At 38.2% G+C, this 72,089-nt stretch overlaps 2 protein-coding genes across 2 annotated transcripts in view; both read right to left on the bottom strand.

The window, feature by feature from the left end:
• Positions 1–10,321, bottom strand: part of ISOC1 (isochorismatase domain containing 1) — a 16,536-nt gene extending 6,215 nt beyond the window's left edge. Inside the window, exons 1-3 of the mRNA XM_074166235.1 lie at positions 9,968–10,321; positions 394–513; positions 10–213 (exon numbers count right to left, since the gene is read on the bottom strand). Of these exons, the coding sequence (XP_074022336.1) occupies positions 10–213; positions 394–513; positions 9,968–10,267 (624 nt within the window). The 5' untranslated portion in view covers positions 10,268–10,321. The remainder of the gene's footprint in view (positions 1–9; positions 214–393; positions 514–9,967) is intronic.
• Positions 10,322–28,905: 18,584 nt separating this feature from the next.
• LOC141476904 (long-chain fatty acid transport protein 6-like) lies at positions 28,906–70,323 on the bottom strand. The gene is made up of 11 exons (XM_074165812.1): positions 70,268–70,323; positions 69,364–69,945; positions 60,233–60,439; positions 57,881–58,039; positions 56,708–56,832; positions 45,490–45,684; positions 36,910–37,000; positions 34,949–35,147; positions 34,251–34,348; positions 32,091–32,221; positions 28,906–30,029 (listed from the first exon to the last, which is right to left on the bottom strand). Exons 2-11 carry the CDS (start codon positions 69,875–69,877, stop codon positions 29,853–29,855), a joined length of 1,896 nt encoding a protein of 631 aa, XP_074021913.1. The 5' UTR covers positions 69,878–69,945; positions 70,268–70,323; the 3' UTR covers positions 28,906–29,852.
• Positions 70,324–72,089: the final 1,766 nt, after the last annotated feature.

Here is a 72,089-nt window from a genome sequence, read left to right as displayed (position 1 = left end):
GGCACATACTTCTACTCCAAACAAGACAACGCTGCGGACTCCAGGGATTTCTGCTAATGCTGCTTCAACTTCTGGCAACACCATTGAAAATTTTGTTTTGGGAAGCACAAGTTTAGCTCCTGTTAAATCAATTTCTTGCACAGTGCTGCCAAGACCTTTGGGATACTGTTCAGTTACAATAACTGGAATTCCTAAGAGCCGAGCACCTTGGAGCTGCAAAAGGGCAGGGAGGAAAGCGTACAAGAAAAGACATGGTTAAAGAATGATAATAGCAAAGACACTGTTATTACCTGAAACTGAATAACCAGTAAACTGGCTGTGTATAAAATAATAATTTACATGTGTGAGCAAAACTCATTACAAGAGAAAAAAAAAAAAAGGCAAAAACCATACCAGCCTTTGGCCCACGCTGATGATATCACCAAAGTACTTGATGGCAGGCCGGAATCGTTCTTGCATATCACAACAGAAAAACACAGTGCTTGAGGGTGTCAGATTGCCCAAAGTAGTCATCTGAAAAACAAAATAAAGATAATGTTTTCTGTGGCTGTGAAAACCATTTCAGAAAAGCAGCAGAGTGAGAAAGATTCTGCAATGCCTCTGCCAGGTAACAGATTTGTGTTACTTTAAGTTAAAATTGGATGAAAGTTTTTCAAGCCTGATTTTGGTATGTTTCTAAATTCAAATAAACAGCTGATCCTAAGCAGTATAACACAGTCATTAATAGGTAATCAAGATCTTAGTAGGTGGGAGACACAAGTAAATGTACATAGAAACTTCTGAACCCTGAAGGGGGGCAGAAGAGCATACTGCCTGAAGTATGTACACATATTTACAATAGTTTCATTGTGTAGTCAGTTTGTTTTTTCTATGACATCTTTTAGCACAAGTCTGAAATGAAAGCAGAGAAGCTTGTCAGCACTATGACCAGAAACTGAACTGAACACATTTTAATGACAGAAAAAACCTCCCAGTTTCCCTCCTCCAGCCTACAGAGTGGGGCAGAAGAGGTGGGAGGAGGGTGAGGGGTAAGAAAAAAAGAAATCAAAGATTGCGTTTCCTCACACTTTGAAAAAAAAGTGTGCTTTGTATTTGTTCGAAATTACCTCCACTACCTGCTGAAGAAAAGGATAAAGCTTCAGCTGGAGGCTACAGGGAAAGAAAGCAGCTATATACTATCATTTAGTTATAAGGCAACTCAAGAGAAATTACATCCATTCAGGAGCTGTTCAGCAGACTGAAAAATCAAATTGAATAAAATGCCTCTGGGAAGTAGCCATTAATTGTATACACTTCATTTTTTTGGAAATTGAGGTTGTGATGTTTTAAACTAAAACAAAGTTACAAAATCTGTAAAATAATATATTTTGAAAAAGCAGGGATGTATTCAGTTTACAAGGCAAGGTTTTGGTAGTCGGGGGAGGTTGCAGGGGTGGCGTTTGTGAGAAGCTGCCAGAAGCTGCCCAACGTCGGATAAAGCCAGTGCCAGCCAGCTCCAAGATGGATCTGCTGTTGACCAAAGCTAAGCCAAGCATCACAGAGGCACCACCACCATTGCTAACATATTTTAAGAAAGGGTAAAAAAAACACTGTGCAACAGCAGCTGGGAGAGAAGAGTGAGAACATATGAGAGAAACAAAGCTGCAGACACCAAGGTGAGTACAAAGGAGAGGAAGAGGTGCTAAAGGCATCAGAGCAGATTCCCCTGCAGCCCGTGGTGAAAACCATGGTGAGGCAGGCTGTCACCCTGCAGCCCATGGAGGTCCACAGTGGAACAAACATCCACCTGCAGCCTGTGGTGGACCCCAGGCTGGAGCAGGTGGATGCCTGAAGGAGGCTGTAACCCCATGGGAATCCCACACTGGAGCAGGCTCCTGGCAGCACCTGTGACCCCATGGAGAAGAGCCCATGCTGGAGCAGGTCTTCTTGTAGAACTCGAGACCCCACAGAGGACCAACGCTGGAGCAATCCATTCCTAAAAGACTGCACCCCATGGAAAGGACCCATACTGGAGCAGTTTCAGAAGGACTGCAGCCTGTGGGAAGGACCCACATTGCAGAAGTTCATTAATGACTGTCTTCTATGTGTGGGACCCCATGCTCGAGCAGAGGAAGAGTGCAAGGAGGAAGGGGTGACAGAGACGGAATGTTATGAGCTGACTGCAACCCTCGTTCTCTGTCCCCTTGCACTGCTTGCAGGGAGGAGGTAGACAAGTTAGAAGTGAAGCTGACCCATGAGCTTTTTGTCCTATTTTCTCTCTTAGTCTTGTTGAGGAGGGGGAGTGATGGAGCACCTTGGTGGGCACCTGGGGGCCAGGCAAGGTCAGGTCGCCACAACTGAATCAGGAATCCTTAAGTATCAGTCCCAAATTTTTCATTGATTCACCACGTCTCCCGAGTAAAACACTTTTGATCTCCATTTCCAAGGCTAAAAAATTATAGTAATGGCCATGCTCAACCACACAGAATGGCCTGTTCAAACTGTTGGGAAAGTCACTTGTGCGTTGTAATTGTAAACGCTAAATTCCCACACCTCTCAGGTTCAGTACACCATTACTACTAAATAACTGCAGTTCCTCCAGACCTTGCTGGTGAAGCGGCAATACTATTAGTAAAAGCAATCACAAAAGCAAATGCAGTAATGACCATAAAGCAAATGCTCTAACACAGGACCCACTCATGCCACAAGAAGACAGAAGAGCATTGTAACAGGCATCAGGGAAATCTTTTTCACTAGAAAGGTACAGCTGCACTGAAACAGGTTACCATGGGTGGTGGGATCTCCATCCTTGGAGGTTTTCAGCATTCTGGAAAGTGACAGCTGATTTGATCAAGAATTGGCTTTGCATAAAAGTTAGGAAAGGCAGCCTCTTGATATCTCTCCCAAACAACACTTCTTCGATTCTACACCATGTAATAGATGAGGCCTGGGACCAAGAATGCTTGAAAATAAAATTCAATATTGAATAACTGCCTTGTACTTAAAAACCATCCATCTAGGAGCTTCAGTAATGCAGAAGCCAGTCGGTGAGAAGTACTAACGTACAATTCAACACCACAGTGAGCACCTACTGTGACCCATTCTAACTCCGGCACTAACAAGCATCAGAGCAGTTAATCGTGAATTTTAACTTTCCTACTGCTCGGAAGCAAAAATACAGTAATTGGAATAGACAATATGTGTAAGTGTGCCTCCTACTCAGAAAAGGTGTCATTTTGTCTTGACATTTGTATGACAAGCAAAGACCATTATTTTCTTCTATAAAACATTCCACCACTTCATTTTTTTTAAGATCATTTTGAACTACTGCAAACCATCATAGAATCATAGAATGGTTTGTGTTGGGAGGGACATTAAAGATCATCTAGTTCCAACCCCCCTGCCATGGGCAGGGACACCTCCCACTAGACCAGGTTCCTCAAAGCTCCATCCAGCCTGGTCTTGAACACCTCCAGGGATGGGACATCCACAACTCCTCTGGGCAACCTGTTCCAGTGCCTCACTGCCCTCAGAGTAAAGAATTTCTTCCTAATATCTAATCTAATAATTGATTGTAGAGTGATCTATGTGGAGTTAGTCTACTGCCTCATTGGACACCTCCCTATGCCAAGGCAGTGGCTTGCACTACCATCCTCAGCAGAGGAACAAGAATGAATAGACTAGGAAGGCCTTCAAAAGCTGCACAGTCTGCTTCTATAGAAGGATCAACAAAACACAAATATTCTTCACAGATATGTACCTGGTCTGACCCATCAACAAAACACAATTTACAGAGCTCCTATACAATACATCCCACACCTCTGTTACCTTTACCTTGCACTGTTTTCTCACCCACAGTTCCTTTGTTGCCATTTAAGAGCATTATTTCCAGTTCTGTTCATGGTGGATTCTAAATGCAAGAGCATTACCATGCTCCTTCACATGCATAAGCATGCACGAACACCTATTACCATACCTCAGGACTCAGATCTGGTCTCCCTTTAGTCCCTGACCTTCCCTCCCTTATTCTAAAAGATATCTAATACTTTCGATCTTTCCTCCTACAACTCAAAATAGTAATTTTCGTTGCCCTCTCTTGGATGCTTTTCAAATTGCATTCTGCAGTGAGACAACCAATACTACTATAACAGTAGTATTTCTCTGCCCACAATACTTCTCAGCACTAGTAGAGCCTCAGAGAAGACCGGTCAACTCACAGCCCTTGCAAGCCCTGTTCAATTTGTACTTTCCAGTACACTATTTGCTCTTTTCATAATTTATGATACTCAGACTCCTGAGATGCATTTTAACCTCAAAAATCATCCCTTGAACTCACCCTCATCTTTTATTTGCGGAGTTGATTATTTCTACCTTAACACAGGAATTATTTCTGCCTTTGTTGCTTCCATTTTGAACTGCACCTTGTTTCTCCAACTCAACATTACAAGCCTGAATTCTGCTCTCTCAGATGCAGCTCCTCCCAGCTTGGCACCTTCTGCCAAAACTGTATTTGCCCTAAGTTTTGCAAATGACACAGATGACAGAATATTTACAGTGGATTTGGAACAGATCTTACAAAGCACAATTCGGTATCATTCTGATTTTACAGCGAAGCACAGAAGAAAACCAACTGCCTTTCCAGCCAGGGTACACCCCCATTACAGACCTCCACCGACTCCATAATCCCAAGTGTTTATGACAAACATCACAGGGAGCTGAAGCAAAAGCCTTATATATCCTTTCCTCTATTATCAATATGAGTTAATTTATGCCTTCAGTTTGATACCATCAGCACTCTGAAATAAAATTGAGTCAAGAATATATTTGCTAAATAAAAGCTTTTTCAAAATCTGACAACAATAATTCCTACATTGATTTTCATATTTATATCTGATTAACTTGCAGTCTGAATTGAACCATGCAACATGTGGCAGAAGAAGAAGAAACCAGAAGAAATAGATGGCAAGATCAAAAAATCAACACTTGCTGGTGTTATTTGGAATAGCAGATGTGGGAAGCACAGAGCGCAGCAGAAAGTAGTTTGAAATTAAGTTTCCTAAAAAGTAGACAACGCAGTCCCTAATAAATTAATAGAAATACTTGCTGTGTATAAAGGAAAGTTTCCATTTACGTGTTCATCAATGTGCCACGTAAATCCTACCACTTGCTCTCAAAGCCATTCTCCCTTTCCACAGCCGTACCACGCTGAGGGCACGGGACACCTCCACCTCACACATGCCCTGAAGGTGAAACCACAACTGCTCGCACCGCTCCAGCACTGCACCCCACCAGTGAGCTGGGGTGGGGGCAAACTTACACCCAGACATCAAACCCTGGGCCATCACCTGATTACTTTCGCTGAGAGGAGAAACAGGCTGGGAAAGGATGGTGAGCCACTGCAACCACACGTTACCTGTCCGAATCCACCCCGACTGTAACATCTACTCAGCTATGATATCATTAAACAACCTCAATTTAAAAGAAAAAAAAAAAAAACAACACAACACACCACCCAACCCCAGATCACCTGAAGCTCCTCCCCACAGCATATAAGCTTTTCCATTTCTTTAGCTTCACCTCTCTCAGTTAGGACTTTCATCCCTCCAACTGGAAGTTATTCACAGCACAACCAGAATAGGTATGTCAGATGGACACGTAACCTGATGCAGCTCTTCTACTCAGCTAGAGAAGTCATCTCTAGGACCTCGTCCAGACCAGGATTTAAAGGTATGCTGTCACGAGTTACATACAGCTTTAAATCCTACTCTAGAAAAGGCCTAGGTGGGAAAGGACAGGTGTTTTTTTCACATCTATTTCATCTACGCTGATTATTATTAATCATACATAAAAGTGACTGTGGTGAAGTACTGTAATTAGAGAACTGACTTTACAAAAATATTCACATACACTGGCTCTTTATCTGTTCTTCCCCTGTTCAAACTTCAGGAACCATTACACATACAAAATGCAATTCCCCCCAGTATTTGTAATGAACAAGAAAATGGAAGCAGAGAAATAATCCCATATGACATCACTAGTCACCTCATAAATCTCTTGCCAAGGTTATCCACTAAAACGGCAGAGCAGAGGACCTTGCAGCCTTGGTATTTCAGGGATGGCATAAAAAGACAACAACGAATACAAGCTGGCTATCATATTTTCTTCTCCTTTATTTCTATAAGGAAATCTGTAAGACTCAGTTTTACTTTTCTGCTAATCTTTCAAAGGAAAAAAAAAATGAACAAATTCAGTTTAGTGTATTTCAAGGGAAAAACAGGTTATAAATGCTTCAACTTAGGAACATAAATATTTATTTTATGCTAAGCCAAAGTGCAGCTTTTTATATGTAATTCAGCATTTAAAAAAGACAGATATAGCTAGATAAGCACATGATGTTCATATAAGACAGTATAAAGTTCATCAAAATACAAAATGATCAAAATGCTTGCTGCAGAGTAAAGATACACAAACAAGGAGTCTGGATTTGAAGAAACCTCTGTTTAAATGTTTTCTGTCCTTTTTTTTCCTTCTTTAAGGTTCCAAGTGCGGCCTTTTAAAAATGTATTTATTTAGAAACACTGTATTAAATTATAGCACTAATGTATCAAATTGTAATTACACATTTTTAAAAAAAAAAATAAATAAGCAAGCAACTGCCCTCACCTGATGCTCACCCTGCAATTTATGCTTTGGCTTTTCCTGGTCTCCAGAAAATGGACTTAAGCTCCTGAGTTAATGTTACTCCTATCTGCAAAGCATCTGAATGTAGCAATATTAGATATGTGTAAAAAGAGTGAAAATCTGTGTATAAACAGTTCTATTTTATCTACCTTAACTTTCAGAAACAATTAAGTATGATTCCGCAAGCAGTTTTCTGCAAGAAGGATACGCCTGGGATGTCAACATGTCTTTTTTAAAAACACCCTGAAGTAGAGGTGCTTTATGCAATGATTTCAATAATAATGTTACCCTTTTAGCTCTAGCATCTTAAGGTTGCAAGTTTGTAAATGCAGAGCACTGCTGAAGAGAAGTCACCTTGAAGTTATGACAGTGACTGTGTAATAGCCTCTCTTGGGCATATATTCCAAGTGCTGCCTGAATTCCTCTATTACATGGCTGTAAAAAGCATAGCTGTCTTGTATTCTGGTATATCACAAAGTGTTTTTCCTTACTGTTTCTCTCCTCCAAAGGCAGCTACAAGTTACAGCAAAACACAATATTAGTAGCACTAGTTAACTGTGTTTACAATTTGAAGAGGTTAAAGTGGTCCTGCATTCCCCTGCCACGACTATAAATATTATTCTGTTAAAACTTGTAAAGCATGTAAAATCCATGAAAAGCAGATGGCTCCTTTCTGCTAGTACTCAGTCCCTCAAGTTGCAAGCAGATGCCCTTCTCAGTGGCTAGGAGACCCCAAAGGAAAAGTCCCTCCTCACTGCAAGTCTGTGGTTGAGGAGTTTCAAGAGCAGCAGCCAGACCATCAGGGTTTACTGCATCCCACCAGCCTGCCTAACACTGGGTGGCCACTAAAACTTCAAGTGGCTGTTTTGCGCCAGGACATCTAAACCAAACAAATATACATATGTAAGCACAGTATAAAGGCACAAGTAAGTCCGGAGAGCAAATGTCCCTGTACAGATTGAGCCTTGAATTCAGCTGTGTGGAGTGGCTTTCTGAGGGCAGCTCATGGCGATTTCTCCGTGACATTACTGCTCCCCTCAACTGCAGGGACAGGAAACTGAAACAGCCCAGTCAAACACCATTCGGTGCTGACACTTCTTGAGGTACTGCAACAAAAAGACATCCTTCCGTAACAGGTCTGGCACAGGAATCAATTCAGGAGGATATCACTCCAGAGCTCACAGGCACTACCACCCTAGGGGTTAAAATGGCATCTCTAAGTAAACACATACATATATTTTACAAAGCATGCACACAAAACTACTGAAATTATTGTCTAGAGATACAGATGCCGGTGTCTGTGAATCTTAATATTAAAACCAATGTATCTTTCCAAATATGCAAGTCTAATCACATCAGTGAGCAAAGGCTGTCCCTCTTGCAAGCCACATTCAAAATGGTATTCTTTCAACTGACTATATGCCACATGTAGAGTTGACAAACCTACATCCTGTGTAACTGCAGATAAAACATCGGGGGGGGAAAGATGGGAACACAGCAGGGCATGAATCAACATACGCAAAGAAAGTATAATCTTCCCATCAGTACACCCTAAAGGTCTTAAAAAGCGCAGCTGTGACTGCATCAGAACAAATGCTCCCCAAACAAGTGATCTCTGAGCACCTGCCGGTGGCTTAAGGCGAGCTGACTGACATCATTGTGATGTCTCCAGCTCATTCTCAGCTGCTGAAGCACATCAAGGAGGCAACTGAAATAATACACAAGTACCATCCTTGTCATATCAACAGTTGCTATTGTCACGGAACTGCAACAGCGCTGGTGAAAGCAGCTAATCAATTAGGCAATTAATGCATTAAATATTGGTTCATCCTGAATCCCTGCAGTCAGTTAAAGCTGCATAGTGCATCTGCACCCTGGGAATGATGTATCCTTCCATGTCTCAACACTGACCTTTTACACCCAGACTATGGATGGGTCCTGCTATGGATGCTCAGGCTGCATTTACAGCTACAGTTTCAGTGCAGAAGCCATCTGCAAAATAGTCGTTGCAGAGCAGCGATCTGCATGCACAAATAAGAAACAAAATTCCGACCTGCATCACTGTTACACCCAGAGATTACACAAATTCTGTTTTTAAAATGACACCCATACCAACTCTTTTTGCAAGCTGGAGAGACAGTCCTTTCCAGTTTCTCTGGCTGGGCCCCCATCCATTCTGTTTCCAACACACAAAGCTGAAAGGTTTTAAACCAAATACGATGACAGACAAATGGCAAAATGAATAATAAATGACAAAATAAGTTATTAACCTAGTTTGGTCTTCTTAACCACTCTTTCCATACACAGGGTTAAGGAAAGGACAAAAGACTCCAAAGGCATCTTGATGCACAGTCTAAGTGAAGAGGCCACGTTGAGAGTTTATGGGTTCAAGACACGACAATTAAGAAGAGTTTACAAACAGTGTGAATTAGACTGTTTCTGGAGACATAAAGAGAAGACAAGCAATGTTATTAGTAACGGCTCAACAAACTAAAACTTCGTAATTATAAATTAAGAAGAATGTTCTGAATTAAAACAATAACTCTGTGTTTTCTTTTTCTTAAAAAAAAAGGTTGACTTTGACAGCGGAGAAAGGAAAAAGCAATTTTGCTTCAAGTGTAACTATTACAGCACGACTGGCACAAATCTCCAGTGTGTATAAAGATATCTTAGTATGAAACACACATACTGTATCTGTCTGGCAGTCCCATTTCCTGGTTTATTGCCACAAAACTAGTAGGTTACAAATGGGTAAATTGGACAGTGAACCTGCTCCGGCAGGGGGGTTGGACTCGATGATCTCAGAAGGTCTCTCTGAAGCAAGAAGGCATATAGAAATCCTAGAAACCTACGAGCCACGAGACCGGGCTGTGGCAGAGCTTTCTACACCGGCGCTCTTTGAGCTTCCACCAAGCAGCATTACCTCCGGGGAAGGCCGGGAAGCACCAGCCGCCTGTTTTACAGCAGAAGTACGGATTCTTTCAGCCACCGGGCTATTTCCCTATTCGTCGAGCCAAGTAAGTTCCGACCGGCTGCAGGCAAAGCCCGGGGACCAAACGCACGCGGAGCGAGGCGCACCTGCCTCAGTAACACAAAAGTTTCCAGGGAGAAATAAGCCAAGGCGGGTTTGCGGGGCTCTGCCCGCGGCTCCGGCCCGCTCCGGGCTCCCCCGGCCGCCGCCGCTTCTCCCCGCAGGGTTGCGGGGGCGGCGGGGCAACCGCAGCCGGCGGCGGGACGGGTCTGCCCGCCCACACACACCCCCACACACACCTGTGGCGGCCGGCGCTGCCCCGCCGTCGGGTCTCACCTGTATCTGCAGCGGCACCAGGCGCAGCTTGCAGCGCTCGCTGACCACGAAGCCCTTGGGCAGGTCGATGTACTGGCTCCACTCCTCGGCGAAGAGCTGCACCACGAACTTGCGGTGCATGTCTATCTGGTCCCCATAGAGGCTGAGGAACTTCTGGATCAGCAGCTCGTAGCCGGCGCCGTGGGGCACGCTGGAGGGCCGGGCGAAGACGGAGAAGCAGAAGAGGACGGGCACCGAGCCGCCGCCAGCCGCCGGGCAGCCCCCGCCGCCCGGAGCCGCGGCCGCCTCCGCCGCCGCCATCTTCAGGGGCAGCCGCGCCGAGCCCAGCCAGCTCGCTGCGGCCCGCGCCGCCGCTCCTCCTCCCGCCGCCTCCTCCCCTCGGCCGGGCGGGCGGCGCCGGCGGCCCCCAATCCCGGCTGCGGCTGCTCCCGCTCCTCCTCCTCGCCATGGGGCCCGGCCCTGCCCCACGAACCCTCGGGGGTGGGCGCGCCGCCGGGGCTCCCCCGACGGGCGGGCGCTGGCTCTCCCGCTGCCGCTCTTCCTGGGAGGGCGGGTGCCTCCCCTTCGGGCGGAGCCGCCTTTCACCCAAACGTCCGCCCTCGTCCGGGCCGACGGGGCGGCCCGCTGGGGGGGAGGGCGGGAGCCGCGGCACCCCGTCGGGCTGGGAGGGCGGCGGGGAAGGCGGCCTCGGCGGCGCGGCTGCCCGGGGGGCGCGGGCGGCAGGGCTGCCGGCAGCCGGTCCCTTCCCCGGCGGGGACGGGCGCGGCCGCGCCCCGCGGAGGAACGGGGAAAGGAACTTGTAGATCGAGCTGGACGATGCCCGGTTTCTTTCAAGCACGATCCAGCCAGATCTTAGATCTGGGTGGGGAATGGCTTGTCGCTCTGCCGGTACCGAAATCGGTTGTTGAGTTTCACAGGAGGCTTTCTCCAGAAATGCCAGTTTCTGAATAGCGGGAGGTGCCCGAGCTGCTGCACGCCGGAGCTCGGAACCTGCGATTGCGTCCACAGGTGAGGAGAAGTGAGCAGGGTACGATTGTACCCCAACATTTACCTCAGCACTAGAAGGACATGGAGTTGTTGGAGTGGCCAGGAAAATGATCAGAGGAGCTGGAGCTGCGCTCCTATGAAGACAGGTTGAGATAAGCCTCCGTGGAGACCGTGTAGCAGCCTTCCAGTACCTGAAGGGGGCCTACAGGAGAGGTAGGGAGGGAGTCTTTATCAGGGGGTATAGTGATAGCGTGAGAGGTAATGGTTTTAAACTGAAAGAGCAGGGATTTGGATTAGATATTAAGAAGAAACTTTTCACTATGAGAGTGGTGAGTCACTGGAACAGGTTGCCCAGGGAAGTTGTGGATGCCCCATCCCTGGAAGTGTTCAAGACCAGGCTGGATGGGGCTTGGAGCAACCTGGTCTAGTGGGAGGTGTCCCTGCCCGCGGCAGGGGGGTTGGAACAAGATGATCTTTAAAGTCCCTTCCAACCCAAACCATTCTATGATTCTGTGATTTTATCCTTCCCAGCTTTGTGCTCTCCACAAATTTTTTTATCTTTTGCCAGGAGGCAGCTGGAAATGTTACCACTATTTTTCCCACAATTATCAAATTTTCTGTTGTGCTTCAGTGTGTTCGGGGGAAAGGATCTGAGTAGCGTGTTAACACTCATAGAAAGAGGACACTCTCTGGTAAAAACAACTGGATGTTTTTACGCATTATCCAATGCAGTGGCACCACGATCAAGGTTAGTGGATGTCAGCCTGGCTAAATGACAACAAGCTGAAGCTCAAAGTTCTTCTCGTGCTTTACTTATGTCAGAAATCTGGAGCTGTCATCTTAAATGACAACATTATATTATCCCTAGATATTTTTTCTAGAAAATACATTGCTGATATCAATTGATTTAACAATTGCAAATGTAAGGTGCCTTTCCCAATTATATATTTACACACTTACATACGTGTTAGGCACTGAAGCAGCCTGAAGTGGTTATTTTGTACACTACCCAAGAAGAAAATGTGACATGGCTTCTGCACATTACAGGGAAAACATGCAGATTTTACTGTGTCTAGGCAGAAATTACACAAAGTAAAGTTTTAAAAGGATTCAATTGCAAGCCTAAGACATGCATTGATTCTGCCTTCTTTTACTGCCAGTGGATTCGTACACAGTTTGCACCTTCTTCTTTCCGAAGGAGGTAGTGGCAATCTGATTGTATTTGGTCTAACTGAACACATCTCTGTGATTAAAAAATACTTTTTAAAGACTGAAAACATAAGATATCTTGCTTGCCATCTGGGTTCTGTTTAAACATTTTATCCCATCCTGTGAGTGACAATATTTAGCTCAGAAAAAAAAAAGCAATTTTCACCTCTTGAAATACATATATAAGAGTGTTCAATGAAGTATATACAACTCTATTCCACCTGCCAGCTATAAAAATATCCAGCCGCCAGAGTTCAGGGCTTTTTTAAATTTTTTGTCCATGCTTACCATTCTGCTGATTTAATTTATGAATACGGCTGGTCATTAATGCTGTTACAGTAGAGTCATACAGGTTGAACGATTTTATGTCCCAGTCATTAGCTTTCTTGAATCAGTTCCAGTTTTCCAAGAGAAAAGGTGACAAATTGAATACTCAGCAAATTCTATTTATTTCCTGTGACTTAAATTGGTTTCCAGTTCTTAATTTTTACTATCTTTAATTGAGTGCAGTTCTAAAATTCAATATATTTTTAAAACATAGCATGGGTAGTGGTTTTGTTGATTAATGGTCTCTTAAATGGGCTTCTTTTTTCCATTATAGCAAGGTAGGACTAACTGTATTAACAAAATACACCATAGCAAGTTCCTACCTTTCTAAAATTGCTGTCTACAATGAATACATTTGAATACTGATCACTCAGTTATTATGCAGAATACATAACTGATGTTTTGGTAAGTTGGCCAGAATCAAACATTTAAATAACAGAAAAATTTTTGCTAACATGGCAAGAAAGCAGTACTCAGATTCATCCAAAATCTGTATGAGGAGGGGCTCCTCTACTGAAGCTGACCATTGTCCTCCCTCTATCTCAGGTCAAAGAACAAGCAGGGAGATGGACCCGGACATGCGGAGTAGGGGGATGCTCCTCCCTCTCTCCTCCCCCCCAAGGTCCAAGGTCTCACAGGCAGAGGAGCGCAACCACCAGACGCCTGTCCATATGTGAGGGTAAAGGCTGATAGCTGCTTGCTTTACCACTCAGCCCATCTGTCCTTACCAAGTGACACCTAACCTTGGCTTTTATCTGGATCTTGACTCCACCCATATGGCACTGTATCACCTTGGATTATTTTGCGTTTCAAATTTTCTCTCTTCCCCCAGCAACTCCACAGCCAGTCTTTTCACATGTAGTTTAATTTTCCTTCTGAAAGCACTGAAGTTCTTTTGAGTAGCTACCTGTGCTTGGATGGTACTGTCCCATAGAGGAAGTCCTTTCTGATGGAAGCAGATCTCAGACTATGAATTTTTCATCTTACATTTTCAAAATATCACCCTGAAACACAAAGTCGGAAAGGGACACTTTCCAAGCATCACCAGCTGGTGGTGAGTTAGATTCACTGACCTTTCATGTGTCTTTTAAATCGTACAGCTCCTGTGGTAGTGGCAAATCGGGCTGCTTTTAATTAAGTAGCAGGCGTATAGTACCGTCACAAAGACGAGGCTCTAGCCCACCTAGAAAATCCAGCATAGCATTTCTTGCTTCACAGAAAGAAAAGAGGGTATGATGCGCTATACAGGGAAAATATCCACTGATCCACATTACATTGGCCTGAAACAAAGACGTACTTTTTACCCGGTGTGAACAACAGAAGCATGTAAGAGCATTTGTAACACATCTCTTCAGTATTTCACATTGCAAGTAATGTGTGATCGGTCCTCTTACACAACAAAGAAAAATACAACTTCTACTAGAAAATCAGTGTTGCTGATCTCCAACCATGTTGGCTCAGCATCTGCCAAAGTCATAAAAAAGGGTATATAATCACAGCAAATACGCCTCTTGGGTGGTACATACAACACCACACTATAAAGAAATTTATTGAAAGCTACTGAAGTATCAAAGATTTTAAGTGAAGGCCAAATTCCCTTAGCCCAATTCTGGAAAATTTCTGTCCTTATCAAGGCTTCCTACTAACAAGTCCATTGGCATTCTGTTCAGACACAAGGCTCTGCCTGCCACATGGGACCTTCCTTTCCTGCAGCAGAACTCAACAAGGTCATCTGATGTGTAGCCTCTGGAAAGCATTTTTTTTTGTTTGTTTGTTTTCAGCAGTTAAGGAGTACTTCCATCAAGAGCTAAGATGGGTAAGGTGAGGGAGATGCAAGCTCATGCTATGTCCTCTTTAAAAACAGAGGCATGTGTTAGGCTTCAGATCAAAGGTTGGAATTCAGGGTATTAACATGTAAACTTATTAGTATGTAAAGATAAAAGAATTTATATTTTTATAAGACAAAACCAGTCCAGTATTCTAACTTTTGGATAAGGGTTTAGCAGTTTCTCAATTCAAAGTTTCAGAAGTAAGTTTTCTGCCTGATTCATTTTAGTTGTTTATTTCAGTCTGCCTGAAAGCCTATTTTATGGTTGTCTGTAGAGCAAAACACAACGTTGAACTGAATCTACTAAAATTATATGCTCCCCAAAGTACTCCGTTGAAAATTACAGCAAAATCATGTATAGAGTGAACACTAGAGAAAAATATTTACTTCTCTGATGATGCCCTCTATACCACTGAGAAAAATGTGAATGGTGAGGTACATCCTGCAGTTAACAGTTTCGTGCTTTTAAAGTCCAAAGTGAGCAGATAGATAGCTTTAAAATCGGGGAGAGCTGACAGATTTCTTATAGTTCAAAATCCTCTCCGGCATAGCAACTGCCTGAAATTTACACATCTGCAATAGGAAGTCAAGAAAGAGGGAACAGCCATATTATACTTCGCGAACTGGCATGCATATATACACTGCCTTTCTGTGCAGATTCATTGATTTTCTATTATTTCAGTGTTACTCAGTTCCCCTGGTGTATTTCAGGATTATTTTCATCTCACGTCCAAATCACTGTTTTTATTCCCTATGAGCGCTTGTCACAGATTACATTGTTAAAGCAATAGTGTTGCCACAAAAACCGTTGTTAGGTCTCGCATCTTGTCCTGCAAACCTGCCTTAAGCTACCTTGTTGTAGCAATGTTACCCACGTTATCACACAGCTCAGCACAGAGAGCTCAGTTCTGCAGTCCTGGTTTTGCAGTCCCAGCTGAAGTCTCTGTTGACTTTAGTATATCTGGCTGGATCTGCACTGTATTTTAAAACTACCCTTGACACCGTGCTCGCAGCCAGATTTACTTGCTATCGATGCTACATACCTGAGATAGCGCTGGCTCTGTAGTAATTCTGCTGATACTGCTGGGGGGAGGACGTTGCAGGTGCGTACTTTGCACTTCAGAGTGGTGCCAACTGCAATGTGGACTTGCCTCAGCCACCCCATACTTGGCACAGCCCCTTCCATTTATCTCATCTGCAGGAACATGGTATTAACATCTCACAAAATCCTTTTTAAGAGACGTCTCTATTTCTGCTGTGTTTTCCTGTAATGGTAAGCTGCGTATGGAGCAGTGCAGTCTTTGGGCATTCTGGATGTCAAACTGACCCTGAGATCAGACAACCCACGCGCTGCCTGTATATGAGCTAATCAGCTTACAACTGTCTTGGTGCTGCATGCTTGAATGACAGACAGGTTTTTGCAGCATTATGGATGGAAATAGGTGTGACTGGCAAAGAGGTCCTGGAGTTTCCTGGAAGAATAAAGCACTCTTCATCTGGTCGGTGACGCTTCCTTGCAAGGTTTGGAAATGAGTTAATACTGATAATGTTTTAAGCTTTACTTCTAATGTCAACTGCCTATGTTGCCCTGTTTATCAACCATTATCAGACTATTTTATTTCTCTATTTTTAAGATTGCCCACTACATAATGACACCTCAAAGTAAAAAGTAAATTGTTGGGACAAATCTCTGTCTACAATCTGATTTTGCAGCTTGATCGATGTTATAAAGCTCTGCTGTTAATAATCAATTCAGTACCATGTCACTTAGGCTATATTTTGATATCCTAAATTCCCTTCATGTATTACAACAGTTGGAACAGGATAGTAAAACATGACTGATATTGATATTGTAACCATATTGATAAAATATATAAATATAAAACATAAAATACATTAAAAAAATTAGCTTACTCACCGAATAGTCATATGATTGTTTTTACTGTGATATGTGAAAATAAAATGTCTTAGATCTTTTTTCAGATGTGGTAGTCCTCACAGTTCTACCAATATGAATAATTACATCTTTCTTCATTATTGGCATTAAATGTGGTATGGTAATTCTGTTAAAGCACATTCTTAATGATGTGACTGTCTTTTACCTTTGTCTGACTCACAAAGTACAACAAAGTTGTCAGCATGTAGTAATTATTTCTTTAAGATCAAGTATTGCTGCTCTATCTGTTCAGGGCACAGAATTACTTGGAATTACACCAACTGTTGGTCCAAAATTTCAGTTAAGTTTTGTTTTGAAACAGGTTTACTACCAAAAATGTTTTTAAAATGTTAATGTAAATGCACAAACATATGCTTTGCCAGTCAGACAGAATCGCACCAAATGGGAGAGAGCTTTTTTAATCCCCTGGCTTCAAGCTGGATAATGACACTGGTAGAGATGCTAAGTCATACCTGGTAGAATCCATTTTGTTGACTGAAGGTTGATGAACCTGAAAGTTTATAGCATTTCCTTTATGATATAATTGATCTGCATCTCTTGCAGTCACTCTTCCGTCACCTTTCTGGGCATTAGGCTTTGTGGATTATTTAGTGTTTCTACTTCATGTTTCCTTTGAATCAATAATGTTTGGTCACATGGGACACCAGTTGCTATAGTGAAGATAGTTTTGAGTGTTGTCAGTGCTGTGCCTTTTGCTTGACCCACAGTTTATTTTTACGTCTTTGATGATATGCACATTTTTGGATCAAATAAGCATTAGTCACAAGCTACTCTTGGAAGAAATCGCTGTGCAAGTCCTTCTTTGGATTGTGTAGTTTCTCTCCAGTTCAACAGAACCCTTTTAGTTCCTGTAATCTTGTTATATATTTGGAAGTTACTTCATTTGATTTTAATTTTGTTTATAAGGTAGAAATGCTTTATAAACAGTTGCGTTTGGGGGATCTGTAGAGTTACCACAATCTCAACAAGTCTTTTGCGTTCCTACTTGGAAGAGTCTGCACAACACCCAGCTGGCAGTGTCTTCTCATGTAGTCATGTATCTTAAGTTGCACCCTTTTTCTTTTCATGTTGTTAGCATTATGGACCTTTCCAGTTTGTCTAATTGGTTCGACAAAGGTGTAGGCAGCTACCAGACAAGTCTAGGTTCCCCGAGTAACCAGGTTTTTCAAAGTCTGAACATATTTTCTCCTGCAAATGAGCTGTTTATTCATGAATGAGTGGCTCCCAGTTCAGCTTGCTTCCCAGATGCCATCTCTGCTGGTCCACTCTGCTTCGTTGACTTCATGCTTTGGCGTATTGTCTCTGTTCCCAGCTATCATGGCTTTTGCTTTCTTGCACAATAGCGGTAGTAAATATATACATGTGTGTTCATATTACTATTATCTAATAATACGCACTTGGTGTGTGTATTATGTAACTATGTGATGTCTGATGTGTATATTATATATATAGCCGCAGATTGTAGCCGTGGTAGGACAGGCAAGATTTTCTGAGCAGTTGTTTGTGTGGAGTGTGCAAGCCATGAGCATATAGAAGTTCTCCCATACCTTGCAGTGAGCATCACCCTGGAGGAAGGGCTTCCTCCAGTAGGAGGACAGATTGCAGACAAAGCAGGTCACATTTAGGGCTGGAAGAGAAGAGCTGTGGTGAGATGCCTGGTTCCTTGCAGAAGGGCCGGCCTCTGCCCTTCAGTACACTGCAGTAGCCTTTTACACACTGGAAGATGTACATTGTGCTCAAGGACTTTTGGTGGGATGTGATGCTTTTTTCCACAAATGAGAGTAATTCGATTTTTTGAACTGTACTGTATGGTTTGTTCTTTGTAACTGCTGTGCGTGGAACCACAAATGCTACTCATTTTCTCAGACAATTACTATTTTATTATGTTAAGACCTACTTTGCTTCTAATTATAAAGTTTATGACTTTTTTGTAATAACTAAAGCAGTACATTACAATTTACTGATAGGAAAGCATTTGATGCATTTTAATAGTCCAGACAAAGAAACACTTACTCAGCTGTCAAAGATGAGTCAAAATCATCCATGTTGTCACATTCTGAGAACAGACATGAGCTTGCAATAACTATCCTTTTTCTCTTCGGTTTTACATAGTTCTCCTTCGTCAGCTTGCTTAAGACATTAAATTCAGCCAATGGCAATATTTAAATTAAAAGAAGCCTCAGGGAATAGTAATTAACATTTTTTTCCTTAGTACACCTGTCTTTATAGGCTGCAAAACCCTCTAAGCTGCCTGTTTCAGGATCCTAGAAATAACTATACGTGTGTGAAGGATTTGCTCTGTACAAGTGGGCTATTCCACCAGGGAAGTGTTGCCTGGGAGCTGGGGGTGGCTGCAAGCCAGCCAGAGGCAGTGCTTTCACCATCAAGGACGTGGTCCTACAGCCGTCAGACCAGATAAGCAGAGCAGTTCAGGAAGAACCAAGTCTATAGCGAGGAGGCAGATTCAAGGTCAAGCCAGGAAAGCTGGGACAGAATTCCTTGAAAAGGAGGCTGAGGGGAGACCTTGTCAGTCTCTACAACTACCTGAGAGGAGGTTGTAGAGAGGCAGGGGTTGGTCTCTTCTCGCAAGTCACAGGCGATAGGACAAGAGGAAATGGTCTCAAGTTGCTCCAGGGGAGGTTCGGACTGGATATTAGGAAAAATTTTTATGGTTATTAAGGATTGGAATAGGCTGCCCAGGGAAGTGGTTGAAGCACCATCCCTGGAGGTATTCAAAAGACGGGTTGACATAGTGCTTAGTGACATGGTTTATTTGTTTTTGTCGGAGTTAGGTTGATGGTTGGACTAGATGATCTTAAAGGTCCCTTCCAACCTAGTCAATTCTATGATTCTATGATTCTAGGAACAGCAGGTCAGGTTTGGGATCAGCACGGTATCTGTCTGGGCTCAGTGATGCCCGTAACTTAGCTCAGAGGCCTGAGGTTAGAAGCAGCTCCCTGGCAAAGGCGAGATCCTCGCAGCTCTTCCCCCCAAGCCTGGTGCAAGCTGCGGTGGCTGCAGCGTGCAGGGGCTGGTGGCCACCAGCAAGGGCAGCCAGACCCCTGGGGGACAGCTTGCAGAACCTCTTGGTGCACTCAGGGTTTCAAGCCGACATCTGTAATTGTATAGCACAAAGTAGGAACCCTGGCTTTGGCAGATACATCACCAGGTGAGCAAGTTAGCCTTTAACCTTGAAAGATATGAGTAGATTATTTAGAGCTACACTCTGTAGTGTTAATTTAAATACAACCAAATTCTTGTGCTCTCGACATCTTTCTCGGTGTGCATAGCTACCCAAATCAACAAGGTGCTTCTATCTCATTTTGCCTTTGCATTTCTTTTGACCTGCTTTTCTCTTTGGCATGCTTTCTGACCTACATTGGAAAATGTAGCTCCACTCTTATGAGGTGTATCAGCAGACTGTAACACGGAGGAAGTTATTAGAGACTTTTAAGGAGAAAAGAAATATCTTCTGTCTGCTTTTTCACTGTCAGCATTTGTCTCCATTGTATCTATTTTTAAATCAATCACCCCGGTCCTCAGTTCCCCAGTTCTAAATATTTTATTTTGAGGATGTAATTTACTAACTCAAGAGCTCTTTCGAAAGCTTTCTAACTTGATTACTGTCATTTGGAACATCTGCCTGACAAACTTCTGCATTAGCAGCTACTGAATGAAATGTGGTTTTCATTCCTCAGGAGATTCATAGGTTTAATTCCAGGAACCCTTAATCCATGAGTGATTTTGCATGAGGTAAGGAAATATCCCTTGCCTCCTGTTTCCTTAAAATTACCAACTTTTTTTTCTTATGGAGTAACAGAGCATAGGATAAAGAAGAGGTCCAGAGCACAGATATTTTTATCTCGAATGTGTTGTCAGTATCTTTGAGAGACCAGAATGAATAGCCTCGTCATCACTCCAGGCCTGGCAACACCTGCACAATTAATAGATTATATTCATAACAGCGAAGCAGAGTGACAATTGACCTATTTTGCAAATAAATACATAACTGTGTCTGAGATGTCTAATAGTTACGGAACTGTTTCTTGAGTGAGATGTCTAATAGTTACGGAACTGTTTCTTGAGTCAGGCTCTAGTGCTGTAGCATCCAAAAAAAAGCAAAAGATGAAAAAAAGCTGGGAAAAAAAAGAAAGTGTATTTTCTTTTCCTTAAAGTTTTTTGTCTTTTTGGGGATTTCTGCTACTAGGAGTAGGGTTTGTGTGATTATTTGTTCAATGATGGTCTGCAAAATGAATAACTGTTGAAAGCTAGGGCTAAAAAATCAGTAATTTGAACACAATTTTATTAATAAATAATGATGCGTTGGAATATGCAAGGCCAGAATTATTCCCTGAGTGTTTTCAGTGAGTTCAACTGCATGGCATTGGCACTGTTACTGAGAATTTCAATAGCTGAAATCCTTTCCCTTTTTCCTAATAACCTTGGGGGTTACTTCAAAGTGGAAAGACCACATGCATTATTTGGGGTTTAGAAAAGAAAAGGGAAAGCAGAACTGTCAGTGCCAACCGCAGGATTATGGCTTTGAGCCGTCTGAGTTGCTACACGCAATGCCCTAAACCTCTATAAGAATTTACGGTGGGAGAAGCTCTGCAAATGAGCAGCAGTTGCTGGGTGCATGAATTAGCAGTTTGTAATTCAAATTCTAATTATTCAGGTAAACCTGTAGTAAGATTAAAAAGGCCTACAGTTTTGGGAACTGGACATACATTTTTCAAGTAACTGCTTCTGGATGACTCCAGTCTTAATGTCACAGCAAATATATAATTCTCTTGCAGCTCAAGAAACATATATGTAGAACTATTTTTTTTAACAGAATGACATCAAAATTAGTCATACATTTATTTTTTATTATTTTATTAAATGAATCAGGGCCTATGCTATCTGGTGGATTGCTTCAGTTGATTTCACTGTTTCAAGGTCCTGCTGGCTCCGGTATTGAGAACAGCTAACAACTGTATATATTAAGCAGAGACAGGATGGTGGTGACACAGGGCAGGATACTGTGATTTATGGGATGCGGACAGAACGATTTCCATTTAAATCCTGCAGATCCCTGAATATACAGGTTCTGAATGTAGTTGTGGGAATTGCCAACCGAACATGTACAACGCAGCTAACATGAGGGTAATTGTCATCTACTGCCTGGCTGTGTAAATGAAGACTCATCTGGAAAAGCTACTGGTGATTCACTGATGGTCCTTATTCAGTTCCGGAAACTGTTTTTCTCTAGAAACAGTTTTTAGAAACTCCTTTTCTGACACTGATCTTTGTCTACCAAAGCAAGGCAGAGATTAGCTTAACTAGGTCACATGTTGTCCAAGTACAATAATTGTACTGAACATCATATAGAGAAGGTCAACAAAAATACAGACCATAGAATCAACATTTTAGTTAGGGAGGGCTTCTCTTTGTCTAATGTCATGATCTGCCTGAACAAAGTGAGTCATCTCAAAAGTAGTTGAAAATATTTTGCTTTCTTGTATGCCACATTTCTCTAAAGAAATTTAGTTTTACTGTAACACAAGAGGAAGCCAAAAGGTCTTTGAAAATAATCCGTACATCTGGAGAAAACTTACTACCTCAACCTAGTTCAGAACATACCTGACAAATGGCACAGGGACTCCTCATTGTAGCAGACATGCTAGTATAAAGACAGGCTAAGACAATGATGAGTCATACTTAATGTTGTTTTCAACTACAAATTTCTCAACAAAACCAGTTTGTTAATGGCAGATTACAGGTATTTGGGTAGATGTAAGCTTTTCTTCACAAGAAAATGGATTTTTGTGGCCAGCAAAATGGAATTATAGTCATTGTTTATACTTCAAAAGAGGTTTTCCTCCTCTTACAAAAGAATATGGCAGTGATACGTGACTGATTACAGTGCTTTCACATGCCATCAGTAAATAATTTCCTCTCCTATCTTTAATTTATAATTCTAATTAAATGCTTGGATAGAAACTCAGCTGAATACATATGGCTATCTTTTTGCTGACAATCTGTAGAATTACAAGCATTTGCAAAAAATTGGGTTTTGTGCAATTCCAGGAGAGAGCTCAAATATCTCTGTGCTCCCAGCAAATGAGCATTAGATTCCTACGTGCTGACAGGAGACCGATTTAAGACATAATCCTCTTCTCACTGTTCCCCACAAGACAGTTTAGGCAGTTCTTGCTCTTTGAGCTGACTTTTATGGATCCTATTCTTAGGCATATAACTTCCCCCTTAGATTTTTTAAGGCACTGTCATGCAATGCGATGTCTGTGAATTTCACTAAGTATTTGAGCTCTTTAGCTAGGCACTGGAACAATGCCTGTTGCAACTCCATTTCCTCCAGCTATTCAGCTTCAAAGATGAGCAACATTTGCTTCTAAGCGTGATGGCTTCAAATGAAGAGGAACTTTGATATCTCTTGCGTTTTTTAATAGATTTATATGTTTATATACATATAAATAAAGATATATATATGTAAAGATACAGATATGCTTAAAACAATAAAAGATGGTAAAGGTGGGAGGTTGTAAGTGTAGAACAGCTCTATGTAGTGAGACTTCAAAATGTGCTGCATGCTTGCAATTTGATCCAGACTTTTCCAAAATGACAGTCTCGTAGTCTCTTTGTATCCAAGATTTTTATTTGGATTGTCACAGAAATAAGGATCCACTTACAAATCTGGAGTGAAGCCCACATTTTCATATCTAATGTTTTCATTCTTAGTTTTTTTTAAAGAATTGTCACAGGCTAAGGACTTCACCCCACTTTCTTATGAAACCTTACATAGCCAGGAGTAAGTGTTAATCTCTACCAGAAAATGGTAAGGGGTTTGAAACCTTCTCTTTCCTCCCTGAATCTCACTCTATCTGATTGGCTTAATCACTTCCAGTTCCTTAAACTGCAGTGGCTAATTTGGGATATACCGTGTTTAATGCCAGTATGCAGCTTCTTTAACAACTTTATTTTTTAAAATGTAGGAAAGGTATCAAAACTTTGCAGCATGAAATACACCTAATGGAGATATTTAAGAGGTATCTTTTTCAGCTACACACATGGTGTTCATTTAATTAGAAGCACAATAGAATTATACTCTAGAAGTATTGAATTTCATTGTAATGTTGGTGAAGTGGAAAGCAATCTACAGTTCCTGCCTGCTGTTTTTAGGACCTGACAGGCATAAATACCTTTTAATTTTAAGGTTCTACTTTGACATTTGAATTAATGACAGCATTAGCTTTTTATGCATCCACTAAAGGCGATAGCTGGTAGTTTTCCTTGATAAAAATGTTAGATGTCATAAGACAATTTTGATGTTCATGTCAGTTTTGCTGTCTATGAATATTCTTAAATTACTGAGAAGTCTTATCATTCAGATGCAACTGAAATATAGATCTGTGAGGGCTCTTATTTACTAACACAAAAGTGGATGTGTAGCATCCTGTTCCTACATACCTTCAGGACAAGAAGCTGGTAGAATGAGCTAACGCTCAGGCATTCCTCTCCGGAGAACTATGTCCAAATTCATGATTTTACAATACCAGTAAAAATGAATCCTCATACATGGGAAGTGCAGTTTGGCAAAAATTGATCCCTCTTCACAGTTTACTCATGAGCAAGGTATAACTGCCTGGGACGTAAAAGCTGTATAGAAAAGCATGTCCAGTGCAAAAAAAACAAAACCCAAAACAACCCCAAAAAGCAGTAGTATAGATCAAGTCTTTTGCTGGTAAAGTACAGCCCACTCAGGGAAGAAAACTATTAGCATATAATAGAAGACAGGTGTATTAATGCATTGTTAGAAAAGTACGGCAGGGTGCCTAGTCGAGATATCTTCAGGAAAAAAAAAATCTTTGGAAATAACTGAGTAGCTAGGCAAGTGTTTAATGATCCCATAGCTACCTATATTTTCTTTAATTATGTTGGCATTCAATACCATTCTTTAAAATTAGTGTGGTTATGTCCTGCATTTGGAGAAAAAGTTAAGTCATTCACTAGATCTTCAAAGGCAGCTACCTGGTAGTCTTTGTGTTTGATTTCTGTGTTTTCAAGTGAGGCCATGAGCCAAATTAGTCCAACTTTTTAAAAAACTGAGTACATTTTCACACACCTAGTATAAAAATGTGTCCAGATTACTAAAGTTAGTACTCATTATTGGGTCCAACAGAATTCCCGTGTAATGTGACGGGTTTCAGCATTAGTATGCTCTGGTCCTAACTTACTATTACCAATTTTTTAAAAAATTGAGAATGCAAGTATAGTTTGTTATTAGCAAGGAGAAAAGAGTGAATGAGAAAGGAAGAATAAAAAGAGAAATTAATGGAAATTGTGCTAATCTCTATAGCATGTTTTTCTTGAATCACAAATAACACTCTAGTTGGCATTACTCACAAAGTCATAATTTGGTTTCTCTGCCATCCATCATCCTGTACAGGAACCTTTTGCTCTTTACATATGTATTTGTTTAGGTTGAGTAACTTTAATCAGAAAATATTAGCTTAATGCCCATGAACACTTTCATTTTTAAAGCTGTAAAGACCTGCACCTGTATTTAACTATCTGATTAATTATTGTTAACAAAATAGTATCAGTTTGCCAATTACAGATACCTTCCATGTAAACTAGATTAAACGAGATTGTCTGATTTGAAAACCAGTGAGTATATTTTGGCCACATATAGTTAACAAAGATGCACAAATACCTGGCAAAACCAGATGAGTAATAAAATTTACCAGACAAATAACTGTATACCAAAATAAGTTTTCTGGTTTGGGACCAAATCTGCTTTTTTAGACAGGATTTTAAAACCAAAGGTACGTCCTTCTATACAGTAGGCACTGTAAAAGACTGACAGCTCTCTTTATCCGTACTCAGCAGGCTGCTCTGAATGAGCAGAACTCTTCTCATGTTAGAATTCCAATCACGGCGTTCACTCCTTTCTTGCAAAATATGCTTTAAATAACTGATTAATTGAATTGAATACTCAGTACTTAACTTCTTGTAATATGTTTGGGTTTGGGGTTTTTTACGTTTGGTTTTTTTTTTTTTTGGTTGTTGTTGGTGGTTGGTTGGTTTTTTTGGTTTCTTTTTTTTTATTTTTTTTATGTGAACTAAGCCATTTAGTTAAGTCCTAAACCCAGAACCACCATGAAGAGCAACTTAAGAGACTTGGCCAGTCCTGTACTGGTAACACTGTCCATACATACTTGCAAGAACTATTAGATTTGTCACCATAGCAGGACCAGTTACTTGAAGAAAACTAGACAACAGCGACAACAACAATAAGAAGTGGGGGGTTTTTGGCAGTCTAAGTGCCTTTTTTGTAAGTAAGAATTATTGCAGTATATAGTGCAGCTGACATAATGCAACCCCCCCCACTTGCGATGCAGGACTGTGGAATAACGGGAATGATGCAGACCTCACGGAGCCAGGAATGGCTTCAGGAGGAAATAGGTCAGTGTATCTCCTGCTGCAAGGCAGCAGTGGAGACTGCTTTGTTCCATTGCAAAAGCAATTCCTGACCGTTTGATTTGAACTGTGTGTGATACTGAATGAAGACTATTTTGGTAAAAGATTCTCAGGCTGTGGGGAACTTGGGGATTTGTTAGTGATACAGAAATTTCATTTCACTCTGATAATGACCTAGTTTATTTAAAACTACCATCGCCATCTACATCATAGAATGTTATTTGCCTAATTAAGGGTATAGTGTGTAAGGTCTTTTCCGCATACGAGGACACGATCTGATAAAATAATTATCAGACTATGCTGTTAGTTACTGACATTACTGCTAATAATATGCATCACACTAAATTTACAACTTTCATGTGCAACGTTCTTTGGCTGTCTACTGAATATTTGCATCTAATTTTATTGTAAATAGTATTTTTTGAGGTGGCAAATTTTAAACAGAAGGACACTATTTGCTTGAAATTAGCTTTGACTTAATGAATAAGTTTCATAAATACTGCTATGTGTCTTGTAATTTCTATTGTGTGTGAGAATGAACATGAGATTACTAGTTACATTGTTAGCTGGGAACAGGCTACTGAAAATGGATCATCACTTTTTTTTTTTTTTTAAAGTAGAGGGTCTTTTTGTCTTTCCTCATATAGCCATCCAGTATTTTTTAATTTTAAAAATGCAAACAAGACTGCTCCTTCTTTACCTATTTTTTCCTTCACAAAAAACAAAACAAACAAACAAAAAAAGCATAACCAACAGTAGCAGACATTTTCTGTATGTCTTTTGCATGGAATTTGTAGGTCAATTGAAATACATTCTTTACAGTTACTGTTACAGGTGTGGGAATGCTGGTGGGAGTGTGAGTTTGGATGCTTCATCTCTTGAAAAGCTGTATCTGCCTGACTTGGGTGACGAGGATCAAATTCAGGCCATTATCTGCTTAGGAACTTCATATTTTTTTTACAGTTTCCTAGGGATCCTGAAAAAGATTTATAAAAACTAATCCAGACTACAACTGTATTAACTGTACCAGATTCACTAGGACAGGAGAGTGGATATGCGTTGACTCTTGCAGAATTTTACCTTCCCTAAATGAAAATTCCAATCTCATTTTTTAAAAATAAACATTTATTTCATCATCAACCACCCCCAGTTGCAGAGGAAAACTTCACGATGCTAAATCTCAAAAATAATTACCTTTATTTATTTTAGTCTTTCTCTCTCTTCCTTAACATGTGAGGTTAGCAGCGCAGCTAACCTGCACCACACACCAGCCACCCTCAGCTGCTTCTTTACCCCTACTACATGAAATGAAACTTCCCAATCAAACACTGAGGCTTAATTTTGCAGGGACACTCCAGCCTTCAGCCATTCCACATCTCGCTCTAGGTATGGGGGTAGGAAAGGACCAGGGTGGTCCAAATATTTTCTCATTCTGAAAGGAAGGCCTTTCCTGGTGTTTGACGTAAACATCATTATCATTCAGCCTAACTTCAGTGCCTGTTCAACAATTTACATATCCACGGGAAAAGTGACATTTTGCTGCAACATGCTTCAGTGCGCCTGCTGGCACCTAACCTACTGGCTGAAAGAAAGAAAACTACTGAATTGAAAATAATACACTGTTTCCCTTTAGGAAATACAGAGCCTATGGGTCTGTAGATTTTTCCCTTTGTTATTTTCCCTTTATTGATGTCATAAGCGTCCTGTCTCTTGAGACAGTGCATGAGACATGGTTACACTAAGGAATTTTGTATTTCTCTAGTGGTCACAGATGGGAAACAAACACCTGCGGGCTGCTCAAGCCAGCTAAGTTAGAAGAATCCTGCTGCTGCTGAAATATACCACAGAGCTGAGAAGCACCAACCGGCTGCCCCAGTAGTGGACAGACCATGAAAGTTAGTACTTTCATGCCGTTCGCTTCCTGTGATGCTGTCTCTCCACCCTAACCACTCCACACAGAAACAATCTTCTTCATCTTAGGTACTTTCCAAATGGTGACACTCATGAACAGGGTTTTGATTTATTTTATTTTTTTAATAGAACAGTATTTACTTGTTTCCTTAGTTGTTTTTCATGTTTTTTCCCCCCTCTCATTTCTGTTGCATCTAAGTGCTAGAACCTTTTCATTGGTCATAAATATTATCAAATAATGTAAAGCAAAATAAATCAAAAAAGTGGTAAATCTGATACTAAAGCTAAGCATTCAAAGCTTACATTCATTATATTCATTTATATTCTATTACAAGATTAAACATGTGGAGCTCAGTACATTTTTTTTAAAAAAATTATTTAAAAAATATATTATTTGCCATAGGAACTGCATGATTTTTACTGTTGTAATAAAAGAAAAGGGATCCTTAAGTATACTCAGCACACAGATATGGGGAGATTGGCATAAATTTCCTCAAAATTATAAACTAACTTGCAATGTTGGGTTTAACTTTATGGTAAATACTTGATTCTTGAGTTTGCAGTTACTAACTAGGAAAGTGCAACTATTTGCACAACAGAGCAATGGTACTTCCATCTATCTGAATAAGCAGCAACCCACCCCCTGCCCTCCCCCCCAGCTTAGCAGTCCTCTCCTTTCCCCATTGTGTACTTTACAATTACATTAACATCTACCATAAAGCATGATGTTGGTGTAAGTACTGTTCGGTCTCGCTGCTTTGTAAATTGCAAAATTGCAAACTTGCTTATTTATACTGGCAATCCCATAAAAAATATGGTGTTCAGAAATATAACCAAGCTGTGACTCTCCACATGTTTTTTACTACATCCTTGGTTTGGGTTTTTAAGGAAAATTATGAAAGTGATAATCAGAGAACCAAAAGTTGTCACAAGTTCTAATGTTGTCAGACGAACAAAGTAGAAAGAAACAAGAAAAGATAGTTATTTTTTTAAGTATGTTACATCCTACTCATTTATAAGAGCCTGGTTTAATACCACAGTTATGACAGAAGAGAGATCTTTGATGCCCAATGTTGAAGAGAGTCTCCCTTTTGGTATTCTGTGATGCTGCTTCCGGCTGATCAAAGCTGGCATCACAATCCATTAGAGGAGGACACTGTGCAAGTGATGTATCAAAACAGGCTACAAAACAGACTTTACCCAATCAGACTTAAACAGAGACAGTCCAGAATTTGCTTTAAATAATCATATACTTTATTTTAAAACTTTTTAAAAGCAATGCATTAGAACATACGATTTAGAATTTTAAAGTTTCTGCTATATTTTATACTCATAAAATAATAATCTCTGGCAGTCATTAGTAAGAGCAAGGAAGCTATTTGCTAGTCAATATGCATGACAAAGTGCTGTAATAATTCTATTTATGCTGTATCAGCAATTTTCCCCATTAAGTGTGTACATTTTCTCTGCCTATTGTTGATCTGTTGCTAAACCTTTCAGAAAAGTTTGCTCAGTCTTCAGAATTTGACACTCCAAACAGCCAGTTTAACAAGTGAAAGAGCATGGATTATGACAAAAACAATCTCAGCAGCGTTGTTAGTATATAACTCTTAGTTTGGGGTTTATTTGGAGGGCTTTCTTCTGCTTTACTGTCTTTCATCTTATGTACCATCAGAAAAACCCTCTGCAGAAGAGTTGTTTTTTCTTTCACCCACTAACAAATCTTTATTTCTTAAAATATATATTCAGAAGTATATATAAAATGTAAACTACATTTAAAAAAGGTGTTACTGGTATATTTTCACTCTCTAGAAACAACAACTTGTGTCATGATATCTTTCTATGTCGAATCTTTTTTTACTGTGTGTCATAACACGTACCATTCGTGTTCATTTATTGCAAAGAAAAACTACCAGACTCAGCATTTATATTCCAAAATGAAGATAAAATAGGTTTCAGTCACTTTTTACAGGTAATTTACTTAGAAATTGGTCTCAAGAGGTAAAATATCATTAGTGGACTTGAATGATCAAGTGAGGAAAGATACAAGACAGATCTGAATGTAAAGATCAAGTATATAAAATATTATTCTGGATAACTAGGTATAAATACAGGTAATCAATGCTACTGTTTTCTCATACAATAGCTTGTATAGACTGTCCCTTAAGAGCCTATTATTAGGTTAATTAAAGTTTTTTTTTCCCAGATAAGATCATCTCATGTACTTCTTTGGTTAACAAGACATATGCTTTCTTAGAATTATCTAAAAAATAAAGAGGATCAGTAATTTTAGATGGATTAAAGCCTTCATCCACCAGTCGAAATTTTTGTTGTTTGAATGTTCCGGTCATTTCCATTTTTTCCTATAGAAGACAGAAAGGTTTATTATTTAACAGAAGAGTTTCTTTTCTTTTGCTTACTTTCACATTTGTTTTTGAAAAAATCTTACTTGGCTAATACTGTTCATTCTCATTACACTGGAAAACTAGAACTTTTGTCCTGCTATGGACCAGCACCCGGAGACATGGTGGAAAAAAATCACAGCCCATTGCTTTCTGTATCCTTGTGCAGTGTCTCAACACAGTGTCTCATGTGGTGTAGCCCCAGCCTGCCCAAGACAATCTAGCTTTTTCATTTGTGCACATCATAAAACTACACATTGTAAAGAATCTGGGAGTAAAAACTGTCATTATCAAAAACAACTTACTGATAAAACTCAGGAAATTTTCTGTATCTATGATTATTGTCACCATAAAGGGCTGAAAGAATCACATACTAAATCAGCCATACTCATACTCAGCCAGGTTCAAAGAAAGGCAGACCTTTACCAAATATTTTATAATGTTTTCAAGCTTCTTTTCAGTGTCACTGTGTCCCTTGGAAAAAGTAGTGGGAGGAATCTCTAGTGAGATGCTTTTCTCTATCCTTCCCATCCCTTCTCACCCCCACTTTATGACTTGTCTCCATTATCTTCTCTTCTGTCTTTACATTTTTATATATATGCAAGCAGTCTCCAAAACCGAAAAATTATCTCCAACAACTCAGAGCTATTGTACGTATTCCAGATCTACCTCCAGACAGTATCTACCTGCTTTTGTTGGTCTAAGAAACATTCTGACATCTTCTAAAGTATGATTACATGTCAGATCAAGCTCAACAGGTCTTTAATTTTTTCCCGTGAAGTTCCACCCACCCACTTCTTTCTTGGTTAATGACAGCAGTACCAGCAGCAATTCACCTGTAATGTCGGCATTTAAATTCTAATCGAAGTTCCAGATGCTTGATATCCAGGCTAAGATTCAGATTCGTTCTGCCCAGCCTAAAGGCTTTTCTGTACCCCTTTAGAGCAATAAATCTAGACTAGGTTCTCATCATTCCGTAAACTGACTGCTGCAACATTCTCAAGTGTAATCTTGCTTGCCCATATCAGAATGCTGCTGCAAAAGGTATCTTACTGGATTTATGAGATAGATATATATACACACATATACATATATTTCAGTTTCAAGGTCCTTCACAGCCTTCTGCTCTTCCCCACTTTACTCTGAACACATATTCAATCTCTGATTGGCCCAGGGAACCAACTCCCATAACTTACCTTCTCTTTTCAAACAATGATTATTTTTTCCATCTTCTCCTCAGACTTAGGAGAGTTCATAAACATCTTCAAAAGCATTTTTCTCTGTCATTCTTTTTTTTGCCTTTGTCATGATATTTTCAAAACAGTTACCAGAAATGAAGATACTTATCAGACTTCACTTACTGTGATGATCAGTATTGTATGTTTTATATACTCTCCCATTTTTTCTAGTCATATGAAGTCCATTGTATTACATGTACATTTTTGACTCTTTGGGGCAGGGACTAATTGTTTTTCCCAAACTGGACAGTCAATACAGCAAAGTACTAGTATACAAATAGTGATGACCGATTATTATGGTGAAGACAATAATAATGTACATTTTTAATTCACCGTTTCAGTTTACCTAGTACCTTTTAAAATGCTTTAACTTTTGTCATTACATTAGAGCAAATAACATTTCATTTATTGTCCACAGTCTCCTGCTTTAGCTCTAGTTCTCTCATTTCCACTGAATAAATGGATTTTAGATTACTTTCTCCAGATGCCATTGTTCACATTTTACTAATCTGAATCTTTTTGTTTTCCCATGTCATGCTTCTAATCTCCCTAAATCCTTTTGTATGATCGCTATCCTTACTTAGTTGTATAATTCCTCCCATTTTAACATAATCTGCAAATTTTATTGACTTTTTGTGAAATTCCTTTCCCAGGACTCCATTAATGAAGGCAGCAAATAGGACTGGTTCTAAAACCAGTCATATATGAACAAGCACTTTTTGTTATTCATTTAGCCATCTCTATGTTCAGATATTTGTATGGACCGGGCAATAATGCAGCTTACCTGGACTCTTAAAAAAAGAGGACAAGCATAACTTGGTAGATAGGTCACTACTTGCTTATACATTTGCTCCAAGTCCAATGATGCATTCTGCTTTAAAATAAGAGAGGCCATTCCTGCTTTTCCTTCATGATCTGGGGGAAAGGAAGTGAGATGCCAATTTTGAAACATGAATAAAGTTGACAATTTAGTGATGAACCTTACAAAAAAAGAACTGTAGTGCACTAATAAACTGGCAGTCATATATCACCTTCTGAGTTTCAGTAAAGCTGGAAGATTACATTCATATTTTATATGGTATTACATATATTTGGAGATCATTCAAATGGTCAATTAAGCAATAATGCTGTAAATGAGTTTGGCAGGTAAGAGTAAATGGAGTGCCATGTTCAGTATTAATCAATAAATGTGTACAAACATCAATACCATTCCTCTCTCAAAAACAAGAGTGCTGAGCCTCTTTCCTGGATTAGCCTATTATGTCTTCTCTTCAGTTTTAGCCTTTCTGTCTTGCCAGTATCTTCTCTCAAAACTGTGGATCTGAATGTTGTTAACAGAGATTAAAAGTTTTTACTGGTTTGTCTGGAAAGAGAGAGAGCACTTTGGGTCTATGGGAAAGACCCAAATGGGTAAAATATAAAAGCAGTGAACTTCAACAATCAAAAATAATTGCACACTTTAACCACCAGCCAGTAATAACAGCAGAGACATTCTGCCAACCTTATCTTTGTTCTCCTTTCTACTTTTTTTTTTTTGCTAATGCTACAAAATCTGTGAGGAACTTGATTTGTTTATGTTTAAGTGCAATTATGACAGTCACATAACCTGGGTAGGAATCTGCAGGTAAATATATAGGAAATGAGAAGCTCTTATTTTTAGTCTGATTTTCAGTCCATCTTCTTTATTATGATCTTTCTTGTTGTGTGTCTATAACTAGAGGTAAGTGACACCTTTTTCACATTTCAAATTCTTTTATCATTTTATGTTGTGTTCACCCTGGCCAAGCTTCTCAATCAGTCCCTTCTCCCATGGGACAGGAAGGGAATAGAAGGAAAGCAAGAAGACTGATGTATCAAGATAATGGTGGTTTAATAGGGAAAGCAGAAGCTGCATGCACAAGCAAAGTAAAAACAGGACTTCACTCATTATTTACCACCATCAGGCAGATGTCCAGCTACTTCCTGCAGGGCAGGGCCTCACTCAGCTCATGTGGTGGTTGCTTGAGAAGACAAGCACCATAACCACAAACATCTCACCCTCTTCCTTCCCCCTAGCTTTTATTACTGAGCGTGGAATCATCTGATACAGAATATCCCCTTGGTCAGTTAGGGCCTGCTGTCCCACCTACATCTGCCTCCAACTTCTTGCCCGCCCCCAGCATGCTCGGTGCACAGAGAAAGCCTTGATACTGTGCAAGTTCTGTTCAGCAGTAGCCAAGTGTTGGTAAGTTATCAGGACTGTTTCAGCCACGCATACAAAGCACAGCACCCTACAGACTCCATAGAGAAACTTACTGCTATCCCAGCCAGACCCAGCACATATTTTAAAAAAGATTTAGCATGAATGGGAGTCAAGCCCAGATGGTCTTATGCAAATTAGCCTCAAAAAGTTATTAAAAAGAGATGAATGTATATTCTTTCCCAATAATTTATTTACTCTTCATTTTCTTTTTCACTTAGTCCTTGGGTTTGTAATATATCTGTTTACAGATGGTTTATGAGGCTAAGTAAAAACTGAAGACAGACGAATGTCTTCATATGCTTTCCTTTAGAGTTACTTTAATTCTTAACTTGTTGACATTTTATTTTGATACATGGGTGTGTGGATTTTCCACAGATGTGAATTTAATAAATCTTTAAACTTTAATTTAGATTATGAAGCTATCACAAATTCATGAAAGATAACTTTTAAAAAATACACATCACTGCATACGCATAAAAATGCACGATTCACTGGCGCATTCACAATCTGGTGGTATTTTCATTATCTGGTGGTATAATAATTTCATTATTTTCATATGAAAATACCTAGCTACATTTTAGCTAGGTATTAAACATAGGACTCAATCAGAAGTGATTTATAGGTTTAAAACATGAAATAAAACAGTTGAGGGTTAAAAACTAATCCAGGGGAAGAAAAACATACAGCTAAAGCTTATTTTACCTGGCACAGATACACCATACACATTTGCTTCTTGTATGAAGTCCAACATTACAATCACATCGGAAACTTCCGTAGTTGCAACATTCTCCCCTTTCCATCTAAAAGACATGAAAAAATAATTTAATCCCATGAAAACATATAGACACCTCCTCTTTAAAAAACATTAACTTTTGGAGGAACTGTGTTCATTTCAGACTAACACCAGCTCAAATTTGTTCCCACTTGTCATGTTGGTATATTAATCTGATCACCAGAAGGCCTCTTGCAATTCAAATGGTACTGGGTATTAGCTATCACTATAAAGCACAATGAAAGCTTATCATAATCTTATACAATGGTTTTCAAAATTTTGACACGTACCTAAACATATCAAATGTGACCAGTCTTCACTACATGGTACATTTTTCTCCACTTCAGTATCCAACTTCCTTGCTTACAGCAAAACCATCAGTAGTTACTACGCTTATTGGAAGGACTATTGTAATTCCTACAAAACATTCTGGAAACTAGCTATCCAGCTCCAGGGGAACACTTTTTACAAAATTAAGCCCCTGTGATCCACTTCAAGATAACTAAAAACCACCTCAAAATAGTAATAAACTGAACACTTCTGGCTGAAAACAAATAGAATAGTATTATTCTATTCTCCATGTTCGTATTTTTTAGTGAAGAAATGTGAAAAGAAACAATGATTACACCTGAAGGTATCTCCAATCCTGTCCCAAAAATAAAGAAAATTCTCATTGTCTTGAACCATTAGATCTCCAGTATTGAAATAAAGATCTCCCTTCTTAAACACCTCACAGAGTAATTTCTTTTCTGTGTGTCTCTTATTGCCAGCATAACCAAAGAAGGGGTTCTTCGCATTGACTTTGGAAATGAGAAGACCAGCCTCACCTATAAAGAGAAGTTGAAAGAATGTAAGCCTAAGGTATCGTTGCACAATTCCTCCACTTCACATTAAGATTAATTTGGTACATACAATTTTACAAGACCAGGAACCAAGTCTGACAGAGTTCAGTACGTAAGAGCCAATAATAAAAACTTACCTGTTTTTACTGCTTTACAATTCTTGTGGCCATCTCTACATGCAAAGTGACCATAAAGACACAGTACAATACTGTCCACTGAAATTCCCAGTCTTCTGTGTTTCTTCCTGATGACTCATCAGTTTTCACCCAGAACTGTCATTTATCAATAGTGAGTTCACTAGTACTTTTACTATCCTCTCAAAGAGTACACTTAAAGTGAATAATATGTCCCACTCCCAACACCTTACTGAATTTCCAGTGATTCAACTGGAATCAACTTTATCAGTTGATAAAGTTGACTCAACTTTATCAGTTTCCTACTGAAAAGCAAGTGTTAATAAAAACCAAGTGTTCAACCCAGGCATTAAATCCCTATTCAGACTCCTTTCAGAAGTTCTGAGAACACTTCTTAAGAATTTTCATTGTGATATAGCCTCATTACTTTCTTTGTGGAGCAAAATAGAAAAGTTCTAATTTTTTTTTTTTCTCAAAAAGTAAGGAGAGATTGGGATAGGATTATCCTGTTATGCATGTAGAGTATCAGGGTGTTGGTTTGCTGAAAGTGGAATATTTGTATATACTCCTAATATTTTGGAAGCACATTCTGAACAATAAAGTTTAAGACTTACATTATTTTGTGTCACACATAAAGATTATAAATATGGAAATATACCAAAATAAAAATGTGTCAAAAGGTATGCACAATTTCTAATTTAAGACTGCCTCCTCATAAAAGAGCCATGCCTTCTTCCATAAATTGGTAGTGTTTACAGTGAAAGCACTGAGCTCACTGGTAGTGTCACCATGGCCATGATGCTCTGAAGGTATAGGGCATGGGTAACACAAAGTCTACAGTTAGAGATAATACTTTTTATTAGACTGACTGATATAATCAGAAAAAATTAGACCAGGTGTCTAATCAGAACATGTGTTCCCTTCACAGGTCAGTCTGACATCCCTACAGATAATTTCCTATAAAATTTCAAGTTTTGGGGACCATATTTTCCTGAAAGTGCCCATCTTTGATTAAGACCTGTTAGAGAACCACTTAAGTCCTGCTTCATCTCCCCTTTTCTTCAATATCAGTTTTTCTTGCTTCAGCTTCCAGGCATTAATTACAGCTGTTACCTTCCTACAGTAAAACAGAGATGCTTCAGTACCTAATAAACACTTTAAAAATAGGTATAATCAAGAGATACCAGATACTTGATAAGTATTTTGAAGACAGCTATAATCATATAACCTCTTTATTAAAAACAAAGCATTTGCTCTAGTCCACTAGTCTTTCTTGTAGATCTCCTAGGCAGCCATCTCACTATATTAACCTCCTTTAAAAAACACAGACGTCATTATCTACGTATTCAGAGATAGTATCACATCATCACTTTTGAACACTGTTCTTCTGTGAAGATATCCAAGGATCACCTAAGTTCTTCTGGTGTCAGCACTGGTAGGTTTAACAGTGTTCTGTCTTAGATCAAAAATCAATATTATTTCTGTCAGAGCAAAGAGTAATAGCTGATGTTGGCTTAGTATAGTAACACCGTGGCAAGTATCCTTAAAAAAATTCTCTGGAGTATTTGTATTACAATCAAAAGCTGTTATATCCTATTAAAATACATACTTACCTTTCTTAACTTTTTCACACCAACCATGCTTATTTCTAATTGGTTCATCTTTTTGGAAATCATACTTGATTAAATCAAATGGAAAAAAAAGCTACAAAAGGGAAAAAGGGTCATCGGTTATTCATCTACACAGTGACATCTGGTGGCAGCAAATATAAGCAAAGAAACCTTTACTCCAGTCTTCTCATCTAAAAGTAGAATGTAGTTTCATTTGAAACTGAGAATACTCTTAATGTAAACTTACACGATTTCCTAGAGATAGCAACATCAAAATATTTTTAAAATCTTGTAACTTTCAAAAATACTTGGTGAAGACACAGAACTGTAATTTTGTTAATTTTCTTATAAATTAAGTTATGGGATCCAAATGTCAGTGGAAGAACCTACATGAGCCAGGATATCTGGAACTTAAGCAACATTTAATGGTGGTGGCTGATATGAAAAGTGTTCTTGAGGTCTTCTGACATGTAAACTTGCAAAGCAAAGGCCTACATCTCCTTACAAAGGGAAATCTGCTTCCTGTCGGGCTTTACTCTTTCTTAACTACCCTTAGTTTCCCCACAGGCTTTCTCAGGCTCGTGTATGGTGGAAAGCCCTATCACAAGCACCAGCAGAAGGATACAGTCACATGTTGTTTGACATGGTTATGTAGCTGTGCACGTCCCACGGTTATGTCAGGGTTAATTCTGCTTTTTTCTGAAATCCTGTGAACCCTTAAGTCCTGACACTGCTGACCTAACTGGCCTCTTACTTATGTTTTACAACTAACCTTCCTTTTGTGTAAGGATCACAGAGATGTGGCTTGGAGTAAGCTGAAGGTGAGGGCAATATGCTCTTATCAAGACCAGGAATTGCAATACTTTTTTTCTCCAATATACAGGGTCTAACTGTTGTTTTGCTTCATTTTTCTACTGTGATACAGATCCAAATTAGACCTTTCAGAGACACGGACAGATATCATGTGCCTGGTAGTATATGGACCCCTGTGGTTGCAGTTATTATGGTAAAGCTTCAGTTCACCCAGCTGGGGATTCTGATTTCCCTTTTCATAAAGAAGTATGTCAGCAATCTATTTAGCAACCAGTCAAACCAAGGATATACAATTATCTTCTCCTGGAGAAATCCTGGCAAGCAGAGAAACAAAATTTAAAAACATATGAACATACTGCTACACTCTTCACAATAAAGAAGTGCAAATAATTTAAGGATAGTGTTATGAAAGTGACTGAAGTAAAGGGTAGGATGCTAAAGCATAATCCCCTTTGCTTTTCTGCAACTAATTCAGATGAAATGTTGCGTAATTATTTTATCCTAATTTGAAATGTTGCTGTAGCTATATCACATCATTTTCTGTTCAAAGAAGTCTGAATAAATAGCAACTTGAATCAAACAACAAGCACACAATTTCAGCCTCATATGGACAAACTTGTTTCACTGAGTCTTTTTAATGTTTACCACTGTGTTATCCTTCTACCCAAAGTCTGAAACAAAAAGATATTTTTAACAGTTGATCAAAGGAACAAGGTCATAGCATGTAAAATTAAGTCATGATCCAAGAACGGGACACTTTATTTGAATAAAGGGAAGAGTATTTTTTTCAATAACTATAGAATACAGCATTTATCAAAGTCAGAAATTTGAGAGCCAAAGAAGTGTGCCTTCATTAGAAAATGACTGTATTTTTCTTGAAGAACAGAATGGGAGGTATTAAGTAATTTTTTTCTTATAGTCTTTTCTTTTGACTGTCTACATTTAATGCTATTCTTTTTCACTTTCTTTTTTACATTGATACTTACTACTTTAATATGTTTCATATGACAGACCAAGTGCAGTGAAGAATATAAATAATAAGAAGGAAATGATATAAAATGAAATGTTATTCTGATATTTTTGTGTTTTATTAGAACAGCAGTGTGCCCCTGTTCAGTTCCATTTTTATCTGTTTATTCCTCCAGAGCTCAATATTCCTCCAGCTTGTCTGTATGATGCATTTTTTTAAGTTGTTATAAATACTCAGAAACTTTAAGTGTCTGACATGATCTAAAAACTGTTGAGACTCTTACTATATTTTTGTTGCTGCATACATCTTTCAGTGCCTGCAACTTTAGAGTATGCCTATATAGGCATATGTAGTATGCCTATAGGCAACTATGCCTATACCAGTTAGCTTTTTGAAATAATAGTCAAGCAAATTAAAAGGAGAAAACACCACATATTGTATTAGACATGCATAATGAAACTATGCCAATATACATTGCAAACAGCTGCCTCTGTGCAAAGAGCTTTCTTTTCATATTAAATAGTAGAAAATGAAAGCTCCAGAGCAAAGAATTTAGTCTGGGTACAGGCCTACATTTATTTTATCTCATTATTTAAAACTTACTGGAAAAGAGGGCCTGAGCTGTTGCAGCATTTTCACAGAGTACTGCATGCAGCATTCATCATTTTAATCTACATTTTACTCCCTAAAGCACCACATAAATGTACCAAACAATAAGCACCATTTATCTAGCTGAAACTTTAAATGAGTTAAACTGCAACATTACTGTCTGTTAGTATGCTGTCTGGACGTTATCTGATAACAACATTCCACCCCTTTCCCCCCACTTTTTTTTTCAATTAACCGGAAATGTGTGAGTTTAAATATTGTTTTGAAAATAGTTTTGAAGTTCGTAAAGTTTCAGCTTTTAGTAAATGCTCACAGAACCTTCATCAGAGAACAAAGACCACAAGCTATTGCTTTTTATTTAGTTATTTGCTTTAGAGATTAGATATTGTTGAATTCTGTAGGAGAGTATCTGTTTATAAAACAAAGCATTACATTACAAACCATTACTCCATTTGGGGTCACACCAGAGAGACCCCACCTGGAGCACTGCATGCTGCTCTGGAGCCCTCAGCACAGGAAGGACATGGACCTGTTGGAACAGGGCCAGAGGAGGGCCACAAAGACGATCAGAGGGCTGGAGCACCTCTCCTATGAGGACAGGCTGGGGTTGTTCAGCCTGGAGAAGAGAAGCTTTAAAAGGGGCTGACAGGAAAGATGGGGACAAACTTTTTAGAGGGGCTTGTTGCGATAGGACAAGGGGTAATGGTTTTAAACTAAAAGAGGGAAGATTTAGACTAGATATAAGGAAGAAATGTTTTGCAATGAGGGTGACGAAATACCGGCACAGGTTGCTCAGAGAGGTGGTAGATGCCCCATCCCTGGAAACATTCTATGTCAGGTTGGACCAGGCTCTGAGCAAACTAATGTCAACGATGTCCCTGCTCATTGCAGGGGGTGGGACTAGATGACCTTTAAAGCTCCCTTCCAACCCAAACTGTTACTGTGATCTCATTTACTATATTTAGTTCCAAGCATCTTAAAAATGTTAAATGTAAGAAAAAAAATAATTATGGAGCATAGTAGCGTCATATCCTATAAATGTTTTAAAAATACACTTGTAATGCCTTTTCAATACTGTAAAGAGCAGCTATATATGTCCTTTGCATAGTTTTGTTAGCAAAAGTAAACAAAACCAAGAGATTTTTTTTTAAAACTATGCTTCATATTAACAGAATCATCACATATTATAATAAAATACCCTCATCACATATTATAATAAAATACCTTGAAATACACTTGAAGTACCTTGGATTATTTTAGCTCAAAACTAGTCACAAAAGGAGAAACAACACTAATTTTTATTGGCAAATGAACTTAAGAGCTTCCATTGCTTGGATTAACACATGCCAATGTTCTTCCTGTGAATCCAGTTTTCCAGTGTCTTTAGATAGGCTTAAACATACTTTGTTTATTTCTAAACTAAAAAGTATCTCTTCTGCCACTTAAATTCTATAACTGTATGAAAAAAGTGCACAATACTAATTCTGCACTGCTGTGTGAAAGACAGACTACTTCATATATTGAAATGATTTACAATTTGTTATATGATTTAAATGTTTTTCAGCTAAACGCTGATTTTGATTCATGCAGTTTTGAGTAAGAGAGATTTAGATGACTGTAATAGATGGAATACCTAAGATAATTTAAAAAATACATTTATAAATAAAGTTCAGAATATATGTGTGTCATATATAATAAAGTTAATCATTAATATTAACTATATAGATATGTATGCCAGATGTAAATATTAACCAGTAATTTATTATATTACTATGTTAATTTATACACTATCTTCTTTGTAAAACATTTTAAGTTTTACCAGCTAAAAAGCTATTCAGAAGCTTCTATTTTTCTGGTCACTGACTCTATATAAGCATCCTTATTGAAGGATTTATTCATATACGACAGCGATGCTTTCCAGCACATGAACCAATCCTTCTTATATAAACAGTATAGCATGAAAATAAACAACTGCAAACAAGAGCACTGCTTCAAGTTAACATCTCACACACAGTGGCTTCTTGAAAGTCTGGCAACTGCTATAACATTCATTTCTTCCTATTAACTTGTGTCTTCCAAATTATTTATGAAAATTAATGTGTTATGTAGAACATTAATATTAGTCACAAGTATCTGTCCCCAACACTTAGCAGTTACTGATGGTAAGCTACTTTGCTCATTCTGAGAGCTCAATTTGTCTTTTAAAGCTGTAACTTTTGTCTGCATTTCACCTTTAGAAACTGTGCCATTGCCACTACCTACCACAGAAATGCCTTCCTGTTTCTCTTCCTTTTGCCCTGCTAAAAATATTATATTTTGAACCTACCTGCTAATATTCCCACTATACTGTCAATATCTCTATGTATGGGCTTTTATACTGCATTTACTTCATTCTGACTTGCAATTATGCCAGCAGAAAGAATAATTTTCTTCCTTCTTCTTTACTGTATCACAAATAGGGACACACAAGCTTCTTTCCCACTTTCTCAGTTGTCTTTCTGTCTATTCCCAGTTTAAGAAATAAGTGTTTAGGAAATCCCTAGAGAGTATATCTAAAGGTATCTCCTCCTATCACCCATGTGTCAAGAGAATAACGTTTCAAAAGTTGTAGCATTTCTTTGAAGAAATTAAAAAAATCAGGAATTGGATGGCTAGGCTTTGTCTGTGCCATTCTCTGCTTTCCAGCAGGAAGTAGTCTCCCTTTCCAACTTCAGATCATTCATGGTCAGTAAATCAGAAATGAAGCTGCTCTCCTTTACATATTGCTAGATGGCCAGCAAATGTCATTCAGACTGAAGTAAAACAAACACAACAGCTACACTTCAGAATGCATTATTTCATAATCTGTAATCTGTAAAATATATTTAAAAAAAACACCACAGCAAATGCCTGAAATAAGTAAAAATGAACTTATCTATGGCATTAAAATACAGAGTTTGTATCACAATACTCACAGATTGTGGAGTAATCAAAAACATATAAAAGGTCCCCAAACTTAAGTATTTGTTACAATATGCACTTTTTTTAAAAAAAAAAGAAAATGACTAAAAAGTATGTCTTACGATATTTTCAACAATCCTTCTCAACGTCTTTTAGACTGTTCTGAAACTGCACTGTATCTAAGCCCTTGTTCATGTCAACACTACTCTGCTTCAGCATACGAGGGAGCTAGCTGCTCCTGCAAACAAGTGTCATGAAGCAGACCCAAGGAACTGCCGTCCAGAGGAACCGCATCAGAGGCAGAAGCAGAGCCCCAGAGCCCCAGTTAACAGACTGCAGAAATGTTAAATTCAGACCTGTAACTATTTTAATATTATTAATAGGCCATGTTGTTCCACTGACACAAGTTCTTTCAGAGAGAGGGAGACCATGTATTTCTCATAACCATAAATGCTCTGGATCAAAACATATTACTTATGAAAAAGCTTCTGATGGAGGAGTCTCTGCAACCTCCTTGATTTGGAAGAGATTTCCACAGTTCTACTTCCACATAAAATGGGTCATACGATCCACCCACTGACCTGGCTGGACATACCATGCCAATGTAACTAAAGTGAGGTAGTTTGGCTCTGCACTGAATATGTTTTTTGGTGACAACCTTCATTCTTCCCTCAAACTCTACAGTCATAGAACACCAAATATATATAGATTGGGGGAAGGGTTACAAGCCAATGCACCTCGGGCCCCTTGGAGAATGGTAGCAGCGAAATACTGAGCCTGCTCACAAATAATGTGCTTTAGCTACTTTCCTTACAACGGAAACTACAGAAATAACTGAAGACTTACTGTAGATTTATTTCTAGGGAAAAGAGAGCATTGAAAAAGACAGAATAAAATTGATTTCAAGCCAAGCCAAATGGAATGAATGGCTTTTTCCAGTTCATAAAATATCTTATGGTCTTTCTATATTCATACCAAGTAAGCAAGGGGACAATCCATAATTATCTTAGCAGACTATACTGATGTTTCCATAGACTGTAACAGTTCCAACTTGGAACAGTATATAAATTACAGAAAAGATGTCTAGTAAGAGCAAGTATTCAGTTACAACTGCATTTATTTTTTAATTGCAGTTGCATGAGCTATTTTTTCACCTAATCTGCGGCGACTAACTCAAATCATATGTCCAATCATTAAAGAGGAAAAAGTAGGATGTTTCATGTGCAAAAATATCCAAAAATACTAATATTTTCTTTTGGAAACACAAACGCATTTGTTATTGACATATGAAGTACCACTACTAATTCATGCAAAAACCCCACACTATTTGATTAAAAATACAGATAATTAAATCAATAAATAAGTAATTTCAAGTCTAATCCTTTATCTGCTGTAACCTTACATAGTATTTCCAAAAGGTTAATAACTTATGACAAAACTCTGTCAAAAGTTCTGAAATACCAAAAACAAGTTTATTCGGGTTTGGAACAAATGTAAAATTTCATAACATTAAAAAAAAATTAAAAAATTATTAATGCATATGACTTAGAAAAGTCTGAAACAAAAATTAATCAGCTCTAAGGTCCCTGGTTCACCTACTACTCCCTAAATTCCGTGTTTCTGATTTCCTGTACTGGTTCTGAACCCCTCTAGAGACACGCCTCAGCACCAGATGTCAACTGTGCATACTAGAGAGCATCAATCATGCAGAACAAGAGACTCAGCAGAGTCAGTCTGCTTAAATTCCTGAGCTCTCAACAGTTTCTGAAAAACAGACTAGCACTTGTGGTGTTTTTCTGAGTGTTTCCAGGTTTCTCCCTGCAGTCTGGGTTTCTGTCCCAGAAGCGAAGAATTCCTCTGGCCCCAAGTTGTAAAGTAGTCAGTGGTGATTGTAATGTGGTCATGCTGTATTGAAGTTGTGGACTCTGGAACATATGCTGCCTAGAAACCTATTTGCACGTCATCAGAAGATACCTCTGATGTATTTCTGAACAAACGTATTACATCATTCTCTGAAAAAAAAGTTTTGTCAGGATATTTTATTATCAGTTCTCCTTGGGAGCACAAATGACACTTAAGTCAGCAGGATTTCTATGTATAGACAGGTATCTCAGTATGGAAAGGTATCTCAGTTCATTTGCAAATTCTAGCCAATGCATGTTGTCCTATTTATTTCAAGAACAGTAAAAATTGGCGTAAATAACAACATAATGTTAAATATCTAGTCTCCTTGCTAGAAAGCCTTGCTAAATAATCCTTCAAACTATTAGCTCGAGTTTGTGACACGTTACTTACTGACTTCTCAAACCATTTTAGAGAAGCTATTAAGAGGACCCAAAGGGAAAAATCTATCTGTGAATTTCAAGCTGAAATAAATTCTTCTTCATTTACTCAGAAGGATGAAAGAAAAGCCACCATGTGTGATATAAATAATATGTATTCCTCTTCCCCAAGACATATAACTTCCATTGTCAAAGCTGATGAAATACAAAACAGAGACTATAGAATAAGCAGTGAAAAAATGTATTTTTTTTCTAGTTTCAGTAACCTAGAACAAACCGAATAAATATACCAGACTTGGTAGATAAAGGGGCATAGACTTTTTAAATCAATACCTCTGGTAAATATTGTCCGTCACAATTACTCAACACTGATTATATTTGTATTGTGTTGTCTTATGTTTAATTGCACTTCGATATAAAATACCTCTTAAAGTTATATCTGACTATACGTTACTTTATTTTATTTACTATTAATTCCCATTTATGTCAAGTATTTACACAGTAATATGCCCTATATATATATATATACTCTTTGAAAACAGTTCTAAATATAATCTGTAGAACACTAAGTCAAAACAGGACACTTGTATGTTTATTTCACAGATGACAAGTTCTTAGGTATTAAAACAAATCCAACTTCCTCTTTTGTCCTTTAATATTATAGAGATTTGAAATGTTACTCGGAACCTACTCATAACTGTCAGAAGAGAGGCAAGGCTTTTTAACTCTTGTGAACTTTAAGAAAAATCTAAGTGTTACTGTTGAAAGTATAACTGGGTTGGGTGCTCAGCACTATCTGCAATACTTTGGCAGCCAAGATTTTACAAAGGGCAAATTCAACTTGCAGTAACTAAGTCAGAAAATTTACCCTGGATTTATGACTGCAGCCCCGTGTCCTGTGATCAAACTGAGAAACACATTTACCTTCAGTACTCCCTTTTACAAAGTACAACGTAAATATATAGTCACCTTATAAAAGAAATTGGTGCGTCCAACAGATCCAATTTTTCCTGTGTGGTTCATGAAACAAATGTTTCCTTCAGTAGCACCATAAAACTCACAGATCTTAACAGCACCAAATCTGTCTAAAAATTCTCTCCATACATCAATTCTTACTCCATTTCCAATTGCCAGTCGGACTTTGTGATTTTTTTCTCCCTCCTTCTGTTAAGAAAAAGAAAGAAAGGATTTAAAATATAATATACTGATAAATGCATTTGATTGTTGCTTATGTTGATAAGAAAATGTATCTTTTTTAAATACACAAAGTATAAACAACAAAAAAACCCCCAACCAACAATTAAGAAGTTAAAGCTGACATAGCTCGCCTACAGCTACAATGTAGCAAACTGCAATCAAAAACCTATTATCTTGTTTGCTTGTCTTTTCTTGAACAAGCAAATTATTTCCTGAAAAATGGCTACATTAATTTATATAAATGCTTCCATATTTTAGAAGTTTTATTACCTGAGTCTGTTTCCACTCAGAGGAATTAGGAAAATGGGAAAAACAGATAATGGTAGGAATTATTTCTGTCAAGGGATTACAGTCTGCATAGATTAATAGTTACTTTATTGTTTCTTCAGACTGATTATAAGAAACAATCAGATTTCACACCCTTGTAATATCTGTTCCTTCCCACACATTGCGTATGAGTCATCTTCTGTATTTCTTCAATATTGAGATTTGCACGGTTTTGTTAATGTTACTTGCAGTATATTATTTCTTGGTGATCTTGAGGCCTTACTGTTGCCAATCCCCATGATTTATTACAAGAAACACAATACTATGTGTTCATCCAGTTCAGTGAGACTCTTAATTTTATGAACACATTCCTAAACCTTGTGATTGGATATAGCACCTTTAAAGTACAATCAGATTTAAGTTGAAGTATCAGAAGGCAAAATAGCTAAAATGTTATTTTGTTGGGTTTTGTTGTGGTTTTTTTTTAATTTCACCTATTTTAAAATGAGACTCTGTTTTTACTCATTGCAAATGATGGCAATACAGAATGCCCGAGAAGTGAGATAGTACAACAGAAATACAGGTACAGTTTGTTACCATATACCTTTAGAACTGCATAGCACTCTGATACTGCAACACTGTCTGTACATACCTCTACATATGCACACTTATACAAATGTATACAAACACTTGTTTACATACATATGCACGTACATGCACATATTCACAGTCTTTCTGTATCTATCTATATATTTGTGTGTATATATATACACACATCCACATGCATATACTAAAGGAAGCAGATAGTCCCTATTTTCTGTGTTCTTCTATTATAGTTTCTTTTTCCCCTCTCAACTCTAATCCAATATCAATTAGGTATATCTTTAGAGTGAAAATCCATTTTAGCACCTTTAATCTGGCATAAAAGCACCACAAACTATTTCTGTGAAGAGATCTGGTCAGCTGACTGGAACAGGAATCTTTAAATATTTTGGATGTTGAAAACGGTGAAGCTTCTACTAAGTATATAGACAGGACTGTTCCTCAGAGGCTTACATCTTGGCCAAATTCAATTTTTCATGAGGATTGTGAATTCTCACTTGCGTAACAAAACCTGCAATCACAGTTAAATTTTAAGTTCCTCCTCTAAATCACAAAGACCAACCAAGTTTTTTCTTCCCTCTTCAAAACCAGTAACTCATAGAAAGATAAAAAGTTCTCTTATTAAGCTTCAGTCTGTCTTCTGGAAGTCTTCTTGCTGAGATGATTCAGCAAGGAACTCACCTATTTCACTAGCTACTGGTAGCTCTTGGCGTATTACAATCTGAGGAATTATCTTGCAATTTTACCTCAAAACTACACTCACCACCTTCCCTCAATCACTAACTTTTTTTTTTTTTTTTTTTTTTTTTAATAACAACAACCCAGTACGTTCCTTTTCCCTTCTCCTTGCCTACCTTACTTTAGATGCAAACATCATTTCTGGACAGACAAGCACTTATTTCACTGCCTTCATGCTAAATCATTATTAGAAGTGCTGCATGACTTAGTACAATGAAACTGACGATGGACATAGCCTGGTACTAAAAATGTAGACACTAGAGTGTCTAAAAATTGCCTACAGATGTAATTTTTTGAGTTGTTTGGTTTTTAAACTTCAGATGCAATATCACAATGCAACAGTCTAGATCTTCATATATCTGAAATAATAAGGTCTGTTGTATTACACATTCGAAATCATTATACTGTCAACAAACAATAAAAGTATTCCCTTTTTTAAGGGAAAGTGTTTCAGTGCTACTTTGAACTTTGTCAGGAAAGCTTTTAACTCTTTTTTTACCCCCAGAAGATTGTCTGCCATCTTTTGAATTGACCTTTTAGTCAGCTCAACTTAAACTTTTCAAAGTGGGTTATTTGCCTTACAGTTTCATTGCTACACTGAAATTAACATGTCAGTAACTGAACTGCAGTTACCTCTTGCTGACGCCACTGAATTATTCAAATGTACTGCCTTTGCTAAGATATGAAAAATAGCACTAGAGATTCTTTCATAGAAATCCTTTGTTCCACAATACAGAACAGACAAATATGTGCATATATGCATACACACTAATTAAGTGGGTCATTCATCAGGCTAGAAACATTAAAAATCTCTGGAGACCACGTTAATAAGCAGGTGAGTTTGCTTTTATTGTTTATACTTTAAAAAAAAACACAAAAGCATTGATGGCTATTTGCTGAAAAGACACAAACTAGGATGAACTAGAAAACAATGGCCTACATGGATTATGGGTTGTTTCAAAAGGACAAATACAGCATCATTTATAAGTGCAATTACTTCACTGCTTTCAGTTCCTCATGTTATTTACAGCATCACAGAATCCCAGAATGGTAGGGGTTGGAAGGGACCTTCGGAGATCATCTAGCCCAAGCCCCCTGCCAAAGCAGGTTCAAAGCATATTTTTGCTGGTTTATATTACTATAGCGCAAAGTTGTTTCTCTAGCAGAGAAGATACAGAGTAAACCTGACAGATCGGCATTCTACTGTGCTTGCAGTGTTAACACCTATCAACAATACACACTGCCTCACTTTAGGAAGCATTCTCTTAAGGCATTCGGCCCTTTTGCAAAAATACAAAGAAGGTGATGTCATCAAGAACTGGTAACAGAAAGAAAATTTTCTTAAAAGAGAGGTCAGTAATCCACTTCTTCACAACTAAGGTAAATTTTCTGTTAGACTGCATTGCTGCAACTGCCATATTTGTGACTTAGTCAGTTCCATCACTGCTGTACCCATCTGTTGATATAAGACTCCCACTGCAGGGCTTTCTGGAGAAAACGCATTAAAACTGTCATGCATTTAGCAGTCTTTCAACTGTAAGAATGGAAATTATACGTAATTTAGTCTCCCAGCAGATTTAATAAGTATGAAGAGAATGATTACAATGAGGGAGACTTTGAACAGTGATAATTCACATCAGTTGTACATGTGAGTAAATTCATATAGCTCTTTTCTACATACTTTAATCTAAATTTTTGTATAATATATGACATTGATTCATGATAGTTTTAATTGTAACTAACTTTCAATGGAAAATGAACCACAGTAAATAAAATAGTCAGCTGTTTTAACATCTTTTTCATGACTCGATCTATATATTCATCGTCTGTGTTATTGTCCAGATCACTGCCAGAGTCCAACTCTAGGCCAGGCGTGTTGGCACCCATGGGCACTGTGGCTGAGGCTGAAAACTTACACAGTAAATAAAATGCAATAAATGGGAAGGGAAGGGAAGGCAAGGCAAGGCAAGGCGATTCCAACAAGTTCTAGAAAAATGGTTGAGTGATGCACACTTAGGGCATCTTAATGTATGAAAATAGAAATAAATTAAATATGCAGGAACTTATTCTTTAAACAGACTATGGCACCAAACAGTCATGCTTTGAATTTCTGCCACATTCAGATGGCATTTCATCAACTAGCTTTCCTTCAGTACAGTAGACTGAATTACAGAAGTAGGAGGAATTCCTAGCACATATCTCTTCTGGGAGACAAGCTCTACTATCCCTGTGCCACTCTTGACACCTGAACAAGCTGTGGCATGTCAGCCAGTTACCGTGCAACAGCTGGTTAAGCAGGTGGTCAGCATGGGTATTGTTAGCCTGCTGCAGCAGCACAGTACCTAGTTAGCACTTCCTTCACTAAAAGCTGTATTTCCTCACAGTATCTCATATATGAAGGACTCAGTGCCTTGCTGTGGTCAACCATCACAAATAAGTTCAAATAATGTGACATAAAACAGCGATTCTGTCTACATCCACTTATTTCTAACAGTAAAGGCGAAACATTTTTTCAATGCCTTTTTGAAGCATTAATAGGCAAGAACTGTTCTTACCTTACGCCTGGACTTTTCTTCAGTTCATTCTACTAAGATCTTTGAACCGTATGCCAAATATCTGCATACATCATAAAGTTTCTGACGCACTGTTTCTCCATTTTGAGTACTTGTTTCATTTGTATAGTAATTAGTTGACAAGTCAAGATCTGCCTTATTACACTACATACCACATACCTGGGATTTTTCATCTGCCAGTCTTTCCTCCTTAAGTGTTCTTTGTAAACTATGTGGACTATCTACACGATTAAGTTGTTGATAAAAGAAATGCCTTTTAAAGTGCCATCAACAGTATATTCATTGGTGAGAGAAGGATTCATGACTGCAGCTATATAAAAAGATACTTAGCAGTTGCTTTAAAAGAATGCAAGAAAACATTGTCCTACTTTACAATTTCTGCAGCAGGAAAAAGCCAAATTGAGAGAAGCAAAGGCAATTTTAAACAAAGGAGCATGAAATGTTTCCTGTATTATGGCCTTGATGTAACTAAAACCAATCTCAGAGCCTGAGAAATGCAAACATCTGTTAAATATAAAATATGATGGATGGACCACAACAGCATTTGCATTCATGTATTTACAAGGAATACATGTAAGAACACATTCACCAGTTTTCTATTGACACATTAGCCCTGAAAAAAGGGGCATCAGGTAGTTAGTAGAGAGACTGTAAGATGAAAGATATCCTACCGCCATTACGATGACAGATGTAATAAATTCTTCGAGATGCATACTTACATTCACTTTTCAGTAATACCCAATTGTTAACTGCAACTAGATTTTTTAAGCAAAATACATACCCAGGGTTAAAAACACAAGTAAAGAAAAAAGGAAGGGTACTGAAGAGGTTCACCATAAGAAACGAATGGGAATTCTAGAAACAGGACACATCCTCCCAGTTCAGGAACTGGTTGTTTGCTATTTAGAATATCTCACTCTCACCACGCTTTCATTAATCAATCTCCTAATAATCTAACAGGATTAGATTCTAACAGGAGTTTTCTTCCTTTAGCTCTTCTAATAGGAAATGTTTTCTTTAGTTGTACTTCTGTTTCCTCAGAAAACATCAACCAACAAAAAAAGGTGACTTTTATCTGTGTTTCACACAGCAATATGAAGTAGATAGATTTTTTTTGACTGCCCCAGGAGCCCACAAGTCAAAGCAAATTACCCAAAACTTCCCAAAGGTCAATTCAGAGAATTAAAGCATGCACAGATTATTTCTTGCGCTTCATAGTGCACACAGTATTCTGTGAGCAGTACAAAGCTTCCTTTTTTAAAAGTATGATTGTGATTTCTGGGCTTCACTATCGGGTCTTTTTCTGCATGAGTCCACTAGCGTAAACCAAAAGATGAGTATCTAGGAAAAGCAGCTGTAAGGAAGGAAATCGGTCAATTTATCTGACCTCTTAAAGACTCAGAAAAGTCTTGAGCCGCCATGCTAAAACCAGTAGCGGACATTGCAACTAGCCTTCAGCGCTCTTTTGGGTATGGAAAACCACGGCTTCCTAAGGCCAAAGGAGCTCTATGAACATTACAGAAGACTTTTTCAGGAAGAAAACCTCAAAACCTTTACTATTAGTAGTGGAAAGAATGAGAAAACAGACACAGAATCATTGTGTGGATGAAGTCCAAGAAAGGTGTGCCAGTATAAAAGTATCAGAAGACAGTAGCCAAAATGGACAGAATAATAATCTGCTTTTAAACCCCCTTTTTAAAAATAGTACTGTTGTAGTCATGGCAGTTGAAAGCACAAAGTTTGTTTTCATATACAGGATATTTTTTTATTAGATCAACTGATATAGTCTGGAGGGAAAAGATACAAGCTTCCAAATCCCAGGTCCATTCCTATGCTTCATTTCAGATAAGCTGAATATGTTCTTAGCCTAAAAATTCTGTTTTCTCTAACTGCATATACAAAGAGTTCCGTTCTCCTTTTAGGCATTGTTAATACTGTAGTAAATCAGTAACAACTTGGATTAAGAATGATGTCTGTTTACAACATATGCAAGTGGTTGCAGATTTAAAAAAAAAAAAAAAAAGAGGTTACTAGAAGAATAAATAAATTGTGAAATTTCACCCAGTAAATAAAATTGTAATGACATATAGAGAATATTCAGACACATAAAATGGAATGTACAGATGTAGTTGTCTGTAACTGTGACATTTGTGGTGTGGGGTATTTAAGAAAATGTGCATGCTGAAAACCTGCAGGTGCTTGACAAATTTCTGCTTCACATTTTAATGATAAGAGAATGAAAAATTTCCAGTACTGAACATAAATTGAGCTAAATTTTAACAGGGCATAAAATGTTATGCCAAGTACAACCTGCATTGTAGAGAAGTGCCTGCTGACTCATTTTTCGTTCCTTACTCGACCATCAAATTCCTTTCCTTTAAAGAAACTTGTTTCCAGGTGGGAGAGAGTGTTATCCAAGATACATAAACTCCATTCTTACACCCCTTAAAACTAGCATCAATACCAGGGAAATAAGTGTTTATTCTCTTTGCTTATTCCAGCAGCATTGACTTCCTTGTTTTCTCCGTCTAAATTACTATTGTTGTAATGCAGAAGACTTTTAATAAAATAAATCCTTAAGTATCTTTTCTAAAGTCACTTCAGAGAGCTTAATCCCATCCAAAGAAACCTTGGCCAAACTGGATCTAGTAGAGAGACTGGCTTGCTTCAGCTTAACAAAATAAAGTCTGAAAGCTGATATACATGGTCTTATACACTTGAGGTAATCCCAAGGAAATAGGAAATGTTACCGATGCCAAAAGGATAACATTAGCTCAATACCAAAAAGACATCAACCAGGACAGATATTGAAAGAAAATTTCCAAGCAATGATATAATTAATTGTGAAATAGACTTTGAATACAAGTAGAAGTGAACTCTTTTTTCAATAGAGAGCTTACCAAGTTCATGCAAGGTATCGTAAATTATACAATTAATGTCATAACATATGACAGCTTATGAGAGTAGAAGACAGGATGCAATGATCAAGAAAGCTGATTTCTAGGCTCTGTTTGTAAATCATTTCAGGATTTATGTCTCCTTTACTGAAAAGCAGGAAAGAGATGCTGCATTACCATTCATATCTTTCCAAAAGCTTCAGGATGCAATGTATTATTTAAATAGCTTCTTACTTCAAATTTTAAAAAAATCTGCACATGCATTAGGAAGATTTTGTTAAATGTTAAATGTGTTGCAACCCTCTAACAGCAATATATCCACAGATTAGCAGATATGCATTCTCAAGGCCTTTGCTTGGAGAGAAAAAAGGGAGCTATGCCATGCCACACTTCTGAAATTTCATAGATCATTGTTAATAGAGACTTTGAGCAATGTCAGCCAGCAAGACCAAGTTAATAATTTGCCAAATATTCTCTTTCACTGGAGTAGTCATGCTAATATGTTAGAACAGAATCCATTTTGTAGCTACTGATGGCTACTACCCATCAATGCTTGCTCTTGCACTTTCACTGTGATCAAAAGACAGCAAAAAAACAGCTTGGAAGAGGGCAGGCATGAGGATTATCCACTTATTTAGGAGCCCAGAAGAATCTATGAATATCACATAATGCAAGGTCTTTCTAATCGTACTTAAAGAAAAAAAGACAACTTCCTTTTCTAACAAATGTTCTTTCCAGACTACAGGTTACTAAACCAAACTGAATGCAGAACAGGTTTCAGAAAAATTTTACTGCAAAAGAGTCTTCAAGAGCTGTTGCAGATGTGAGTGGGAGGCAGAAAGATCAAACAAGACAAAACTAATAAGGAAACCTAAACCAAGTGTCTATATGCTACCAGAAGCTTGCCAAAAGTTCTGTTCAGAGTCTATGAAATAAAAGGCCACACTGTAGCCCCCAACTATTAGAAATATACCATTTATTTCAATTTTAGTGTTAAATAAACAAATGAAGCCCTTAAGATAATTACTACGGTTTTAATCTATGTTCATTAGGAGTGCTGTATAGTAGTACTCTACCCTTGAGAACACTGCCCACATTGTATCTTCACAGAGCTTTGGAACTTGTATTAGCTGTAACTTTCTCATGTTGCCAGTACATACAGTACTTCTTAGTTAATGAAGCTTAGAGAGATATAAAAACTTGGCAAATTATTTCACCTACTTGAAAAATAATAATGGATTGCATAACATATTTGAAATCCTACCACTTATTTGCGTGAACGTTTCTCTTCCAGTTTTAACATGACAAATATTTACTACTGTTCTTCAAGTACCTAGCTGTCAAACTGATTCATTTTATAATTTTAATTTTTCTTGATAAGGTACATTAGGTTTTTCTTCAGCCAGCTAGCAAAAAACAAAAACAAAAACAAAAAAACCCCTGTAGCCTCACAAAGAGTTTAGACATGCCAGTTCCTGGAAAGTATGCACATAAATGAATAAATAGAATAATTACATAGTTAATGATGGTATAAATATAGTATATAAATAGTTAATGATGGTATAAATAACTTTTTTTGCAAAATTTAAAAACTTCTTTAACTTCATGATGGCTTGGTAAGGATTTAAAAATTAAAGAGTTTGTTCTAGAAAATGAAATCTATTAATCTATCATTCTTGCTTTAAGATACTGAACAGGATAAAATGGGTAAAATAAAAAGCCATGCTCTAACTGTGCAGTTAAGGGACAGAAAATTGGAACAATCAGTATCTGAGGCTGCAAAACGCAGCAAAAGTTGGGAAGTTTTGGTGAGAAGCGAGATAACTTTGGGGAAATCATGTTAGCCTACAATGAAAAAAATATAAAAATTTATAAAAGGTTTAGATTTATTTATTTTTGATTAATATTAAATATGTTTTGATTTTCCTTATGGTCTTTAACTGAACTTTTTGTTACCCTGTACTTTTTGTTTATTTTATTATAAAGTTAAAAAAACAAACAAAAATAAAAATTAAAAAAACCACCACACAAACAACAAAACCAAACCAAAACAAAAACAAAACACACACACCCCCAAACAAACAAACCCCCCAAAAAGAAACAGAGAGAAAGGTATCGTTATTCTGGTTTCACATCACAGCCATTGGTGGTCACTGGGACATCAGCCATGCCCTCTTTAATTCAAGAACATTCTTCTTGCTGAGGCATGCATGGATAGTGCTGTAGGATCTAAGACCCACAGATACATTACTTAAACATACTTCTGAAAATTTCCAGGAGAAAAAAAAAAAATCCAATGTCTTATGAACACTGACCTTTTCCATTCTTGGGTCAGCAACTTGAGATATTAATGAAAATTGTTATTCTGTTGGAAAACAAGACTGACTTGCATTCTCTTCGAATTATTAGAACACTGCTTAAGGAGGAGGTTATTCTGGAAAATCATAAAATTAGGACTTGGATTAGAAACAAATTTTCAGATTAATTGATTTGAATTATTGGCACCATTTCCTAAGAGATGAGTAAATTCAATAAAATTAATTGAAAAGGAAATAAAACACTGGTTATTTTTTTGAAATCACAAAGTGAAATTATGACAGAGGCAAAGGGAGAATGTTCAGAGATAACAGTTGCACTGCATCCAACTTCTGTACATTTTCACAAATCTCTTTGTGTTCTCCTAAACATCCTGTTAAATTAAAAATCAATACAGCTCTTTTTGCTTAATGTTATAGAGGTACTTGGAAGCTGTTATTTAATTTTATTTAGTATCCAAAATAAAAGCTGTTTATGATCATAAGTAACTGTGTAAAGTCATTTATTAAAATGCTTAATCAGGTAAGATAATAAATCATGTAACATTTAGGATTTGTTGTTCAAACACAATAGGATGACCTGCAGCTCATAAATGAATGGAAGTTGCCAAAATTAGCAAGATGAATTCTAGTTCATATTGGACTATGAATGTTTCTTTCATATTCATTTTGACACACTTAGCACAAGCAATTGAAGACAGAAAGTAAGTTAGGTGCGCTATGCAACAAGGTATATCCATTCTGTCTATATTAATATTCTCCACATCTTGAATTAATTCCAATGAATTTTAGGCATTTAGTTTAGCCTGAACATCTTGGGCTCTCTCTATCGTCAATGGGTAGATACAGAAACATATCAGAAAATAGCCACTTAGTTATCAGTTAACAGCCAGTTAATTCAGTTAACCTTAGTCAGCTTTACTTAGCAATTACAACAGGTTCAGCATACTTCATACTTGATACCATGTAGATAGACCATTACACCACTGACTGCCAAGGGAAAAGAAATATTTTCAAGTTAGGGCTAGCACAGTTTCAGAGAGGAATGTCACTTTAACAAAACTAGCTTTGATGTCTAGAATAGCTTCCTAATTGGAACAAAAGGCATTCCTCCTTTGAGCTGCTAACCTAGACCAAACCCCTTCTAAATTTTAAAATATGGTTTAAATGGTCTCAAAACAAGCCCATTCCATGAGCCAAACCAGCGCTAAAACAAGAACTATAAAACTTGAGACCTCTGATGTACTTATGTGCCAAGAAACAAAGTTTTGAAAATTCTGAAAAGACGCTGAACAGTAATTCTGGTTTTCTGAATTTAGATTGTGAAACTCTATGAAATAATATTTTTTCACCAAATGATACTGATCCAGTTTTTAGTGATGAAATATTTTCTTTTAATACTTTAACATGTTCCTGATTCAAGCCATTTGGGCTTTTCTGCAGTCTACAGATCACCAAATATTTGAATAACCTCACATAAAAAGAAGGGCAGGGACGGGTTCAGTACAATTTTATTACCCTTTTAATATATCCACATTAAGAACATAAATGTACTTATCACTTACAGACGAATAGCCATCATTTTGGTTCCACTTACCACTGGCTGGCTGCAAAGGTAACGGCAAAGTTCTCCAATGTACTGGATGACAGTCACATTGTACTTTTTGCAGTCACTCCAAAACTGACTAGCTGAGAACTTCTTTTTTAACACACAGGTTGCACCTTTGTGGAAACAGTAGAAAAAGAAATTAGGCGTATTCTCTATATGGCAGCTTAGCTAGCTATGTTCAGTATTTCTAAAAAATAGAGCATAAGAGGAACTAAAAGCAGCCTCATTCAGAGAACTATATGGTATTTCAGCTGTTTTGTTAGATGTGTGTTCAAACCTGGTAGACAAAGAAGGGAGATGAACCCAGCCTCCTCCTTCGTGAGACAATAAACTGAAAGATAAGAGGTTAAAAGCAAGAAGACAGCTTCTCTTTGTTGGTGTTATAACATTATTCAAAAGAGTTTAACTGAAAATGTCCAGAAGTCAGCCTGAATTAGCAAATCATTCTGGTTTCACTGAAACCTCATTTTTCAACAAAGAAAGTATTCATCGATGCAGATTCAGAGAGAATTAATTTCTAATCCAATGATCTTTCCCTTTTTCTGACTTGTCCTTGAGGCTTCAGGAAACAGAAAATATTTGCCATCAAATTCCAAATAAATCTTTTATAAGAGAGTCATTGAGGACACCTACGCTGTGTCAGTAAAATATGTATTTTATTGTCCATTCCAAAACAGCACACAAATTAACTGGAAAAAAAAAAAAATCATGTCATATATCATCTAACGATATATGACAAAGCTGAATGTTTACTATAAATGTATTTATCAGTCATTTTAAGTTAAACAAAATATATTTTAGTTCTATTCCACCATATAATGCCTAGTCTGTATGTACACTAATGCACTACACACACTGCCAAAATATTACATATGTCCTTAAATTCCTTTTTACCTAAATATAAAAGAAAGTTAAAACATTTGTGACACAAATGACTACAATTAATTCTTCTCCAGTACCACAAAGATAGCTTGTAAGCTACAAAAGCTTGTAGCTTTTGTATCCCCAAATACAGAAATATAAAGCTATTCCAAAAAGACTATTCATTTGATTTCAGCAAAGCATTAGTTTCCCTAATGGCAGTGAACCTAAGTGTGTTTTACACATTTTTTTAATAATGAATTCTCTATTAGCAGCACAATTAAACGAAACAAGCCCTACCCAATTCTATGCATCCACCGATGCCAAGAAGAGATGCTGCACTGTGATAAAGCGGCAGAGTAATATAAACGACATCTTCTGCAGTAGCACCAAAAGCCCACAGTCCAGCAGCTCCTTTAAGAACCTGCATGTGACTGATGACTGCAGCCTTTGGAAGACCTGTAATGAAAACACAAACCCATGCATAACTGTTCTCTTCAAGAAAACTCAAGTATTTTTTTTCCTGTGTAAAATCTTTAAATCATAAAAGAATCAATTCTTTCTTGACTAACCAAGAACTCTTGGCTGTTAATAGACAACTGGTTGTCTAATACATTATTGCATGTTTGTTCTGTACACATAAAGATACATAAGCCAGTTTGTAACCTTGTCTGTAAATTATTTAATCTCATGTCAAGTAAACTCAAATAGGTGGAAACGTGAAGAAACTCCATGGTTAGCAGCTATCAAATTATGTAGAACCAACAAAGGGCTGAAAGCATTTACTGTACATATGGAATTCCTTTAACACAAAGAGGCATCACTCTAGATCTCTTTCAGACAAGTGTCATAGTGATTGTAACATAATTAAGAAAGGTATGGAATCTACATGAAGTAGATCATGCAGCACATGCTTATCTCAGATGTGGACATCTAAATCTACCTATTTGTTTTAGAGCACTATGGAGACCAGGTAGAATTAAAAAAAAAAAAAAAATATCCAGTGAAAAGTCCCCTCCAGTTAGGTTCTTCTTACTGTGTTTCTTCAGGTTCAGCACAGTATTTTAGTTCAGCAACATGCAGACTCACATGGAACAGGTTCTTGGGCTACTACTCTGCTACCCATTATTTTGAGTAGGGGATGTGTTCTTGTTTCATATATGTGCTCACACACACACAAATTTCAGTCTGAGTCCTGATTATGAACAGTGAGAACTCTTAAAAATTTCAAAAAAGTTAATGGTACAGAAAGTTTTCCCACCTATTCTAACAAAGCTACCATTCATTTGAAGACTTAATCAGAGCTGTTAACTGGAAGTGTGATCTATGGAGATTCTAGCTACACTTCAAAGCTATTCCAAAACCCATCATGATGAAGAGAAAAGGCAATAAACCTGTGTTGCCAGTGAACCACTTATAGCAAGAAGTGTGCTCCAGAGTCCTGAGTTTTTTCCTTCTGCCTTTAGAGACAGCTTACTACAGACCATGCAAGATACTTCTTTCTCCTAAATTTATCAGTCATCAATTTTTGGAGCAATACTATGCTCTTGCTTTATCGAAAAGTGTGAAAATGCTCAGTTAATTCAGATTAGAATTCGGTATTCCGTACTCTTCAGACTAAACAAACATTATTCTTTTAGCTACATAGTACATAAAAGAAATCCAATGTAAGTTAATGTAATACATACAAGCACTTAAAAATATTTTAAAATCTACATAACTAAAATTCAAGAGTTCACACAGACATTCTGAATGTAGTTATAAGAAGAAAACCCTCCTACCTGGAGAATTCTATAGTATTTTTTAGCTAAAACTCCTGATTTTTAACCAGCAAGCTTGACCACATTTATATTAGTAGTATTACAAACATACCTGACCTTTTGACAACATTTATACCTTCCTAATTTTTTTTATTCCAGACTGACATTTTTATTTCCTAATTTTTCTCCAGAACCTGAAGCAAATAAATGAGGGAACAAAGCCATAAAATACACCTTTCTTTTAAATCTTCCTGTGACTAAAACTGTTGTGTTCAGCTGAATGAGAATGCCAATCTGCTTATCTTAACAACATCATGCTGCTTTTCATGTCACTGATCAGTTTTTTTAAAGTCTTAGCTTCTTAGCTGCTGGAGCACTGGTAATAAATTCAGCCATCTGTTTCTAGACTAAAAGGCTAGTAACTTAATCCTATTTTCTGTCTCTGCAGTGACCTGCACAGAACATGACTTAGTGAAGAAAACCCAAATGCCTATTTGATTGTTTGAAGATTTTGATGTTTTTTTAAAGTTCTAGATACAATGTTAGCTATATTAGGTATGCAGTGGTATGTGATCACAAAATAATATTTATTATCATTGTAAACCCATGAAAAAAGCAAAACATTTTATAAACACCTTAACTGCGAAGTAATAAGAGGCAAAGTTTCTCATAGTATTTGCACGACGTGCCAGGGAAAAAAAGAAGAGAAGCCCATAAACCGTTGACTATAAATAGTTACTGGCAAGAAACATGCTTATTTTCTACCATAATGCTTCTAGATAAGAAATATTATAACTACTATGAAAAAATAAACCAAAAGATCAGAGTTTCAGAAATTAAGTTTCTAGATGAAAGCTGAAAGAAAATATAAGACTCTTTAGCAGACCTGTACCTGTTGTTCCTGAAGTAAAGATATATAAAACAGTTGACTTGAGGTTATTGGCAGAGCGTCGATTAACTGGAACAGGGTCTTCAGATGCAGCCTCTATTTTGTCTAAAAGGGTATGCACGCTTGGGAAAGTGGAGTCTTTGGTCATTATCCAAACACTAACATCTTTTTGGAGGTTAGGAAGAATTTCTTCCAGTGTCCCAAGCAAATCTTAAAAAATAACATAAAATAATATTACTTACATTATGTCTTCACAAAACTAATGAATAAAGTATTTTTCCCCTGAAAGTTTTACTTTTTATAACAAATATATGGACATAAATAAATTCAATAAAATAGGGATGAAGTAGAATGAAAATTCACTGAAAATGGGATATAATGTGGTAAAAATACTGCTGACCTCACAAGGTATAATTGTCAAGTAGCCCTCAAAGCAAAATGGTGAGCCTTGGTTAGCAGTCCCTGCGTTCCACCTCTTTTTGGACAACCCTTGGCCATTGCTAAGACCAGAATGAGGTGTAGTTAAATAAATCATGAAGAAATCTGTTGAAGATGCAAGGCAAATATATACATAGCTGGTAATTACAGTGCAGGTTTCCCTGGCTGCCTGCAACATCAATCTCTCATCAAACAGTATTTTTTTCAAAGGCATAGAAGTAACTATTTTAAAAACAAACACACAAAAAACCCCCTATATAATGTATGTAGGTACCTGAATTTCACAGAATAGAAATATGATACAGTCCCATGGCTTATTCAGACACTGCCAAAGAGCCATGTGGCTATTTATGTAGTGCTCTGAGTGTTTTAGATACCTTAATGAATCTGATTTTGGGTACCTCAGACAATTTTATTTTCTTATAATCACACATTCATTCACGTAAAGCCATTCCTTCTATTGGCTTTTACCTGAATATTAAATACAAAATTACTTTTATGAAATAAAAGCAGGTGCATAACTAAGATATTTTTTGTTTGCTTATCAAGAAAGAAACCATGAGAGAGCAAGCAACAGATTAAACAAAAAGAAAAATATAAACAGAAACCAATCCTTAAGTAATACATTTGGTATTTATGTTTATATTTCTAAGCATTTTAACATTCCGTCACTTTCTCAGAACACTGCACAGGCATTGAAGAACTAATCCAGGAAAATTCTCAAGAATAGGAATAATATTGCTTTTGATAGAACTATTCATATACTTAAAGACTCATTTACACCTACGTGCTTTGCTGGATCTCAGCCTACATAATGAATCTTGCAAATATCCCCCCCAGGTATAAATTTATGTTATTATCTCAGTTTTTATAGAGGAATAAACAAACAAAGTTGACATGACTCACCCAGAACCTCATAACGAGGTATTGCCAGAGCCAGCATTTGAAATCCCAATGTCAACTCCAAGCTCGTTTTGCAAATACGAAATATGGATACCATTAATAAAATCCCCTTACATAAATTTTACACCAAAATAACTGAAAATTTTTAATCTTTCAGAAAACTACTTTCTTAATGACAGGCTGCTGTATACATTTTAATGAATGACATACTGGTGCGTATTACTATAACAGAGACACAGCCTACTGTCGCCTACTGAATGTAAGTCTTACAAACCTAAAGCCTACAGAATACAAGTTCTAAACACTTTATGAACGTTTAGCGAATAGATCTGATGGAGTCTAACATTAAAATTTTCACTTTCTACCTTCCTTGCATTGCAGAATGATTTCATGAAGGAATCACTCTATTAATAATGAAAATCTAACAGACAGATAGCTTCCTGCTTCGATCATTGAAGTACAGTCCCACTCCACTATACATAACAATAAAATGAAAAAATGTGAATAAAAAATAATGTTAAGGACAACAGTATTAACTGCAGGAAACCTGACATACTGAAAGTCCAGGTTCGTTGGCATATTAATTCTGTTTTGCTGTCATATTGTAAACTTCGGGTATATTTTTCAAGTAATATATTAGAAAATACAACAATATTATTTCTGATGAAAAACAGCTATTAATAAACCAAGTGTGACAGAATAACTATATACTTAGTGTCCTCTAATACTGATTTTTGTCTTCTTATTTTTATATATATACATATATGTTTCCTAAATAAACTGATGATACTTTGTATAGGTACAAGTTAAGCTGAGAACCTAGCAAAAGAAACCCAGGTGTTAGAAGTAGCTGGAGTTCCATTTCTGTTCTCAAAAATAGTAGAAGAACATAGCATTCTCTGTCATTCTTTATTGGTGCAGTGGCTCCAATTACAGTGCCAGCAAAATGTTAAGGATTGTTAATTCTTAAGGATTGTTAATTCTTAAGGAGTTTCTTGGCTCCTCTAGCATCATTTGAACCAGACTCAGCTGTCCATCCTCTGTAGCGTCCTTTCCAGATAACAATCATGATATACAAATATTGAGAAAAACTGTCCAATAAAAGTCATCGGCAAAATTATCCTGGGTAATTGTAAATGAAATTTCACCTATTGTTTAACTGAAAACTATCCTCTTGCAAAAGACCTGACAAAAAAGCCCTCAGTGAGCATCACCCTTTTTAAGTACTGCAGATACCCAAGGGATTTGTAGCATTTCCTTATTTTCCATGGATAAATTCATTCCTTCTTGCATTTCCTTAAATTGTTTTGCTTTTTACAGTTTTGAAAGTGATGAAGATGAAGCTGTATTACCTACCAACTCTTAACTTCTCTGCATAAGACATTTTTGTTTAGGATTGCAAGACATGATGAAATTCACAAATATTTCTGATTTTTTAGTATTCAGAAATTCTAGATAAGATGTGCACCAAGTTCTCTGTGTATTTGCAAAACATAAAATGCCAGTCTGTCAAGAAGAGGACTCACCTCTTCTTTTTCTTTTTCCCTCTTTTCTTTCCTTCCTTAAAAGGAAGAAAGATGGCAACTATTAGGTTCAACTCTACAAACACAATCATTTAAGAGTCAAGAATGACAGGAGGGCATTTAGTAGACTGAAACATATTTACTCTAAACAATTAAGATCAATCTTCAATTTAAACATACACACTGTTTATCATTTCTTTATACACTCATAAAACTTATCATTTTTGTTGCACAGAGGCTTGCTTGGTTTCTTAACTACCATTGAACTATGAATCGATTATACAATAGAATTTTTCTTCTGTGCTCAGGAATCTAGTACTTGGAACAATATTTGAACACCTTGTAATTATATGTTATCTTGAAAGAAATTTCTAGTTAGATAGCAGAGAACAGCAGAAACAATGAGTGATTTCCTGAATCAGAAAGGGTAAATTAAAGCAGCTGTATTCAAGGTGCCAGAAATTGAAATTTACTTCTGGAACACACAGGAGCATGGGGCTTTTGAAGATAACGCTCAGTTGTACTAACATTTCCAAAGAATAATTCTAATCATAGTCAACTAGTGTTTTGTTCCATGAACAAAGAACTTCTGTGCCTGACATTGTGTAGGGCTCATTGGTCTTTACATACAATCTTGTCCATGTGTCAGGAAAAAACAGCGCTCTTGGAGGACCTATAGTTTGGTATGTGTGCTTTGGTATGTGTACTTTACCACATAGAAAAGCAATTATAGTAAAGCAATTTAGCTATTTAAGCTTGTGGTTTCTCTCAAGTAATTGTTTGCTTTTTACACTACAAAAGTACATTCAGGTTTTGGTTTATTTGTTTTGGAAGAAATGATTGCTTATCTGAAGTTTGGCAATGTAGTCAGTAGTCTGTGTGCCTTGTTTACATATTTTGTATATGAATATTCACCATTTGCTAACTATTGGTCTTCTACTGGGAAAAAAATATCTGTAATTGGTCATGATGAATATACTTCTCCATTTTTTCTTTTTTTCCCCCCCTCTTGCTTTTAAAGCCTTTCATTATTCACCAAAAAAGTTTGTGAAACTGTTCCATTAAATTTAAATGAATATATAACTCAGTTACATCTTTTGAGAAAGCAATGAAAATATGTTTTGCTTTTGAACTACAGTCCTAGGCTTCAAGTTGCACAAAAGGCTTTTTATGTTTTTTTCTAGCAAAGAAACAATGCAGCCTGTTGGCAAGGACACAGTCCTACACTGATGAAAGGAATACATCAGATTATGAGATCAACTTGTACTGGACAGAAAGTTACTCAGAAGGAAAATTGTATGAACTGTATGAATGGTTCTTACATAACTTTGATGTGCACCCTGGTAGATATGCTTAGTAAGCTATGGCAACTCCAAAATCTTCCCCACGCTGTCGGGCCTCAGAAAATTATTGTTACTTATACTTGATCCCCCAAGCTACTCCTTACACTCAGCACTTATTTTCACCAAGTAATAATAACAGAAATTACAAGTCAGTTGTGGGTCAGGGTAACTGTTGGTATCTTGAAATGCCACTGAAAACAGTACAGGTAATAAAACATGAACTGGCTTGGAAATCACAGTTGGCACTGTTTTCCACTGAAAGGCCATCTGGGACAGAGACAGACCAAGTAACAGCAAGTGATCAAAGAGATATGGTCTCTAATAGAGCAGAGCGTTGTCTGCAGGTTTTCTATGGTTTCCTTATCCTAAATGTTTAGGTCTAAATAGCTTTTGATTTCTAATAGTTAAGAAAAGATGGTTTTGACAAAATGCTTTTTGTTTTTTTTCACTCAGTGACTAACATATGAGAGATGATACTGCTACTTGCTTATAATACCATATGAACATAATTCACAAATACCAAAAAAGACTGTTTACTCTTTTTCTCCAGGATGTAGACACACTTCTGTCTGAACTTTACTCCTGCCAGCATAAACCCTGGTTCTGAGCTCAGATGGCAAGAAGTTCACAATGCACTCAGCAGCAGCAGAAAGCACTGTTGGTGCCTCAAGGGTAAGGAAACCTGGCCAGGAAAATGCTATACTTGCACAGCTGGGAGATGTAATTCTGTACAGAACTGTAGAAACACAGAATGGCTGTGCTTCTGGAAAGTGCTTCTGGAGGTCACCTTGGTCAAAGACCCCTGCTCAAGCAGGCCCACGTAGAGCAGGCTGCCCACAGGCTGCAGCACGTACGCTCCCTAAATAGCCTTTGCTGTCAGGATTGATGTAAACCAGTCTCACGGAGTTTAGTAATGTAATCCTTTCACAGTTGAATCCTTGCATCGGAAGTCATAATGGCAACTTGGGATGTCCTACTAAAAGCTGAACTCTTCTGAGTAGCAACACACTATAAATGCACTGGCAAATTCTATTTGTACCTTTCTGGTGGGCCACTGCATTGTTAAGTGTTGTTTAATAGTATTGTTGTTACACAGGTACTGTCCTAAAGACGAAACTTAATCTCTTGTTCAAAAAAGACTCCAACAAGTAGAAACATTCCCTAGAAAGGCCACAGTGCCTTAAAAGGTGCCTTCATTTCAAGCAGTACCTTACTCTTCTGTTAAACTAGTAGTTTTTAAACGAATAAGGGTGGCTTAATCTGGTAACAAACATAGTAAAGACAAACACCTTAAACAGGTCAGATTGCTTTTAGAGTAAGCTAATGCTGGCAGTCTGGTAGAGAGAAGGGCATACAGCTTCTTTTTTTTCTTCTGTACAAGTTCCTCCTCTACTTACATGTTAGTTAACTGCTGTTTTATTGAAAAGGCAGTTTTAAACTCCAACTTTTGAATCCCTTTCAACAAACATTCCCCAGAATGGGAGTGGTGGTAGACAGTGTTTCTGGGAATGGAAGTGTGAGAATGTTACACAACAAATTAAAGCAAAAGCTGAATGCTCTGGCAACACAGCAGAAAAATGAAAGCAGATAAAGCAAAAACACTCTCTCTGTGGCAAAAGGCAAATGGAAATACTGGAAAGGAACACAAAGTCTAAATATTGGCAAATCAGAGAATCTATAATTTTTCCTTTACAGCTTGTGGTTGGTTGAGAAGGAAAAAAACCAAGCTGCTAGATGGTGCTAAATTAATTAAAAGAACATTGCTGTCATAGAAAAAAAGTCAACCTTTTAGAGATATCAATTTCATATAAGAAATAGAAAAGAAAGAGAAATATTGAAGTTTTTATAACATATCTGAGGCTGAAGAATAAAACATTCAATTGCAGAGAGTTCATAGAATATGTAAGTCAAAAATAAACCCCCAAAACTTAAGTACGATTGGAAGACCCCCATATCAGAGAATTGTCAGACCAGAAGAAAGTCAGACTGCAAGTGCTGAAGGAAAGACGTTACTAACTGGACCAGGTTACCAAACTACAACCTCTGAAAAATATGCAGGCACAAACCAAAACTGAGTCAAATTCCACAAATGAGAGTGATCTTTCAAGAGGCAGCATGAAAGAATGAACAAGGCGTGGAAGAAAATGCAACCATAAATAGTACCCAGCCTATTTGGACAGAGGTATCACATTTGTAAAAAATAAAAGCATTTTGGAAAAACTACAAGATGTACCAAAAGAAGCTGCAAGATGCAATCATCTCATGCAGAGGAAGGCTACACCACCATTCTGAGCAGGGAAGATTTAGCAATAAACAATTATTTGTGGGAACTGCTCCAGATAATAGCAGAAGGTGGAAGGTTGCCTCCAGCGCAAATAAAACCTCAATGTTAAGTGGATTTGCATACAGGTTCCTGGTGCTATTACAGACAAAAATTTCAAGAGCAAATTTGGTCTTGCTCAGCACAGACAGTTAATAGTCAAATTCTTAAGGGGATGCCTTCTGCTATGCTGCAGTACATGAACAAGATTGAAGGTCATCCAAAATATTGGAAAGATAGTTTTGTAACTGTTACGAGAAACGGGATCGCTAAGTCAAGCCTATATTTTTTTTTTTTGCGGAAGGTAAAAAACCTACATATTTTTGAAAATTAGAATTTCCACTATCCAGAAATAATACCAATACATACTGATCTCTGGCTAAAAAACCCCAATCTTAGTTGCCAGACGTGATGCCAGACTATGACAATGATAGATACTGGACCACAGGCTGATTTATTTTTAGTGTAACTATTTTGAAAAGAAAAAATAAAATGTTCAAACTATGCACAATCCTATTGAAAATGGTGCCACAAGAGCAAAACACACAAGAAAGTTCAATTCATGCCTACTGATAAAGAAGAATCCCTGAAACACACACTAACACTGGACGAAAAGATGTTTAACAGATCTCTGAGAACTATCTGACTCTGTAACCTGTTTTAAATACTGCCCCCGCAATTTTTATAAATGTTAGGAGGAAATTATTATGTACCATAATTGTGTATAAAATGTTTTTGCTTCAAGCGTGGTATAGAATTAGTCCTCGCAGCCATGGAACGGCATATGAACCTTCAGTTACAAAACCTGGACTCCTTTGGCGAGGCTCCTTTTCTGTCTGATGTGGCCAATACATACGGACATAGCAGAACAACTTCTTTCACAGATACAGTTAAAAAAAAAAACCCTTTATGTCCCAAAGAACATTGTGCAGCCCTGCAACATGCAGGGCTTCACAAGGGACTGACAAACTTACTGCAGAGACTAGAACCCATGAACAAAGTAAGAAGACCAACACATAAGAGACCCGCTCAGAGACTAATTTGTTGGTGTCTCTGTTGTATTATCTGTCTGCACATAGCTCTTCTTTTGTGAGGAGAGGCAGGCTCAGAACAAGTTAGTTCAACATAGTCACTATCAGCTGCTGGTAACAAATTAAGAGTGGAGAAACACAGACCCCATTCCCGCTTTGCAAATGCTTTTTTCAGTCATTAGTTAACCTCTCCTTTTAATAAAGACTACTTTTAGATACAAGTTTTGATCCAAAGTTCTACTTCACCACAGTCAATGAGCAAGAATTTCCTGAATGTTAATTCCATTCCTTAATCCATACGCTCAAAAGCACATATTTATGAAAGGGTGTTAAATAAGGTAATTTTTTTTTTATAAAGTAGGAAGGCAAAATTAAAAATTGTCAATTCAGAAGCTGTGTTTTGGGATTATATTTAAATCGACTTTTGTTTCATTAGCTTGTTTTAATTACCAAGCATTCTTAAACCAGCATACCATATACAATCAAAATGACAAAATTTATAATTAAAAATATGCAAGGGAAAAATCTTAAATACATTTTTGAATGCACAAATTTGCAGCAGCAGAGAACAGATGGAAGGCAATTCCACCATTTAGGTGTCATGGATGCAAAACCCCACAACCTATGTAATAGGAATAAGACAAGAAGTTGTGAAATACAAATAAGGCAGAGTAGACTTGAAATGATAATTAGAGAGGAAGGACAGCATTAGTATTTAATATTTTGAAATATCCTCCTCCAACCAAATGTCAAGGTTCTATGTGATCTTTTAGCATTGCAGATTTATTTACATGCAATCATAAATACTGAGGCAAGTTTAGGTTTTGGATCTGCCTTCAGATTATACATCTCCAGTTGAAGCCCAATTTGAATATACTATGCACAGCAGGCCAACATCAAGATTTTAAATTCTTTTGAAGCACTTTTGGAAACTTATACAACACAGTCTATTCTCTCATATTCAAACACAGCAGTTTCTTCCACAATCCAATGCCAACAGTATGCTGGTTATTATAAAGTAACTTCCTATGTGCTACACCTGTAAAAAGAACCTTCTCAATTTTAGTCCCTGGAGGACTATTGTACCTCTGAACAGTCGTACAACAGAGGTTGTACAGTCTGAACTTAAGACCTTCCAGTTTGCAGTGGTTTTGATCACTAGAAAGATGCAGAGATAGACCAGGATAAGAAAGTACATGACGCACATAAGGTTAAAATTGACTATTTAAAATGAATGGGAAATTATTCTTAATATATCATTTTAATTTTTTTTGAGACACATTAAGCAACTACTGAAGCAAGTGCTTGGAACAGGCTGTACTTTGACACTGCAAACTTTCCTCAATTCACATTTTTAAAGAAAAGGTTAAATGGATAGCCCCAAAGGATGGATATACCTGATACTGCCTGACAGGCTTAAGCTTTATGATCTCTTGAAGCCCCTTCTAGCCCTAGGTTTCTTTCATTCCATGAACATCTGAAAATCAGGTTTTCAGTAAAGGAGCTGGAGGGTCATACACTGGGGTGGCATGACATTAAAAGCTTTGGATGTATGAGTTACTGGAATATACTCTACCTGCTCCCACAACCAGTATCCTGGGCGCACAGCTACTGACACAGTGCAGGAGAGACCTGGAGCGGATATTGAAGTTGAGGAAAGCTACCACGCAGCCCAGCTTGGCCAGTCCGAACCACACGTGGATGAAGTCTGGCTCATTGCCCATCAGCAAGGCTACCGTGTCGCCCTTCTTCAGCGCTCCGTGGTGGAGGAAGACCTGCGCTATCCTGTTACTCCTCCTGTCCACATCCCGGTAGGTGTGCACCTTCCCTTCATAGATGAGGAACGGCTTGTGGGGCTGCTTCTCAGCCAGCTTCACAAACTTGTCCAGAACGGTGACAATCCTCCCTTGCAGCCGGTACATCTCCACCGTCAGCCCATACACCAACACTTTCAGCAGGTACCTCAGGTCAGCCCAGAAGTAGGGGAAGAGGAGTTTCTGGATGAGGTGCAGGGAGACAATCCCGGCGGCAGCGCCCGGTAGCCAGGAGGGCAGCATTGGGATGGGATAAAGCTCGTCCCAGCCACTCATCTCCCGACAGCCCGGCGGCTTGACAGAGGGAGCCGGGACGCGGGAAGCAGCCAGGCCGGGTGCGGAGGCTGAGGAGAAAGCCGGTGAGGGCTGAGGCTTTTCCCGCCCTCTCCTCCCCGGAAAGTGGCGCCGCCGCCCCGGGGAGCCCCGCACCAGCCCCCGCTCAGGCAGCAGCAGCAGAGCGGGGGGAGCCGAGCAGCCAACGGCCGCAGCCCGCCTCAGCCCCGGACCGGGCGCCGACCGCCCTCCTCAGCCTCCCCCTGCGGAGGGTCCCGCACCTGCGGGACGGCACCGCCCCGGCGGGAGAGGCGGGGGCGGGCAGGGCGGGAGCTCCTGCCCTCACCACCGACGGCTGAGGCGAGAGCCTCCCCCCCTACCCCCAGGACTCACGGACGGCACCGAGCTGCTGGCGGGGCGGCGGCGGCCGCTCCTTGAGCCGGTTGCATAAGGCGCGATCTGCTGCCTCCCCCCGCCGCGGCGGCTGCCCGGGAGGTTGGCTCCTGGGCAAGGCGGCGGCCCAGCGCAGGAAGCCTCGCCCCGGGATGGCCCTGGATGCGACGGCAGAGCGAGCGCCTGGGCCCCGGTCCCTGGGGAGGGCTGTAGGACAAGCCGGGGCGAGCAGGTACCCCTCACCCCTCCGGGCTGTGCCCCCGTCAGTTGTCACCGCTGGTCCCTGGGGCTCGGCTTGGCCCTGAGGTGTCGAGCAGGGCTCGGCGTCCAGGCCCTGTCGCCACCACACCTGGGCAGGGTGCTGATCTGGCTGCTGCTGAGGCTTGTCACCCCAAGCACTTCAGCACACTGATGGCTCCCTGCCATCCAAAGCCATCCACTGCTGTTGCCCTTGGTGAGGCGCGTAACGTGGTGTTCATCTGTTTTAGTGCAGCTGAGTCTGGAGTTATGTGGCCCGTGAGAAACTGGGGTCATTCCACGAGTGACCCATTTCCTGCCCTTGTCTTGGCCACAAACAATTTGAATTCATGACATTGTGCTCGTGACAAAAAAAATCAGAAGGTACTGACTTGTTTTAAAACTGTGGCCTATAGTAAATGCGTTGGTTTTTGTTTTTGTTTTTACAGGATATGAACGTGTTTTTGAATAATTGTGAATTTTCTAAAGTCATAAGTACTGGTAGTTTACCATATGAACTCCTCTGCCTGTTGCCAATACCACGACAGAATAATTTAGCCTCTTCCACACCCCATCCTATTGTTTGCCTGATGTAGTGGGCTAGTGCTCTAGAGTGTTACCTTAACAAGTGCTGCAGAGAATTATTGCAATGTCTGCAAGAATGTACTTCTCATCCACCCAAATGGCACTTAATATTCAAATCTTTTTCCTCCCCAAAATGGTAAGTCTTAATTGTGATATCTGAAAGCTGACAGTGTAGCCCTTGTTTCCATTGTCTTCTTCAGATAGCAAGCCAGCCTGCTGTGTCATTTGTGCACTTTGGAGTCGGTGAGGGATGTCTTCCTTCTCTGGACAAAAAAAATGATCTATATATCAGAGGGTACTTTTTCTAGACTCACCTTGAATTTTATGAGTAGCATGGAGGAAATCCCATATCTGAAAGTACATGCTAATGTTCTTCTTGAAGACTGTCTAGCAGAAGCATTAGTAGAAACCCTGAACAGAGTAGTAAAGCCTGAACAGTAAAAGCAACTTGTTACTCAGTTCTGTCTAGTACCCGCTGTTTATACATCCAGACGTCTTGCAATTTCTGCTCTGCAGGTCTTCTGGCCACTGCTCATACTTCCATGCTCAGAATGTAACAGCCCTGACAGATGTTTGCTTCTCTAAAACACTTACCTGATATCCCATTCATCCAGCCTGTGTCTAGCCCATTGGCCCTGTCAGCTGTTCTGCTAAATCCCCAGCTGTTCTCTTTTGCTACTAGTCTACATCTTCTTTTTTTTTTTTCTCTTCCTGCCTTTCCCCCTCTTTTTTTTTTTTTTTTTTCTCTCCTACTGTGAATATCAGCTGCTCTTTCAGCCTGTCAACCATTCTGTACTATACAGCTTTTCTTTCTATGGCAGAGGGAGTTCGGGTATGAGAATTTAAATGTTTAAATATTGGAAATATATATGACAGTTTAAACATCATATATCAAGCAAATGACCTAAATTTGTCCAGACTCCTCCTTAAAAAAATTATAACTTACTTTGAACTATGGCATTTTTTCCTGCAAAGCTTGCTTTGTCTTAACTTTGGTGGG

This window comes from Numenius arquata, chromosome Z (genome assembly GCF_964106895.1).
Source record: "Numenius arquata chromosome Z, bNumArq3.hap1.1, whole genome shotgun sequence".
Taxonomy (NCBI): domain Eukaryota; kingdom Metazoa; phylum Chordata; class Aves; order Charadriiformes; family Scolopacidae; genus Numenius; species Numenius arquata.
The sequence above is the reverse complement of the archived record's forward strand: the minus strand, read 5'-3'. Positions and strand labels throughout refer to the sequence as shown.

Bases quoted from the DNA above. Each gene is read 5' to 3' on its own strand.
- LOC141476904 (XM_074165812.1), bottom strand. From the start codon at position 69,877: ATGAGTGGCTGGGACGAGCTTTATCCCATCCCAATGCTGCCCTCCTGG. The intron at 37,001-45,489 runs GTGACTATATAT...TCCCTTTTGTAG, and splicing joins GCACCAATTTCTTTTATAAG to CTTTTTTTTCCATTTGATTT. The intron at 35,148-36,909 runs GTAAGTATGTAT...TTCTCTTTATAG, and splicing joins GTGTGAAAAAGTTAAGAAAG to GTGAGGCTGGTCTTCTCATT.